Genomic DNA, 62,752 nt, shown 5'->3' with positions numbered 1-62,752 from the left:
ACCCGTCTGGGTTCTATTCCCCAGGGGGCACTTTAGATCCGGGGGTTCTGATATAATCGCCAGCGAATGGATCTCACCCCAACCCAAAGGGCACCGGTTCCCCAGGGACCCTGTAATCCAAGGATTGTCATTTGGTGCCAAGGGGTCTGTGCCAACCAGTAACCCCATCCCCTGGCATTGTGCTCGGCCCGGGCAGAGGCTTTCCCTAATGGCTCCATTCTGCCCCCACTGGGGAACTTACTCAGCACATAGGCTGGCACTGCCCCTCCTCTCCTACCCATTGGCACCGACACGCTACCGCTGGCACTACAGGAACAGTGCCCCATAACTAGCACCTTCCCACTGGCACTGCCCCTCCTCTCCTACCCATTGGCACCGACACCTAGCCCTGGCACTACAGGAACAGTGCCCCATAACTAGCACCTTCCCACTGGCACTGCCCTCCTCTCCTACCCCATTGCGCAGCCGACACCTACTGGCACTACAGGAACAGTGCCCCATAACTAGCACCTTCCCACTGGCACTGCCCCCTCCTCTCCTACCCATTGGCACCGACACCCTACCCTGGCACTACAGGAAAGTGCCCATAATAGCCACCTTCCCAGCTGGCACACTACTTGGTAGGAGTTGTCAGGGGACGTCAAGTGATTAACTGGGAGACAAAGTGTGGGGGCTATGAGAGAAGGTAGGGTGGCCGACCTGCTTCTCTCCTACCCATTGGGCACAGACACCAGTACTACCCTGGCACTACAAGGGAACAGTGCGCCAGTACACTAGCACCTTCCCTGGGTCACTGCCCCTCCTCTCCTAACCCATATGGACCCGCAGACGCCTTATCCCTGGCAGTCTACAGGAAGAAGTGCCACCATTAACTTAGAGCTTCCAGCTGGACACACTGCCCCTCGCCTCTGGCGACGGGTGAGCATCTGGCACCAAGACACCTAATCCCTGGCACTACAGGAACAGTGCCCCATAACTAGCACCTTCCCACTGGCACTGCCCCTCTCTCCTACCCATTGGCACCGACACCCTACCCTGGCACTACAGGAACAGTGCCCCATAACTAGCACCTTCCCACTGGCACTGCCCCTCCTCTCCTACCCATTGGCACCGACACCCTACCCTGGCACTACAGGAACAGTGCCCCATAACTAGCACCTTCCCACTGGCACGCCGCCTGAGCTCTTCTAAGACCATTGGCACCAGGACACCCTACGGACCGCTGGCACTAACAGGAACAGAGCCCCAATGAATAAATAGCACCTTCCCACTGCACTGCGCCTCTCTCCTTCTACCATTGAGCAACCAAGTACGAGACACGAGCTACGCTGGAAGGTCACGAACAGTGCCCATATAAAGACTACCGTTCCCACTTGGCGATGCCGCCCTCCTCTCACTACCCATTGGCACCGGAGAACCAAGGGTTGAGAAGTGCTAAGGCCCGATGCGACGAGCCTGGCACTAAGGAACAGTGCCAGCCGCATACCTAGCCCTTCCACTGGCACTTAGCCCCCATGGCGCTCTTCCTACGCTGGCACTTGGGGACACCGCTACCTGGCACTACAGGAACAGTGCCCCATGAGACTAGCACCTTCACTGGCACTGGCCCCTCCTCTCCTAAAGCCCATTGCACGGACCCTACCCTTGGCATACAGGAACAGTGCCATAACTGCACCTTCCCACTGGCACTGCACCTGCCCTCTCCTTCTACCTCATGGCAACCGACACCCTACCTGGCATCAGCGAACAGAGCCCATAAACTAGCACCTTCCCACTGGCACTGCCCTGCCTCTCGCTACCACATGGCACGACACCGGCTACCTGGCACTACAGAACAGTGCCCATACTAGCTACTTCCCACTGGGCGACTGCCTCCTTCTTCCTACCCATCTGCCGGACACCCTACCCTGGCACTACAGGAACAGTGCCCCATAACTAGCGAGCCTTCCAGCTGGCACTGCCCCTCCTCTTCTATAACCATCTGGCACCGACCACCTACCCTGGCACTACAGGAGACAGTGCCCCATAACTAAGCACCTTCACTGGCACTGCCCTCCTCCTCCTTTAAACCCATATGCACCGACACCTACCTCTGGCATACAGGAACAAGAGCCCATGAACTACACCTCCATGGCATGCCCCTTCCTCTCCTTCTACTCATTGGCACCGACACCCACCCTGGCACTAAGGAACAGTGCCGCCGATAACTTAGCACCTTCCCACTGAGCACTGCCCCTGTCCTCTCCTTCTACCCATTGGCACGACACCTAAACCTGGCAAAGGAAACAGTGCCCATATACGACCTTCCACTGGCACTGCCCGTCCTTGACCATCGGCACAGACACGCTACCCTGGCACTACAGGAACAGGTGCCCATAACTAGGCACCTTCCCACTGCTTGTCCGCTGGCACTGCCGCCTCCTTCTTAGCCGTCCTTCTACCCATCTGGCAACGCTCCCCTACCCTGGCACTACAGGACAGTTGCCCCATAATAGCACCTTCCCACTGGCACTGCCCCTGGCTCTCCTACCCATTGGCACTCCTGGCGGACACCCACCTGGCATACAGAAGCAGTGCGCGCTAATAGCACCTTCCCACTGCACTGCCGTTACCATCTTCTCTTGCTACCGCCATAGTGGCACGAGACACCAGCTAAGGGAAGCGGGCTGTGCAGCTCACATAGGAACAGTGAGCCGAAGCCATAATAGCACTTCCCACTGCACACTAGCCCGCTGCCTCTCCTAGCCATTGGCCGCAGAGATCACCTACGGCGTACCCTGGCCGCTTACGACAGGAACAGTGCCCCATATACTAGGCATGACCTTCCGACTGGCACTGCCCCTGCTCTCCTATCCCAGTATGGCACATGTGACACCCTAGCTCGACTGGACTACAACAGGAACACGTGCCTCATAACAAGCACCTTCCCCATGGAGCTGGCCCTTCCTCTCCTACTAACCATGGGCTACCGGAAGCACCGAGGGGCCTAACCGCTGGACTACAGGTAGACAGTGCCGCCATTAACAGCACCTTCACCACTGGCATGAGCCCCTCCTCTCCACCAGGATTGGCAAAGACACGATGACACCGTCCATGCCCTGGCAACTACAGGATACAGTGCGCATAACTACACCTCCCACTAGCACTGCCCTCCTCTCTCTATCTACCCATTGCACCGGTACACCGGCAGCTAGCCTGTCTAGATGCATGACTCAAGGGAAACAGTGGCCAGCGCGATAACTAGCACTTCCCACTGTGCATGCCGCTCCATCGCTAATCTTCTAACCAGCTCATTGGCACCGCGACCAGCACGGACTAGTCCGACGCTAGGTGAACAGGAAACAAGAGCCCATAACATTTGAAGCGACCTTCCAACTGGGAGCACTAGCGCCTCCTCTCCTTCTACCCATTGGCACCACGCACCGAGCAGGACTGACTCTTATGAACCTGGCGACTAAGGGACAATAGTGCCCAAATTATAGCACCTTCCAACTGGGCACTGGCCCTCCTCTCCGTTGCTAAAGCCCCATTGGTACGCCAGTAGAGACCCCCAGCTGCACTACAGGAACAGGTGCCATGCACTACACTTCCACTATGCACTGGCCCTCCTCCCTGACACATTGGCGACCTGACGCGACAACGTAGCCTACCCTGGCAAACTAAGCTAAGAACCTGTGCCCATAACTGAGCAGGCCTTTCCACACTTGGCACTAGCCTCCTCTACACTACAACATCTTGGCCACCAAGACATCGTGTCTCTGATCCGCTGGACACTAACAGGAACAGTGCTCCATAAATAGCAGCCTTCCCATGGCAGACTAGCTCCATCTCTCCTACCCATTGGCACCGACAGACCTGCTACCCTGGCCACTAAGGAACAGTGCCCCATAACTAGCCACTTCTACTAAGGCAACTGCCCTCTCTCTACATTGGCAAAGCCGACGTGGTATATCGAGGACACCCTCCTGAGTGAGCTGAGCTAGGCACTACATGGGAGACAGTGCCGCCATAAATATAGCACTTGCCAAACATGGCGCAACTGGGCCATCACCTCTCTACCGGGCACACACGATTCTGCGCTACGTAGCAGGCTTGGACAGCCCACGTCGTACTTAACCTGGCACTAACAGAGAACAGTGCTTCGAGCCGTAACCTAGCGATTCGGCAAATGGCACTGTCCCCTTCTCCGTTCTTTCTTATAGTCGCACTGGTGGCAGTAATCAGACCGTTAGACACCAACTATCGACTGGCATCTACAGAACATGCTGCCCCATAACTGAGGCACGCTTACCATCTGGCACTGCCCCATCGATCTCCTACCACATTTGGCAGCAGAAGAGACAGCAGTACTAACATTCGACTATGTATGTGATGAGTAGATGCAGTTGTCCATGAGCACGGTAGCTAGGAACAGAGTGCCACATAACTAGCACCTTCCCACTGGCAACTGCCGCTCGTCCTCTCCTTTATAGACTCCCATGCATGAGCACGCCGAGAGCACCGCGGGTTGGGTGACAGCTAGATAGAAATGCACGTGAGTGCTACTGGCACTTACAGTGGACAGTGCTCACATAGAACTAGGCACCTTCCGTGGCCTGGTCCATCTCTCCTGTACTACGGCACGCCAACCATTGGGCTCGCCGGACACGGGTCAAGATACCGGACTAGGCATCTACAGGAACACGATGCCCCTGCACATAAAGACTAGAGCACTTCACCACTCGGCTACGTGTAGCCACTGATAGTGAGTTGCACACGCATAACAACTGGCAACAATTCCTCTCCATTTGCCAGCTGTTACCGCCCTATGGCCGAAATGTTCGGTTGGCATGTGTTTGCCCTCAGCAGAGGGCAAGCTATATCTGTACATACCGGGGCTGCCGGCAAGTGGCCGCGTTCAACTCCGACCTGCCCCCTGTTAGCTCAGCGTGTACCCGCTGCGGGTTCACGGTTAGGGTGGCAAGTGCAAATGTCCTCATCAGTTGGCGTGTACCTGGCGGCTGAACAGCAAATTAAACATTGATAGATAACGGGGCTGGGAAGATATGAACAATGGCGGGAGTTGGGCACCAGGGGGGCACGAGAGCATGGCTCTTGATTCACGACAATAAGATAAAAAATTCAGGCGCCCATTGTTCCCCCCCGCCACCACTCTTCCTGTCACTGAGAGGTTATGAAAGGTATTCTGCCAGCCTTATGTGTGGGTGGGATCGATAAATCTGCTAATCGGTCCCTGATCTGTCACAGTCCGATGAATGCCTTCCACCATGTACTGGTTTAATATCTCTGGATGGATATGTAGAGATATTATTTAGCATCGGACAGAGAACCATCCCACAAGGCGTCCCAATGGGTGGATATCCGATAATGGCCTTCCATGTGCTGTGTGTAGATGAACGACCGCCCATACCCAACGCCACGTCCCACTGTGCAAGCGATTGATACCTATCCCCATGTTACTTTGAGTGTAGATAACCCCCCATCCACCCGTGAAACACGAAATCCTCTCCCCATGTACTGTGTGTAGACATAACCGGCCCGCATTCCGCCACACGGCAGACGGATGAATCTCTCCCCATTGGTACTGGTGTGTATAGATACCCGGCCCCATCCCCCAACGTCCATGTGACAACGGGTGTAATTCTCCGCATGTAGTCTGTGGTGTTAGATAACTCTACACTCCTCCATACACATCCAATCGTCCATGTGCAAAAATAGAAGCCCATGATAATGCCTTCCAGCATGTACATGTGGTGTAGAGTACCCCCGGGCCGATATGCCCAGGTTCCCGAACGCCGATGGTGGCAGACTGGATAATTTCGCCGCCGTATGTACTCGTGTGTAGATCCGCTCTTGCCACCGTGCAAACCGATAATTATCTCTTCCCACCATGTACTGTGTGTAAGCGATAAGACCAGACCATTAAATCCCATACCACAACGTCCCATGTGCAACGGGTATCCCCTCCATGTACTGGTGTGTACGATGTAACCGTTTCCCCCCAGTAGCCACCAACAGTCCATGTCAACGGTATATGCCTTACCCAGCCATGTACTGTGTGTAGAATTAACATGAATTGCTGTATTGGCCCCGGCCATCCCACCAACCGTGCAGCCATTGCGAAACGGATAGATCTTCCCCGATGTACTTGTGTGCAGATACCCGCCATCCCCACCCTCGAACGTCCATGTGCAACGGATAATCGCTTACGCCCGCCCTAGTACTGTGTGTGGAGATATCTCGGCGCCGATGGGTGCCGCAACGAACGTCACATGATGGGCAATTCCGAGGATAATCCATGTCCCTCAATGTACTGTGAGTAGGATACATGACCCCCATCCCACCAACGTCCCATGTGCAACCGATAATCCTTCCCCATGTACTGTGTGTAGATACCCCCCATCCCACCAACGTCCCATGTGCAACCGATAATCCTTCCCCATTGTACTGTGTGTAGATACCCCATCCCACCAACGTCCCATGTGCAACCGATAATCCTTCCCCCATGTACTGTGTGTAGATACCCCCCCATCCCACCAACGTCCCATGTGCAACCGATAATCCTTCCCCCATGTACTGTGTGTAGATACCCCCCCATCCAACCAACATCCCATGTGCAATAGGAGGGGGAGTAAAGGGGCCAATAGGAGGGGAATAGAGGGGCCAATAGGAGGGGGAGTAAAGGGGCCAATAAGAGGGGAAGTATAGGGGGCAATAGGAGGGGAGTACAGGGGTCAATAGGAAGGGGGAATGGAGGGGCCAATAGGAGGGGAGTACAGGGGTCAATAGGAGGGGGAATGGAGGGGCCAATAGGAGGGGGAGTAGATGGGCCAATAGGAGGGGAATAGAGGGGCCAATAGGAGGGGAAGCATAGGGGCCAATAGGAGGGGAAGTATAGGGGCCAATAGGAGGGGAGTAGAGGGGCCAATAGGAGGGGAATAGAGGGGCCAAATAGGAGGGGAAGCATAAGGGGCCAATAGGAGGGAAGTATAGGGGCCAATAGGAGGGGAGTAGAGGGGCTAATAGGAGGGAGTAGCAGGGCAAAAGGAGGGGAAGTATAGGGGCCAATAGGAGGGGGAGTAGAGGGGCAATAGGAGGGGGATAGAGGGGCCAATAGGAGGGGGAGTAGAGGGGCCAATAGGATAGGGGGGGATGAGGGGCCAATAGGAGGGGGAGTAGAGGGCCAATAGAGGGGAAGTAGAGGGGCCAATAGGAGGGGAGTAGAGGGCCCAATAGGAGGGGGAGTAGATGGGCCAATAGGAGGGGGAGTAGAGGGGCCAATAGGAGGGGAGTAGAGGGGCCAATAGGAGGGAGTAGAGGGGCCAATAGGAGGGGAGTAGAGGGGCCAATAGGAGGGAGTAAGGGGCCAATAGGAGGGGAGTAGAGGGGCCAATAGGAGGGGGAGTAGAGGGGCAATAGGAGGGGAGTAGAGGGGTCAATAGGTGGGGGAGTAGAGGGGCCAATAGGAGGGGAGTAGAGGGGCCAATAGGACGGGGAGTAGAGGGGACCAATAGGAGGGGAATAGAGGGGCCAATAGGAGGGGGAGTAGAGGGGCCAATAGGAGGGGAGTAGAGGGGCAATAGGAGGGGAGTAGAGGGGCCAATGAAGGGGAGTAGAGGGGCCAATAGGAGGGGGAGTAGAGGGGCCAATAGGAGGGGAGTAGAGGGGCCAATAGGAGGGGGAGTAGAGGGGCCAATAGGAGGGGAGTAGAGGGGCCAATAGGAGGGGGAGTAGAGGGGCCAATAGGAGGGGGAGTAGAGGGGCCGAATAGCGAGGAGGGAGAGGGGAGTAGAGGGGCCAGATAAGGAGAGGGGTAGGGACGGGGGGCACCCAATAGGGGCGCAGAGGGGAGAGTAGTCTAGAGGGCGGCCGAAACTAAGGCACAGCGAGATGAGAGGGAGCGTGAGCGGGGGCAGGCGGAGAAGCAAGTAGGGAGAGCGGCTGAGAGGGGGAGGGGAGGTAGAGGGGCCAAATACGAGGGGGAGGTAGAGGGGCCACTAGGAGGGGAGGTGAGAGGGTCCAAGTGAGGAGAAATGAAGCCATTGATGAGGAATCAGAGGGTCCTTCAGGACTATCGCATGGATCTCAATTAGAGATGAAGTGAGGCCCATGTCGCATGGTCGGGTCTGCCGGAATCGCGCCGCGGTTTATCCTCTGGTAAACGAATAAGGACTCGCGGCTACCGTGTCAGCTCCGGGGGCCGGGGGTACATGGTGGCAGGGAGCCCAATGGGGGGCACATGGGTATAAGGCCCCCCCCCGTGGGAAAGGTTCTATACAAGCAAGGAACGGGCGAGAAACGATAGTAAAATTCACCATAATTGGCTGGGTAGAGTATATAATCAGCGGTGTGGGACAATTGCAGATACAGGTGGGGCGAAGGAGTTAAGCTAGCTGTGATCATTCTCTGGCACTACTGCCTAGTTAGCCTGGGCATAGTACGGCGCGACATACTGACTGGGCACACTACTGCGGCACAGGTCTGATGCACACTACGTGGCACATACTGACTGGCACAAGATACTGAACATGGCACATACTGGCACAATTACTCGACTGGCAGCGAATACGCGGCAATAGACTGACTGGACACATGACTGGGCAGCATAACTGAAACTGGCACACTGCTGACTGGCACATAACTGTAGGGACTAGACACAGGATACTGACTGGCGCACATACGGGCAACATTACTGACTGACATATGGCCACTACTGACTGCAATACTGACTGGCACATACTGCACATACTGACTGGCAACGAATAACGGGCAGCATCACTGAACTGCGACAATATGGCACCATACTGACCTGGCAATCGTATAACTTGACATGCACATACTGCCATAACTGACCTGGCAACATTAGGTCGGGCACTAGCTGAGACATGGTACCTTTGACTAGGCCATACGTAGGCAATGTACTAGCAACGTGGCGATCAAATACCTGCGATCTTAATGCTGCCGACTGCGCAGAGGAACTACGTGACTGGCACTAACTGGCATCAGTAACTGACTGGCACATACTGGACGTGGCTGGTGAGCGGCGGAGCATTACTGGACATCCTACTGAAGCTGGCACACGTCACTGGCACTGGCACAAGTACTGAACTGGGCAACCTGTACGGGCACATACTGACTGGGCAAACAGAGCTGAACGGGCAACATACTGGCACATATTTACTGGCTAACATGACTCGGCACATACTGGTACAATCACCTGAACTGGCACATACTGGTACCTACTGAATGGCACATACTGACTGGCACACACTGGACTGGGCATCATACTGGTAATACTGGACTGGCACATACTGACTGACATACTTGACTGGCAAACACTGATGGCACACATACTAGACTGCAAACTACTGACTGGCACATTACTGGAACTGGCACATCGCTGACATGGTCAAAATGACACTGACTGCACTACTGACTGGCACAGCACTGACTGGCACATAAACATTGGCAACATACTGGCAATGACTGACTGGCACACAACTGAATTGCACCATACTGGACTTAGTTTGACGGGCGCCACAGCCTGACTGGCACATACTGCGTACATGAGTTACTCGACTGGGCAACCTGACTGGCACACACTGACTGCACCGTTCAGACTGGCACACAGCGGCTTGGCGACATATCTGACTGGGGCACAAGGACCACTGGACTGGCACATTCAGATCTGGCACACACCTGACGTAGGCACATTCGCGACGCGTAGGCTACAACACGACTGGCACAGTTCATGGCACTGGACACACGTGAATGGCACATTCAGACTGGCACACACTGACTGGCACATTCAGACTGGCACACACGGATTGGCACATACTGACTGGCACACACTGACTGGCACATTCAGACTGGCACACACGGATTGGCACATACTGACTGGCACATTCAGACTGGCACACACGGATTGGCACATACTGACTGGCACATTCAGACTGGCACACACGGATTGGCACATACTGACTGGCACATTCAGACTGGCACACACGGATTGGCACATACTGACTGGCACACACTGACTGGCACATTCAGACTGGCACACACTGACTGGCATATTCAGACTGGCACACACTGACTGGCACATTCAGACTAGCACACACTGACTGGCACATTCAGACTGGCACACACTGACTGGCACATTCAGACTGGCACACACTGACTGGCACACACCGACTGGCACATTCAGACTGGCACACACTGAATGGCACATTCAGACTGGCACACACTGACTGGCACATTCAGACTGGCACACACGGATTGGCACATACTGACTGGCACACACTGATGGTCACATTCAGACTGGCACACACGGATTGGCACATACTGACTGGCACATTCAGACTGGCACACACGGATTGGCACATACTGACTGGCACATTCAGACTGGCACACACGGATTGGCACATACTGACTGGCACATTCAGACTGGCACACACGGATTGGCACATACTGACTGGCACATTCAGACTGGCACACACGGATTGGCACATACTGACTGGCACACACTGACTGGCACATTCAGACTGGCACACACTGAATGGCACATTCAGACTGGCACACACTGAATGGCACATTCAGACTGGCACACACTGACTGGCATATTCAGACTGGCACACACTGACTGGCACATTCAGACTGGCACACACTGACTGGCACATTCAGACTGGCACACACTGACTGGCACATTCAGACTGGCACACACTGACTGGCAGAGTCAGTAGGGACTGGCAGAAAGGGGGCAGCAACGGTGGGGCAGGAGGAGAGGCTCACCACCATAATGGCACAATCCGACGGTATCAATACGCTGATAGTGTGGGAGGGGTAATGTATGTAGGGGGGAGCCAACCCCCCCCCATAATGGCACAATCCGACGGTATCAATACGCTGATAGTGTGGGAGGGGTAATGTATGTAGGGGGGAGCCAACCCCCCCCCATAATGGCACAATCCGACGGTATCAATACGCTGATAGTGTGGGAGGGGTAATGTATGTAGGGGGGAGCCAACCCCCCCCCATAATGGCACAATCCGACGGTATCAATACGCTGATAGTGTGGGAGGGGTAATGTATGTAGGGGGGTGTGAAAGTCTGAGGGAAAGAGGTTCTGAACTAATAGATGGGCAGAAAGAGAAAGGAGGGATAGAGGGAGGGTTTAAAGGGGAAGTAAAAAAAATGGATTTTGGGGTGCAATGCAGGTAAGTTACCAAAGGAAACTGGCACATTTAAGGGCCGCCCCCAAGTTAAATAGCTGCAATATAAAACAGTTGGGGTAGGTGGCAATGCCGGGCGCTGCGGGTGCTATGGGGCCACACAGGCAGAAACAGGAGGCTGTACAACACAATACGGGGGGGTCCCTGTGTACTCACTGTCAGTCCCACAAACACAGCAACAAAACTGCCGGAATAAAGGCTACAACTGCCCTACACTATGTGCTATATACAGTGCTATGTGGGTGCCCCATAACTACCCCAGGTTCATACTCATGTGATTGTCTCTACTTCCTTTGCACGGGGGAGTGTATTTCCTGGTACTCATGTGACTGTCTCTACTTCCTGTGCACGGGGGAGTGTATTTCCTAGTACCCATGTGACTGTCTCGACTTCCTGTGCACGGGGGAGTGTATTTCCTGGTACTCATGTGACTGTCTCTACTTCCTGTGCACGGGGGAGTGTATTTCCTGGTACCCATGTGACTGTCTCTACTTCCTGTGCACGGGGGAGTGTATTTCCTGGTACTCATGTGACTGTCTCTACTTCCTGTGCACGGGGGAGTGTATTTCCTGGTACCCATGTGACTGTCTCTACTTCCTGTGCATGGGGGAGTGTATTTCCTGATACTCATGTGACTGTCTCTACTTCCTGTGCACGGGGGAGTGTATTTCCTGGAACTCATGTGATTTTCTCTACTTCCTGTGCACGGGGGAGTGTATTTCCTGGTACTCATGTGATTGTCTCTACTTCCTGTGCACGGGGGAGTGTATTTCCTGGTACCCATGTGACTGTCTCTACTTCCTGAACATGGGGAGTGTATTTCCTGGTACTCATGTGACTGTCTCTGCTTCCTGTGCATGGGGGAGTGTATTTCCTGGTACTCATGTGACTGTCTCTACTTCCTGTGCATGGGGGAGTGTATTTCCTGGTACCCATGTGACTGTCTCTACTTCCTGTATACGGGGGAGTGTATTTCCTGGTACGCATGTGACTCTACTTCCTCAGCATGGAGGAGTGTTTTCCTGTTACTCAGGTGACTCTACTTCCTCTGCATGGGGGAGTTTTCTCCTGTTACTCATGTGACTGTCTCTACTTCCTTTGTACGGGGGAGTGTATTTCCTGGTACTCATGTGACTGTCTCTACTTCCTTTGTACGGGGGGGGGTGTATTTCCTGGTACCCATGTGACTGTCTCTACTTCCTGTATACGGGGGAGTGTATTTCCTGGTACGCATGTGACTCTACTTCCTCAGCATGGAGGAGTGTTTTCCTGTTACTCAGGTGACTCTACTTCCTCTGCATGGGGGAGTTTTTTCCTGTTACTCATGTGACTGTCTCTACTTCCCTTGTACGGGGGAGTGTATTTCCTGGTACCCATGTGACTGTCTCTGCTTCCTTTGCACGGGGGAGTGTATTTCCTGGTACTCATGTGACTGTCTCTACTTCCTTTGCACGGGGGAGTGTATTTCCTGGTACCCATGTGACTGTCTCTACTTCCTTTGCACGGGGGAGTGTATTTCCTGGTACCCATGTGACTGTCTCTGCTTCCTTTGCATGGGGGAGTGTATATCCTGGTACCCATGTGACTGTCTCTACTTCTTGTGTACGGGGGAGTGTATTTCCTGGTACCCATGTGACTGTCTCTACTTCCTGTGCATGGGGGAGTGTTTTCCTGTTACTCATGTGACTGTCTCTGCTTCCTTTGTACGGGGGGGTGTATTTTCTGGTACTCATCTGCCTCTACGTCCACTGCATGGGGGAGTGTTTTCCTGTTACTCATGTTACTGTCTCTGCTTCCTTTGTACGGGGGAGTGTATTTCCTGGTACTCATGTGACTGTTTCTGCTTCCTTTGCACGGGGGAGTGTATTTCCTGGTACTCATGTGACTGTTTCTGCTTCCTTTGCACGGGGGAGTGTATTTCCTGGTACTCATGTGACTCTACTTCCTCTGCATGGGGGAGTTTTTTCCTGTTACTCATGTGACTGTCTCTACTTCCTTTGCATGGGGGAATGTATTTCCTGGTACTCATGTGACTGTCTCTGCTTCCTGTATATGGCGGGGTGTATTTCCTTGTACTCATGTGCCTCTACGTCCTCTGCATGGGGGAGTGTCTTCCTTTTACTCATGTGACTGTCTCTACTTCCTTTGTACGGGGGAGTGTATTTCCTGGTACTAATCTGACTGTTTCTGCTTCCTTTGCACGGGGGAGTGTATTTCCTGGTACTCATGTGACTCTACTTCCTCTGCATGGGGGAGTTTTTTCCTGTTACTCATGTGACTGTCTCTACTTCCTTTGTACGGGGGAGTGTATTTCCTGGTACTAATCTGACTGTTTCTGCTTCCTTTCCACGGGGGAGTGTATTTCCTGGTACCCATGTGACTGTCTCTACTTCCTGTGCACGGGGGAGTGAATTTCCTGGTACTCATGTGACTGTCTCTACATCCTGTGCACGGGGGAGTGTATTTCCTGGTACCCATGTGACTGTCTCTACTTCCTGTGCATGGGGGAGTGTATTTCCTGGTTTGCATGTGACTGTCTCTACTTCCTTTGCACGGTGGAGTGTATTTCCTGGTACTCATGTGACTGTCTCTACTTCCTGTGCACGGGGGAGTGTATTTTCTGGTACCCATGTGACTGTCTCCGCTTCCTGTACGTGGGAGAGTGTATTTCCTGGTACCCATGTGACTGTCTCTACATCCTGTGCACGGGGGAGTGTATTTCCTGGTACCCATGTGACTGTCTCTACTTCCTGTACACGGGGGAGTGTATTTCCTGGTTCGCATGTGACTGTCTCTACTTCCTGTGCATGGGGGTGTGTATTTCCTGGTACCCATGTGACTGTCTCTACTTCCTGTATACGGGGGAGTGTATTTCCTTGTATTCATGTGACTCTACTTCCTCTGCATGGGGAAGTCTTTTCCTTGTACTCATGTGACTGTCTCTACTTCCTTTGTACGGGGGAGTGTATTTCCTGGTACTCATGTGACTGTCTCTACTTGCTTTGCACGGGGGAGTGTATTTCCTGGTACCCATGTGACTGTCTCTACTTCCTGTACGCGGGGGAGTGTATTTCCTGGTACCCATGTTACTGTCTCTACATCCTGTGAACGGGGGAGTGTATTTCCTGGCACCCATGTGACTGTCTCTACTTCCTGTGCACGCGGGAGTGTATTTCCTGGTACCCATGTGACTGTCTCTACTTCCTGTACGCGGGGGAATGTATTTCTTGGTACCCATGTTACTGTCTCTACATCCTGTGAACGGGGGAGTGTATTTCCTGGTACCCATGTGACTGTCTCTACATCCTGTGCACGGAGGAGTGTATTTCCTTGTACCCATGTGACTGCCTCTACTTCCTGTATACGGGGGAGTGTATTTCCTTGTATTCATGTGACTCTTCTTCCTCCGCATGGGGAAGTCTTTTCCTTTTACTCATGTGACTGTCTCTACTTCCTTTTTACGGGGGAGTGTATTTCCTGGTACTCATGTGACTGTCTCTGCTTCCTTTGCACGGGGGAGTGTATTTCCCCGTACCCATGTGACTGTCTCTAGTTCCTGTACGCAGGGGAGTGTATTTCCTGGTACCCATGTTACTGTCCCTACATCCTGTGAATGGGGGAGTGTATTTCCTGGTACCCATGTGACTGTCTCTACATCCTGTGCATGGAGGAGTGTATTTCCTGGTACCCATGTGACTGTCTCTACTTCCTGTGCACGCGGGAGTGTATTTCCTGGTACCCATGTGACTGTCTCTACTTCCTGTGCATGGGGGAGTGTTTTCCTGTTACTCATGTGACTGTCTCTACTTCCTGTATACGGGGGGGTGTATTTCCTGGTACTCATGTGACTCTACTTCCTCTGCATGGGGTAGTGTTTTCCTGTTACTCAGGTGACTCTACTTCCTCTTCATGGGGGAGTGTGTTCCTGTTACTCATGTGACTGTCTCTTCTTCCTTTGCACGGGGGAGTGTATTTCCTGGTACCCATGTGACTGTCTCTACTTCCTTTGCACATGGGAGTGTATTTCCTGGTATCCGTGTGACTGTCTCTACTTCCTTTGCATGGGGGAGTGTATTTCCTGGTACCCATGTGACTGTCTCTGCTTCCTTTGCATGCGGGAGTGTATTTCCTGGTACCCATGTGACTGTCTCTACTTCCTGTGCACGGGGGAGTGTATTTCCTGGTACCCATTTGACTGTCTCTGCTTCCTGTGCACGGGGGAGTGTATTTCCTGGTACCCATGTGACTGTCTCTACTTCCTTTGCATGGGGGAGTGTATTTCCTGGTACCCATGTGACTGTCTCTACTTCCTTTGCATGGGGGTGAGTATTTCCTGGTACCCATGTGACTGTCTCTACTTCCTTTGCATGGGGGAGTGTATTTACTGGTACCCATGTGACTGTCTCTATATCCTTTGCATGGGGGAGTGTGTTTCCTGGTACTCATGTGACTGTCTCTACTTCCTGTGCATGGGGGAGTGTATTTCCTGGTACCCATGTGACTGTCTCTACTTCCTTTGCATGGGGGAGTGTATTTCCTGGTACCCATGTGATTGTCTCCACTTCCTGTATACAGGGGAGTGTATTTCCTGGTATTCATGTGACTCTACTTCCTCTGCATGGGGTAGTGTTTTCCTGTTACTCAGGTGACTGTCTCTGCTTCCTCTATGGGGGGAGTGTATTTCCTGGTACTCATGTGACTGTCTCTACTTCCTTTGCATGGGGGAGTGTATTTCCTGGTACCCATGTGACTGTCTCTACTTCCTGTGCACGCGGGAGTGTATTTCCTGGTACCCATGTGACTGTCTCTACTTCCTGTGCATGGGGGAGTGTTTTCCTGTTACTCATGTGACTGTCTCTACTTCGTGTATATGGGGGAGTGTATTTCCTGGTACTCATGTGACTCTACTTCCTCTGCATGGGGTAGTGTTTTCCTGTTACTCAGTTGACTCTACTTCCTCTTCATGGGGGAGTGTGTTCCTGTTACCCATGTGACTGTCTCTGCTTCCTTTGCATGGGGGAGTGTATTTCCTGGTACCCATGTGACTGTCTCTGCTTCCTGTGCACGGGGGAGTGTATTTCCTGGTACCCATGTGACTGTCTCTACTTCCTTTGCATGGGGGAGTGTATTTCCTGGTACCCATGTGATTGTCTCTACTTCCTGTATACGGGGAGTGTATTTCCTGGTATTCATGTGACTCTACTTCCTCTGCATGGGGTAGTGTTTTCCTGTTACTCAGGTGACTGTCTCTGCTTCCTCTATGGGGGGAGTGTATTTCCTGGTACTCATGTGACTGTCTCTACTTCCTTTGCATGGGGGAGTGTATTTCCTGGTACCCATGTGACTGTCTCTACTTATTGTGCACGCGGGAGTGTATTTCCTGGTATCCATGTGACTGTCTCTACTTCCTGTGCATGGGGGAGTGTTTTCCTGTTACTCATGTGATTGTCTCTACTTCCTGTATATGGGGGAGTGTATTTCCTGGTACTCATGTGACTCTACTTCCTCTGCATGGGGTAGTGTTTTCCTGTTACTCAGGTGACTCTACTTCCTCTTCATGGGGGAGTGTGTTCCTGTTACTCATGTGACTGTCTCTGCTTCCTTTGCATGGGGGAGTGTATTTCCTTGTACCCGTGTGACTGTCTCTGCTTCCTTTGCATGGGGGAGTGTATTTCCTTGTACCCATGTGACTGTCTCTGCTTCCTTTGCACGGGGGAGTGTATTTCCTGGTACCCATGTGACTGTCTCTGCTTCCTTTGCACGGGGGAGTGTATTTCCTGGTACCCGTGTGACTGTCTCTGCTTCCTGTACACGGGGGGAGTGTATTTCCTTGTACCCATGTGACTGTCTCTGCTTCCTTTGCACGGGGGAATGTATTTCCTGGTACCCATGTGACTGTCTCTGCTTCCTGTGCACGGGGGAGTGTATTTCCTGGTACCCATGTGACTGTCTCTACTTCCTGTGCACGGGGGAGTGTATTTCCTGGTACCCATGTGACTGTCTCTACTTCCTCTGCATGGGGTAGTGTTTTCCTGTTACTCAGGTGACTCTACTTCCTCTTCATGGGGGAGTGTGTTCCTGTTACTCATGTGACTGTCTCTGCTTCCTTTGCATGGGGGAGTGTATTTCCTGGTACCCATGTGACTGTCTCTGCTTCCTGTGCACGGGGGAGTGTATTTCCTGGTAAGTAAAACAATAGAATATAGCAGTTCCTCACTCTGCACGGCAGCTCTGATTGGCTGGATCGGTCGGACACCCTGGATATAATGGCTACTAATAAACCGAAGGAGGAGGAAGCTGTAGCCATTGACAGAGCCAGGGAAGCCGTGCTTTGGCCACACAGGTGCAATGAGCTGTGCCAGGGAGCTTACAATCCATATACAATCCATGTGCATTTAACCCTTATATTACCACAGGTGCCAGAGTGCGGGGGATGGGGGGGCAGCGGGAGAGGAGAGCTCACCTGTCACTCATACCCTCCCCCCAATCTCCTTCCCAGTGACAGTGGCAGTTTGTGCTCAGATCCAGCCCTGATTGTGCTCTCGCAGCTCCGTCTCTGCCCCCTCCATCCGCAGCCGAGCTCCACTCTCCTTCCTCCCTCTCTATTTATAGGCACCATGGATGGAGCTGGGGATGGAGGCAGGTAGCAGCTCGTGCTCTGCAGGTAGGAACCTTCTTTCTGTGCCCAATGCCCCCCATCCTGCCCCTTCTGCCTTCTCCCTATCCCCCCTGCCCTCTTCTGCCTTCTCCCTATCCCCCCCTGCCCTCTTCTGCCTTCTCCCTATCCCCCCTGCCCTCTTCTGCCTTCTCCCTATCCCCCCTGCCCTCTTCTGCCTTCTTCCTACCCCCCCTGCCCTCTTCTGCCTTCTCCCTATCCCCCTGCCCTCTTCTGCCTTCTCCCTATCCCCCTGCCCTCTTCTGCCTTCTCCCTACCCCCCCTGCCCTCTTCTGCCTTCTCCTATCCCCCCTGCCCTCTTCTGCCTTCTTCCCTACCCCCCCCCTGCCCACTTCTGCCTTCTCCCTACCCCCCCTGCCCTCTTCTGCCTTCTCCCTACCCCCCCCTGCCCTCTTCTGCCTTCTCCCCTATCTCCCCCTGCCCTCGTTCTGCCTTCTCCCTATCCCCCCTGCCCCTCTTCTGCCTTCTCCCTATCCCCCCTGCCCTCTTCTGCCTTCTCCCTATCCCCCCTGCCCACTTCTGCCTTCTTCCTACCCCCCCTGCCCTCTTCTGCCTTCTCCCTATCCCCCCTGCCCTCTTCTGCCCTTCTCCCTATCCCCCCTGCCCTCTTCTGCCTTCTCCCTATCCCCCCTGCCCTCTTCTGCCTTCTCCCTATCGCCCCTGCCCACTTCTGCCTTCTCCCTATCGCCCTTGCCCTCTTCTGCCTTCTCCCTATTGCCCCTGCCCTCTTCTGCCTTCTCCCTATCGCCCCTGCCCTCTTCTGCCTTCTCCCTATCCCCCCTGCCCTCTTCTGCCTTCTCCCTATTGCCCCTGCCCTCTTCTGCCTTCTCCCTATCCCCCCTGCCCACTTCTGCCTTCTCCCTACCCCCCCTGCCCTCTTCTGCCTTCTCCCTATTGCCCCTGCCCTCTTCTGCCTTCTCCCTATTGCCCCTGCCCTCTTCTGCCTTCTCCCTATCCCCCCTGCCCTCTTCTACCTTCTCCCTACCCCCCCTGCCCTCTTCTGCCTTCTCCCTATTGCCCCTGCCCTCTTCTGCCTTCTCCCTACCCCCCGCCCTCTTCTGCCTTCTCCCTACCCCCCCGCCCTCTTCTGCCTTCTCCCTATGCCCCCTGCCCTCTTCTGCCTTCTCCCTATCCCCCTGCCCACTTCTGCCTTCTCCCTACCCCCCCGCCCTCTTCTGCCTTCTCCCTATCGCCCCTGCCCTCTTCTGCCTTCTCCCTATCCCCCCTGCCCTCTTCTGCCTTCTCCCTATCCCCCCTGCCCTCTTCTGCCTTCTCCCTATCGCCCCTGCCCTATTCTGCCTTCTCTCTATCCCCCCTGCCCTCTTCTGCCTTCTCCCTATCGCCCCTGCCCTCTTCTGCCTTCTCCCTATCCCCCTGCCCTCTTCTGCCTTCTCCCTATCCCCCTGCCCTCTTCTGCCTTCTCCCTATCACCCCTGCCCTCTTATAACTTCTCCCTATCACCCCTGCCCTCTTCTAACTTCTCTCTATCCCCCCTGCGCTCTTCTAACTTCTCCCTATCCCCCCTGCCCTCTTCTAACTTCTCCCTATCCCCCCTGCCCTCTTCTAACTTCTCCCTATCACCCCTGCCCTCTTCTAACTTCTCCCTATCACCCCTGCCCTCTTATAACTTCTCTCTATCCCCCCTGCCCTCTTCTAACTTCTCTCTATCCCCTCTGCCCTCTTCTAACTTCCCCCTATCGCCCTAGTCCTTTTCTAACTTCTCCCTATCGCCCCTGCCCTCTTCTCACTTCTCCCTATAGCCCCTGCCCTCTTATAACTTCTCCCTATCCCCCCTGCCCTCTTATAACTTCTCCCTATAGCCCCTGCCCTCTTATAACTTCTCCCTATAGCCCCTGCCCTCTTATAACTTCTCCCTATCCCCCTGCCCTCTTCTAACTTCTCCCTATGCCCCCTGCCCTCTTCTAACTTCTCCCTATAGCCCCTGCCCTCTTCTGACTTCTCCATATCTCCCCTACCCTCTTCTAACTTCTCCCTATCGCCCCTGCCCTCTTCTAACTTCTCCCTATCGTCCCTGCCCTCTTATAACTTCTCCCTATAGCCCCTGCCCTCTTTAACTTCTCCCTATCCCCCCTGCCCTCTTCTAACTTCTCCCTATCCCCCCCTGCCCTCTTCTACCTTCTCCTAATCCCCCCTGTCCTTTTCTAACTTCTCCCTATCCCCCCTGCCCTCTTCTAACTTCTCTCTATCGCCCCTGCCCTCTTCTAACTTCTCCCTATCCCCCTGCCCTCTTCTAACTTCTCTCTATCACCCCTGCCCTCTTCTAACTTCTCCCTATGCCCCCCTGCCCTCTTCTAACTTCTCCCTATCCCCCTGCCCTCTTCTGACTTCTCTCTATCGCCCCTGCCCTCTTCTAACTTCTCCCTATCATCCCTGCCCTCTTCTAACTTCTCCCTATAGCCCCTGCCCTCTTCTGCCTTCTCCCTATCGCCCCCCTGCCCTCTTATAACTTCTCTCTATAGCCCGTGCCCTCTTATAACTTCTCCCTATAGCCCCTGCCTTCTTCCAACTTCTCCTTATCCCCCCTGCCCTCTTCTAACTTCTCCTTATCCCCCCTGCCCTCTTCTAACCTCTCCCTATAGCCCCTGCCCTCTTCTAACTTCTCCCTATAGCCCCTGCCCTCTTCTAACTTCTCCCTATAGCCCCTGCCCTCTTCTAACTTCTCCCTATAGCCCCTGCCTTCTTCCAACTTCTCCTTATCCCCCCTGCCCTCTTCTAACTTCTCCTTATCCCCCCTGCCCTCTTCTAACCTCTCCCTATAGCCCCTGCCCTCTTCTAACTTCTCCCTATAGCCCTGCCCTCTTCTAACTTCTCCCTATAGCCCCTGCCCTCTTCTAACTTCTCCCTATAGCCCCTGCCCTCTTATAACTTCTCCCTATCCCCCCTGCCCTCTTATAACTTCTCCCTATCCCCCTGCCCTCTTCTAACTTCTCCCTATCCCCCTGCCCTCTTCTAACTTCTCCCTATCCCCCCTCCCCTCTTCTAACTTCTCCCTATGCCCCCTGCCCTCTTCTAACTTCTCCCTGTGCCCCCTGCCCTCTTCTAACTTCTCCCTATGCCCCCTGCCCTCTTCTAACTTCTCCCTATGCCCCCTGCCCTCTTCTAACTTCTCCCTATCCCCCCTGCCCTCTTCTAACTTCTCCCTATACCCCCTGCCCTCTTCTAACTTCTCCCTATGCCCCCTGCCCTCTTCTAACTTCTCCCTATCCCCCCTGCCCTCTTCTAACTTCTCCCTATCCCCCCTGCCCTCTTATAACTTCTCCCTATTTCCCCTGCCCTCTTCTAACTTCTCCCTATGCCCCCTGCCCTCTTCTAACTTCTCCCTATGCCCCCTGCCCTCTTCTAACTTCTCCCTATCCTCCCTGCCCTCTTCTTACTTCTCCCTATGCCCCCTGCCCTCTTCTAACTTCTCCCTATCCTGCCTGCCCTCTTCTGCCTTCTCCCTATCCCCCCTGCCCTCTTCTAACTTCTCCCTATCCCCCCTGCCCTCTTCTAACTTCTCCCTATCCCCCCTGCCCTCTTATAACTTCTCCCTATTTCCCCTGCCCTCTTCTAACTTCTCCCTATGCCCCCTGCCCTCTTCTAACTTCTCCCTATGCCCCCTGCCCTCTTCTAACTTCTCCCTATCCTCTCTGCCCTCTTCTTACTTCTCCCTATGCCCCCTGCCCTCTTCTAACTTCTCCCTATCCTGCCTGCCCTCTTCTGCCTTCTCCCTATCCCCCCTGCCCTCTTCTAACTTCTCCCTATGCCCCCTGCCCTCTTCTAACTTCTCCCTATCTCCCCTGCCCTCTTCTAACTTCTCCCTATCCTCCCTGCCCTCTTCTGCCTTCTCCCTATGCCCCCCTGCCCTCTTCTAACTTCTCCCTATCTCCCCTGCCCTATTCTAACTTCTTCCTATAGCCCCTGCCCTCTTCTAACTTCTCCCTATTGCCCCTGCCCTCTCCTAACTTCTCCCTATGCCCCTGCCCTCTTCTAACTTCTCCCTATGCCCCCTGCCCTCTTCTAACTTCTCCCTATCCCCCCCTGCCCTCTTCTAACTTCTCCCTATCCCCCCTGCCCACTTCTATCTTCTTCCTATAGCCCCTGCCCTCTTCTAACTTCTCCCTATTGCCCCCTGCCCTCTTCTAACTTCTTCCTATAGCCCCTGCACTCTTCTAACTTCTCCCTATCCCCCCTGCCCTCTTCTAACTTCTTCCTATAGCCCCTGCCCTCTTCTAACTTCTCCCTATGCCCCCTGCCCTCTTCTAACTTCTCCCTATGCCCCTTGCCCTCTTCTAACTTCTCCCTATGCCCCCCTGCCCTCTTCTAACTTCTCCCTATGCCCCCTGCCCTCTTCTAACTTCTTCCTATAGCCCCCTGCCCTCTTCTAACTTCTCCCTATAGCCCCTGCCCTCTTCTAACTTCTTCCTATAGCCCCCTGCCCTCTTCTAACTTCTCCCTATAGCCCCTGCCCTCTTCTACTTTCTCCCTATTCTACCCCCTTCCTGCCCCCCTGCCCCTTCTCCTGTTGCCTCCTTGCCCCGCCCCCGGGGTTGTGCCCTTATTTGAGGGAGGGGTGGGAGGGATATTAGGGAGGAGTTAAGAGATTTATTATCTTTATAATATCTTTATCCTGGTTGGCTGGTTGCTGTACCCTCTGTGTTTAACCCCTTGTGCCCTCAGACTGGCACTGGAACCCGCAGGTCACATTGGCAGAGAGGAACCTTCCGGCTCAGTATGGGGCTCCCCTTTATTTTGTGCCCCCCCCCATTCCCTTGAGTTCAGTTGTATTTATTGTGCGTCAGAGCCGCCTTAGTGATGTGGGGAGTGGGGTATATATACGGGGGGTTATATATATATATGGGGGGGGTTATATTCCGGGTAGAGGGATCTGGTGTAACTACCCCCGGGGCAGGTTCATACAGACACACAGATGTGGCCCCGCGGGAGCTGGTACATAGGAAACAGGCGAATGGCAGCTCAGCCAATGAGAACAGAGGGAAAGGAGCGAATAAAATAATAAATATATCGACTCCCCTAAGTACATGCAGAGTGGTTTCCATGGAAACAGGAGCAGCAGGGATTGTGGGGAAGGGAATTGGCCCACATTTATATATAGATTTGGGGCTGTCGGCTAAATATAGCGGAACTGACCCCGTGCCGGAGATTTAACCCCCTCTGTGCTGCACTCACTTAGTGCCCCCCCCAGCACAGAAGGGTTTCAGTGTTTCCTTAACATCATTAACGTACACCAATCAACCCCTAATGGTAATGCCCTCATCAGGCACAAGGGGGCAATAAAGCAGCTAAAATAGAGGTGGAAAGGGGCATTGCAGTGAGGGGTAAAGGGACCCCAACATTATATTTATATATGTTAATAGTAGGAAATAAAGCAGGAAGGGGCGGGGCCCTTAGTATCAGAGGGGGGCAGTCGCCCAGTCTCTCGGGGAGCCCCTACAGATTCCCGGGGTCAGTCTCCCAGTCTCTCGGGGAGCCCCTACAGATTCCCGGGGTCAGTCGCCCAGTCTCTCGGGGAGCCCCTACAGGTTCCCGGGGTCAGTCGCCCAGTCTCTCGGGGAGCTCTTACAGGTTCCCGGGTTAATCTCCCAGTCTCTCGGGGAGCTCCTACAGGTTCCCGGGGTTAGTCGCCCAGTCTCTCGGGGAGCTCCTACAGGTTCCCGGGGTCAGTCGCCCAGTCTCTCGGGGTGCTCCTACAGGTTCCCGGGGTCAGTCGCCCAGTCTCTCGGGGAGCCCCTACAGGTTCCCGGGGGCAGTCGCCCAGTCTCTCGGGGAGCTCTTACAGGTTCCCGGGGTCAGTCGCCCATTCTCTCGGGGAGCTCTTACAGGTTCCCAGGGTCAGTCGCCCATTCTCTCGGGGAGCTCTTACAGGTTCCCAGGGTCAGTCGCCCATTCTCTCGGGGAGCTCTTACAGGTTCCCGGGTTAATCTCCCAGTCTCTCGGGGAGCTCCTACAGGTTCCCGGGGTCAGTCGCCCAGTCTCTCGGGGAGCCCCTACAGATTCCCGGGGTCAGTCTCCCAGTCTCTCGGGGAGCCCCTACAGATTCCCGGGGTCAGTCGCCCAGTCTCTCGGGGAGCCCCTACAGGTTCCCGGGGTCAGTCGCCCATTCTCTCGGGGAGCTCTTACAGGTTCCCAGGGTCAGTCGCCCAGTCTCTCGGGGAGCTCTTACAGGTTCCCGGGTTAATCTCCCAGTCTCTCGGGGAGCTCCTACAGGTTCCCGGGGTCAGTCGCCCAGTCTCTCGGGGAGCTCCTACAGGTTCCCGGGGTCAGTCGCCCAGTCTCTCGGGGAGCCCCTACAGGTTCCCGGGGTCAGTCGCCCAGTCTCTCGGGGAGCCCCTACAGATTCCCGGGGTCAGTCTCCCAGTCTCTCGGGGAGCCCCTACAGGTTCCCGGGGTCAGTCGCCCAGTCTCTCGGGGAGCCCCTACAGGTTCCCGGGGTCAGTCGCCCAGTCTCTCGGGGAGCTCCTACAGGTTCCCGGGGTCAGTCGCCCAGTCTCTCGGGGAGCTCCTACAGGTTCCCGGGGTCAGTCGCCCAGTCTCTCGGGGAGCCCCTACAGGTTCCCGGGGTCAGTCGCCCAGTCTCTCGGGGAGCCCCTACAGGTTCCCGGGGTCAGTCGCCCAGTCTCTCGGGGAGCCCCTACAGGTTCCCGGGGTCAGTCGCCCAGTCTCTCGGGGAGTTCCTACAGATTCCCGGGGTCAGTCTCCCAGTCTCTCGGGGAGCCCCTACAGATTCCCGGGGTCAGTCGCCCAGTCTCTCGGGGAGCCCCTACAGGTTCCCGGGGTCAGTCGCCCATTCTCTCGGGGAGCTCTTACAGGTTCCCAGGGTCAGTCGCCCATTCTCTCGGGGAGCTCTTACAGGTTCCCAGGGTCAGTCGCCCATTCTCTCGGGGAGCTCTTACAGGTTCCCGGGTTAATCTCCCAGTCTCTCGGGGAGCTCCTACAGGTTCCCGGGGTCAGTCGCCCAGTCTCTCGGGGAGCTCCTACAGGTTCCCGGGTTAATCTCCCAGTCTCTCGGGGAGCTCCTACAGGTTCCCGGGGTCAGTCGCCCAGTCTCTCGGGGAGCTCTTACAGGTTCCCGGGTTAATCTCCCAGTCTCTCGGGGAGCCCCTACAGGTTCCCGGGGTCAGTCGCCCAGTCTCTCGGGGAGCTCTTACAGGTTCCCGGGTTAATCTCCCAGTCTCTCGGGGAGCTCCTACAGGTTCCCGGGGTCAGTCGCCCAGTCTCTCGGGGAGCCCCTACAGATTCCCGGGGTCAGTCTCCCAGTCTCTCGGGGAGCCCCTACAGATTCCCGGGGTCAGTCGCCCAGTCTCTCGGGGAGCCCCTACAGGTTCCCGGGGTCAGTCGCCCATTCTCTCGGGGAGCTCTTACAGGTTCCCAGGGTCAGTCGCCCAGTCTCTCGGGGAGCTCTTACAGGTTCCCGGGTTAATCTCCCAGTCTCTCGGGGAGCTCCTACAGGTTCCCGGGGTCAGTCGCCCAGTCTCTCGGGGAGCTCCTACAGGTTCCCGGGGTCAGTCGCCCAGTCTCTCGGGGAGCCCCTACAGATTCCCGGGGTCAGTCTCCCAGTCTCTCGGGGAGCCCCTACAGGTTCCCGGGGTCAGTCGCCCAGTCTCTCGGGGAGCCCCTACAGGTTCCCGGGGTCAGTCGCCCAGTCTCTCGGGGAGCTCCTACAGGTTCCCGGGGTCAGTCGCCCAGTCTCTCGGGGAGCTCCTACAGGTTCCCGGGGTCAGTCGCCCAGTCTCTCGGGGAGCCCCTACAGGTTCCCGGGGTCAGTCGCCCAGTCTCTCGGGGAGCCCCTACAGGTTCCCGGGGTCAGTCGCCCAGTCTCTCGGGGAGCTCCTACAGGTTCCCGGGGTCAGTCGCCCAGTCTCTCGGGGAGCCCCTACAGGTTCCCGGGGTCAGTCGCCCAGTCTCTCGGGGTGCTCCTACAGGTTCCCGGGGTCAGTCGCCCAGTCTCTCGGGGAGCCCCTACAGGTTCCCGGGGTCAGTCGCCCAGTCTCTCGGGGAGCCCCTACAGGTTCCCGGGGGCAGTCGCCCAGTCTCTCGGGGAGCTCTTACAGGTTCCCGGGGTCAGTCGCCCAGTCTCTCGGGGAGCTCCTACAGGTTCCCGGGGTCAGTCGCCCAGTCTCTCGGGGAGCTCCTACAGGTTCCCGGGGTCAGTTGCCCAGTCTCTCGGGGAGCTCCTACAGGTTCCCGGGGTCAGTCGCCCAGTCTCTCGGGGAGCTCCTACAGGTTCCCGGGGTCAGTCGCCCAGTCTCTCGGGGAGCCCCTACAGGTTCCCGGGGTCAGTCGCCCAGTCTCTCGGGGAGCTCCTACAGGTTCCCGGGGTCAGTCGCCCAGTCTCTCGGGGAGCCCCTACAGGTTCCCGGGGTCAGTCGCCCAGTCTCTCGGGGTGCTCCTACAGGTTCCCGGGGTCAGTCCTACATAGATCGTAAGCTTCTCTCTCTTCCTACTGACAGATGTTAAAGCCCCCCGTGCATCATGGCTAAAGACAGAGCCTTCACGACGGTCCCTGGGGCCACTTTCACTAATGCCAAATCTTCGTCGTTCCAACATAAATCCAAGTTGGCGGAGAAGGCAGAAAAGGCCGACAGGAAGCTGAGGCGCCGACAGAGATACGTGGAGAAGGACGGTCGTTGTAATGTCCAACATGGCAACGTGCGAGAAACCTATCGCTACCTGACGGACATCTTCACCACCCTGGTGGACCTGAAGTGGAGAGTCAGCCTCTTGGTGTTCATCCTGGCCTACGCCATTACCTGGCTGTTCTTTGGAGTCATCTGGTGGTTCATCGCCTACTGCCGAGGGGACCTTGACCACCTAGAGGACAGAACATGGACTCCTTGTGTCAACAACCTCAATGGCTTTGTCTCTGCCTTTCTCTTCTCTATCGAGACCGAGACAACCATTGGCTATGGGCACAGGGTCATCACAGACAAGTGCCCGGAAGGCATCGTTCTTTTGCTCCTCCAGGCCATCCTGGGCTCCATGGTCAATGCCTTCATGGTGGGTTGTATGTTTGTAAAGATCTCCCAGCCCAACAAAAGGGCAGAGACACTGGTCTTCTCCTCTCACGCCGTCATCTCTCTGAGGGACGACAAGCTCTGCCTCATGTTCCGGGTTGGAGACCTGCGCAATTCCCACATCGTGGAGGCTTCCATCAGAGCCAAGCTCATCAAATCCAAACAGACACAGGAGGGGGAGTTCATCCCTCTCAATCAGACAGACATCAATGTGGGATTTGAGACCGGAGATGACCGTCTCTTCTTGGTCTCGCCCCTCATCATCAGCCATGAAATCAACGAGCACAGTCCCTTCTGGGAGGTGTCCAAACGGCAACTGGAGAAGGACGAGTTTGAGATTGTGGTCATACTGGAAGGCATGGTGGAGGCTACAGGTAAATCCATATGGTCTCAGTAACAGTTCTAATGGGTGGGATTTAGTGCTCCCTCTGATTCAGAGAACCTTCCCCAAGTCCTCACACCAGAGTTCAACCCCTGAGAAGCCATGACCAAAGGGAAAGGCATGACTACTCCATGGAATATGGAGGGGATCTCACCATCAGCATAGGAAGGGGTTCCTTACTGTAAGGGCAGTCAGGTTATGGGATTCCCGACCCAGAGAGGGGAAATGAGTGATTCATGGGGGGTGGGGAGGAAAGGGGATCTCACCATCAGCATAGGAAGGGGTTCCTTACTGTAAGGGCAGTCAGGTTATGGGATTCCCTACCAAGAGAGGGGGAATGAGTGATTCATTGGGGGGTGGGGAGGAAATAGGATCTCACCATCAGCATAGGAAGGGGTTCCTTACTGTAAGGGCAGTCAGGTTATGGGATTCCCTACCCAGAGAGGGGGAATGAGTGATACATTGGGGGTGGGGAGGAAAGGAGATCTCACTATCAGCATAGGAAGGGGTTCCTTACTGTAAGGGCAGTCAGGTTATGGGATTCCCTACCCAGAGAGGGGGAATGAGTGATACATTGGGGGTGGGGAGGAAAGGGGATCTCACCATCAGCATAGGAAGGGGTTCCTTACTGTAAGGGCAGTCAGGTTATGGGGATTCCCTACCCAGAGAGGGGGAATGAGTGATACATTGGGGGGAGGAAAGGGGATCTCACCATCAGCATAGGAAGGGGCTCCTTACTGTAAGGGCAGTCAGGTTATGGGGTTCCCTACCAAGAGAGGGGGAATGAGGGATTCAATGGGGGTGGGGAGGAAAGGGGATCTCACCATCAGCATAGGAAGGGGTTCCTTACTGTAAGGGCAGTCAGGTTATGGGGTTCCCTACCAAGAGAGGGGGAATGAGTGATACATTGGGGGGGGGGAGGAAAGGGGAATCTCACCATCAGCATAGGAAGGGGTTCCTTACTGTAAGGGCAGTCAGGTTATGGGGTTCCCTACCAAGAGAGGGGGAATGAGGGATTCAATGGGGGTGGGGAGGAAAGGGGATCTCACCATCAGCATAGGAAGGGTTCCTTACTGTAAGGGCAGTCAGGTTATGGGGTTCCCTACCAAGAGAGGGGGAATGAGTGATACATTGGGGGTGGGGAGGAAAGGGGATCTCACCATCAGCATAGGAAGGGGTTCCTTACTGTAAGGGCAGTCAGGTTATGGGGTTCCCTACCAAGAGAGGGGGAATGAGTGATACATTGGGGGGGGGGGGAAAGGGGATCTCACCATCAGCATAGGAAGGGGCTCCTTACTGTAAGGGCAGTCAGGTTATGGGGTTCCCTACCAAGAGAGGGGGAATGAGGGATTCAATGGGGGTGGGGAGGAAAGGGGATCTCACCATCAGCATAGGAAGGGGTTCCTTACTGTAAGGGCAGTCAGGTTATGGGGTTCCCTACCAAGAGAGGGGGAATGAGTGATACATTGGGGGGGGGGGAGGAAAGGGGAATCTCACCATCAGCATAGGAAGGGGTTCCTTACTGTAAGGGCAGTCAGGTTATGGGGTTCCCTACCAAGAGAGGGGGAATGAGGGATTCAATGGGGGTGGGGAGGAAAGGGGAATCTCACCATCAGCATAGGAAGGGGTTCCTTACTGTAAGGGCAGTCAGGTTATGGGGTTCCCTACCAAGAGAGGGGGAATGAGTGATACATTGGGGGTGGGGGGGAAAGGGGATCTCACCATCAGCATAGGAAGGGGTTCCTTACTGTAAGGGCAGTCAGGTTATGGGGTTCCCTACCAAGAGAGGGGGAATGAGTGATACATTGGGGGTGGGGGGGAAAGGGGATCTCACTATCAGCATAGGAAGGGGTTCCTTACTGTAAGGGCAGTCAGGTTATGGGGTTCCCTACCCAGAGAGGGAGAATGAGTGATTCACACGATTGAAACAGGTTGTTTATCCGTGTGCAGAGACCACTGGTGGGGAAAGAGGGGCATGCTGGGAGCTGTCTGTCAGATGAGACAGACTGAGAGGGGAGGTGGAATTAAAGAGACAGCTGTCAGTACTGAGACAGAGGGAAAGATTCGAAATATCTGCCTTCCTTTCCCAGAAATCCCTGTGTTGCCGACAACCCCGCTATAGAATCATTATAAAAACCCAGCAGGGGTTATTGTGGCCTTTTGTTCCCGCTGTATAAAAAGGCACTTTGATGTGATTCTGTATCTGCGGCCCCAGCAAGAAGGACAAACAGACCCGCAGTCTGAGGTTCTGGGGTATTATACATGGAATTGGCACTGTATTTATCCCGCTGTGGGTTCTGGGGTATTATACATGGAATTGGCACTGTATTTATCTGCTGTGGGTTCTGGGGTATTATACATGGAATTGGCACTGTATTTATCTGCTGTGGGTTCTGGGGTATTATACATGGAATTGGCACTGTATTTATCCTGCTGTGGGTTCTGGGGTATTATACATGGAATTGGCACTGTATTTATCCTGCTGTGGGTTCTGGGGTATTATACATGGAATTGGCACTGTATTTATCCTGCTGTGGGTTCTGGGGTATTATACATGGAATTGGCACTGTATTTATCCTGCTGTGGGTTCTGGGGTATTATACATGGAATTGGCACTGTATTTATCCTGCTGTGGGTTCTGGGGTATTATACAATGGCACTTATCCTTGGGTTCGGGTTACATGGATTGGCCTGTATTTATCTGCTGTGGGTTCTGGGGTATTATACATGGAATTGGCACTGTATTTATCTGCTGTGGGTTCTGGGGTATTATACATGGAATTGGCACTGTATTTATCCTGCTGTGGGTTCTGGGGTATTATACATGGAATTGGCACTGTATTTATCCTGCTGTGGGTTCTGGGGTATTATACATGGAATTGGCACTGTATTTATCTGCTGTGGGTTCTGGGGTATTATACATGGAATTGGCACTGTATTTATCTGCTGTGGGTTCTGGGGTATTATACATGGAATTGGCACTGTATTTATCCTGCTGTGGGTTCTGGGTATTATACATGGAATTGGCACTGTATTTATCTGCTGTGGGTTCTGGGGTATTATACATGGAATTGGCACTGTATTTATCCTGCTGTGGGTTCTGGGGTATTATACATGGAATTGGCACTGTATTTATCCTGCTGTGGGTTCTGGGGTATTATACATGGAATTGGCACTGTATTTATCCCGCTGTGGGTTCTGGGGTATTATACATGGAATTGGCACTGTATTTATCCTGCTGTGGGTTCTGGGGTATTATACATGGAATTGGCACTGTATTTATCCTGCTGTGGGTTCTGGGGTATTATACATGGAATTGGCACTGTATTTATCTGCTGTGGGTTCTGGGGTGTTATACATGGAATTGGCGCTGTATTTATCCTGCTGTGGGTTCTGGGGTGTTATACATGGAATTGGCACTGTATTTATCCTGCTGTGGGTTCTGGGGTATTATACATGGAATTGGCACTGTATTTATCTGCTGTGGGTTCTGGGGTGTTATACATGGAATTGGCACTGTATTTATCCCGCTGTGGGTTCTGGGGTATTATACATGGAATTGGCACTGTATTTATCCTGCTGTGGGTTCTGGGGTGTTATACATGGAATTGGCACTGTATTTATCCTGCTGTGGGTTCTGGGGTATTATACATGGAATTGGCACTGTATTTATCTGCTGTGGGTTCTGGGGTATTATACATGGAATTGGCACTGTATTTATCCCGCTGTGGGTTCTGGGGTATTATACATGGAATTGGCACTGTATTTATCCTGCTGTGGGTTCTGGGGTATTATGCATGGAATTGGCACTGTATTTATCCTGCTGTGGGTTCTGGGGTATTATACATGGAATTGGCACTGTATTTATCTGCTGTGTGTTCTGGGGTATTATACATGGAATTGGCACTGTATTTATCCTGCTGTGGGTTCTGGGGTATTATACATGGAATTGGCACTGTATTTATCTGCTGTGTGTTCTGGGGTATTATACATGGAATTGGCACTGTATTTATCCTGCTGTGTGTTCTGGGGTATTATACATGGAATTGGCACTGTATTTATCCTGCTGTGGGTTCTGGGGTATTATACATGGAATTGGCACTGTATTTATCCCGCTGTGGGTTCTGGGGTATTATACATGGAATTGGCACTGTATTTATCCCGCTGTGGGTTCTGGGGTATTATACATGGAATTGGCACTGTATTTATCCTGCTGTGGGTTCTGGGGTATTATACATGGAATTGGCACTGTATTTATCCCGCTGTGGGTTCTGGGGTATTATACATGGAATTGGCACTGTATTTATCCCGCTGTGGGTTCTGGGGTATTATACATGGAATTGGCACTGTATTTATCCCGCTGTGGGTTCTGGGGTATTATACATGGAATTGGGCACTGTATTTATCTGCTGTGTGTTCTGGGGTATTATACATGGAATTGGCACTGTATTTATCCTGCTGTGGGTTCTGGGGTATTATACATGGAATTGGCACTGTATTTATCCTGCTGTGGGTTCTGGGGTATTATACATGGAATTGGCACTGTATTTATCTGCTGTGTGTTCTGGGGTATTATACGTGGAATTGGCACTGTATTTATCTGCTGTGGGTTCTGGGGTATTATACATGGAATTGGCACTGTATTTATCCTGCTGTGGGTTCTGGGGTATTATACATGGAATTGGCACTGTATTTATCCTGCTGTGGGTTCTGGGGTATTATACATGGAATTGGCACTGTATTTATCCTGCTGTGGGTTCTGGGGTATTATACATGGAATTGGCGCTGTATTTATCCCGCTGTGGGTTCTGGGGTATTATACATGGAATTGGCACTGTATTTATCCCGCTGTGGGTTCTGGGGTATTATACAAGGAATTGGCGCTGTATTTATCCCGCTGTGGGTTCTGGGGTATTATACATGGAATTGGCGCTGTATTTATCCTGCTGTGGGTTCTGGGGTATTATACATGGAATTGGCACTATATTTATCCTGCTGTGGGTTCTGGGGTATTATACATGGAATTGGCACTGTATTTATCCTGCTGTGGGTTCTGGGGTATTATACATGGAATTGGCACTGTATTTATCCTGCTGTGGGTTCTGGGGTATTATACATTGAATTGGCACTGTATTTATCCTGCTGTGGGTTCTGGGGTATTATACATGGAATTGGCACTGTATTTATCCTGCTGTGCGTTCTGGGGTATTATACATGGAATTGGCACTGTATTTATCTGCTGTGGGTTCTGGGGTATTATACATGGAATTGGCACTGTATTTATCCTGCTGTGCGTTCTGGGGTATTATACATGGAATTGGCACTGTATTTATCTGCTGTGGGTTCTGGGGTATTATACATGGAATTGGCACTGTATTTATCCTGCTGTGGGTTCTGGGGTATTATACATGGAATTGGCACTGTATTTATCTGCTGTGGGTTCTGGGGTATTATACATGGAATTGGCACTGTATTTATCTGCTGTGGGTTCTGGGGTATTATACATGGAATTGGCACTGTATTTATCCTGCTGTGGGTTCTGGGGTATTATACATGGAATTGGCACTGTATTTATCCTGCTGTGGGTTCTGGGGTATTATACATTGAATTGGCACTGTATTTATCCTGCTGTGCGTTCTGGGGTATTATACATTGAATTGGCACTGTATTTATCCTGCTGTGCGTTCTGGGGTATTATACATGGAATTGGCACTGTATTTATCTGCTGTGGGTTCTGGGGTATTATACATAGAATTGGCACTGTATTTATCCTGCTGTGGGTTCTGGGGTATTATACATGGAATTGGCGCTGTATTTATCTGCTTTGGGTTCTGGGGTATTATACATGGAATTGGCACTGTATTTATCCTGCTGTGGGTTCTGGGGTATTATACATGGAATTGGCACTGTATTTATCCTGCTGTGGGTTCTGGGGTATTATACATGGAATTGGCACTGTATTTATCCCGCTGTGGGTTCTGGGTATTATACATGGAATTGGCACTGTATTTATCTGCTGTGGGTTCTGGGGTATTATACATGGAATTGGCACTGTATTTATCCCGCTGTGGGTTCTGGGGTATTATACATGGAATTGGCACTGTATTTATCTGCTGTGGGTTCTGGGGTATTATACATGGAATTGGCGCTGTATTTATCCCGCTGTGGGTTCTGGGGATATTATACATGGAATTGGCACTGTATTTATCTGCTGTGGGTTCTGGGGTATTATACATGGAATTGGCACTGTATTTATCCTGCTGTGGGTTCTGGGGTATTATACATGGAATTGGCACTGTATTTATCCCGCTGTGGGTTCTGGGGTATTATACATGGAATTGGCACTGTATTTATCCCGCTGTGGGTTCTGGGGTATTATACATGGAATTGGCACTGTATTTATCCCGCTGTGGGTTCTGGGGTATTATACAGGGAATTGGCACTGTATTTATCCCGCTGTGGGTTCTTGGGTATTATACATGGAATTGGCACTGTATTTATCCTGCTGTGGGTTCTGGGGTATTATACATGGAATTGGCACTGTATTTATCCTGCTGTGGGTTCTGGGGTATTATACATGGAATTGGCACTGTATTTATCTGCTGTGGGTTCTGGGGTATTATACATGGAATTGGCACTGTATTTATCCTGCTGTGGGTTCTGGGGTATTATTACATGGAATTGGCACTGTATTTATCTGCTGTGGGTTCTGGGGTATTATACAGGGAATTGGCGTTGTATTTATCCCGCTGTGGGTTCTGGGGTATTATACAGGGAATTGGCACTGTATTTATCCTGCTGTGGGTTCTGGGGTATTATACAGGGAATTGGCACTGTATTTATCCTGCTGTGGGTTCTGGGGTATTATACATGGAATTGGCACTGTATTTATCCTGCTGTGGGTTCTGGGGTATTATACATGGAATTGGCACTGTATTTATCTGCTGTGGGTTCTGGGGTATTATACATGGAATTGGCAGTGTATTTATCTGCTGTAGGTTCTGGGGTATTATACAGGGAATTGGCGCTGTATTTATCCCGCTGTGGGTTCTGGGGTATTATACATGGAATTGGCACTGTATTTATCTGCTGTAGGTTCTGGGGTATTATACAGGGAATTGGCGCTGTATTTATCCCGCTGTGGGTTCTGGGGTATTATACATGGAATTGGCACTGTATTTATCCTGCTGTGGGTTCTGGGGTATTATACATGGAATTGGCACTGTATTTATCCTGCTGTGGGTTCTGGGGTATTATACATGGAATTGGCACTGTATTTATCCTGCTGTGGGTTCTGGGGTATTATACATGGAATTGGCACTGTATTTATCCTGCTGTGGGTTCTGGGGTATTATACATGGAATTGGCACTGTATTTATCCTGCTGTGGGTTCTGGGGTATTATACATGGAATTGGCACTGTATTTATCTGCTGTGGGTTCTGGGGTATGATACATGGAATCAGTACATGTGGGTATGCTGGGGCCGGTTACATGGAAGCGGCTCTATGATACCATGAAGCAGGGATCCCCAACCAGTGGATCAGGGGGAACATGTTGCTCCTCAACCCCTTGGATGTTGCTCTCAGTGGCCCCAGAGCAGGCCCCATGTCCCAGCATACCCAGCAGGTAGCCAAGTGCTAATCTTCTCTCCTTTCTCTCCCAGGGATGACGTGCCAGGCGCGTAGTTCCTACCTGGTAGACGAGGTGCTGTGGGGGCATCGCTTCATGTCGGTGCTGACCTTGGAAGACGGATTCTATGAGGTGGATTATAATACTTTCCATCAGACATTTGAGGTGCCCACCCCTTCCTGTAGCGCCAGAGAACTGGCAGAGGCCGCCGCCAGAATGGATGCCCATTTGTACTGGTCCATTCCCAGCCAGCTGGACGAGAAAGTGGAGGAAGGAACAGAGAAGGAGAACTTCATCAATGAGATTAATGGGACTCTGAGCAGCGCGGAGAGTGAGCAAGTCCTCCTGGAGTGAGTGTCTCCCATTAGTGAGTCCTGCTGGACTAAGTGCACTCCCATTAGTGAGTCCTGCTGGAGTGAGTGTCTCCCATTAGTGAGCAAGTCCTGCTGGACTGAGTGCACTCCCATTAGTGAGTCTTGCTGGAGTGAGTGTCTCCCATTAGTGAGTCCTGCTGGACTAAGTGCACTCCCATTAGTGAGTCCTGCTGGAGTGAGTGTCTCCCATTAGTGAGCAAGTCCTGCTGGACTGAGTGCACTCCCATTAGTGAGTCCTGCTGAAGTGAGTGTCTCCCATTAGTGAGCAAGTCCTGCTGGAGTGAGCGTCTCCCATTAGTGAGCAAGTCCTGCTGGAGTGAGTGCACTTTATAGTGAGTCCTGCTGGAGTGAGTGCACTCCCATTAGTGAGTCCTGCTGGAGTGAGTGCACTTTACAGTGAGTCCTGCTCGAGTGAGTGTCTCCCATTAGTGAGCAGGTACTGCTGGAGTGCCCTCCTCTAGATAATGGAGGGAGCTCCCCCCTGTGGATAATGGAGGGAGTGCCCCACCGTGGATACTGGAGGGAGCACCCCCTGTGGAAAATGGAGAGAGCGCCCACCCATGAATAATACAGGGAGCACCCCCCCATGGATAATGGAGAGAGTGCCCCCCTGTGGGTAATGGAGAGAGCACCCACCCATGGATAATACAGGGAGCACCCCCCCCCGTGGATAATGGAGGGAGTGTCCCCCCTGTGGATAATGGAGGGAGCGTCCCCCCTGTGGATAATGGAGAGAGCACCCCCCCGTGGATAATGGAGAAAGCGCCCCCTTTGGATACTGGAGGGAGTGCCCCAGGAGACACCCTCAGAGAAAGACCAATAAAGACTTATTTTGAAGCTCAATGGCTCTGGCTGAGTGCAGGGGAAATGGGGTAACAAGTCTAATAACCCCTCGACTGGAATCCCAGTTAAGCCTGGTCTTGGGCTAAAAAGCAGAACTTGGGTAGGTTGCTGGGGAAAGTTAGTGCCTTCTAAGGGGGTGGCCCAAGCTCACCTATAATGTAGAGGTCTCCAGAGACCCCACTTGGTTGAGACAAGACCATTTGTTATACCCAATAATCCGACCTGCAGAGAAACATGGCTTTATGTTGGATAAATTCCGTGCCCAGCTATTTACAGATACCCTGGGTCATGTGGGGCAGTAGGTCCTGTTTGCAGAACCCATTTGGCTAGAGGTAAAGTTCTGACCCAGTGACAATAAAGCATCTTTCATTGAATGAATCTGTTCTGGGTCAAAGTTAGATACTCTCGGCTTATAGCGGTCACCCCAGTCTTCTGTGGAAAGCCCTGGTAGCCATGATCCCACCGCCCTCCATCCCTGGTAGCCGTGATCCCACCGCCCCCATCCCTGGTAGCCGTGATCCCACCGCCCTCCATCTCTGGTAGCCGTGATCTCACCGCCCTCCATCCCTGGTAGCCATGATCCCTCCGCCCTCCATCCCTGGTAGCCGTGATCCCACCGCACTCCATCCCTGGTAGACGTGATCCCACCGCCCTCCATCCCTGGTAGCCGTGATCCCACCGCCCTCCATCCCTGGTAGCCGTCATCCCACCACCCTTCATCCCTGGTAGCCGTCATCCCACCACCCTTCTCCCAGAGGGTTGCCAGAGCAGATATGCCTGGGAGAAGGGTGGTGGGATCAAGGCTACTTGGGTCACAATTAGATAGTAAGGTTGTAGCACATACTCATCCCAGTCTTCTGTAGTATGACTTTGTAGATCTCATTGCCAGAGGAGATTTGCCTGGGAGAAGGGTGGTGGGATCGTAGTAGGCTTGTAGCACATACTCATCCCAGTCTCCTGTAGTATGACTTGGTAGATCTCATTGCCAGAGGAGATATGCCTGGGAGAAGGGTGGTGGGATCGTAGTAGGCTTGTAGCACATACTCATCCCAGTCTCCTGTAGTATGACTTTGTAGATCTCATTGCCAGAGGAGATTTGCCTGGGAGAAGGGTGGTGGGATCGTAGTAGGCTTGTAGCACATACTCATCCCAGTCTCCTGTAGTATGACTTGGTAGATCTCATTGCCAGAGGAGATATGCCTGGGAGAAGGGTGGTGGGATCGAGGCTACTTGGGTCACAATTAGATAGTAGGCTTGTAGCACATAGTCATCCCAGGCTTCTGTAGTATGACTTGGTAGGTCTCATTGCCGGAGCAGATATGCCTGGGAGAAGGGTAGTGGGATCGAGGCTACTTGGGTCACAATTAGATAGTAGGCTTGTAGCACATACTCATCCCAGGCTTCTGTAGTATGACTTGGTAGGTCTCATTGCCAGAGGAGGTATGCCTGGGAGAAGGGTGGTGGGATCGAGGCTACTTGGGCCACAATTAGATAGTAGGCTTGTAGCACATACTCATCCCAGTCTTCTGTAGTATGACTTGGTAGGTCTCATTGCCAGAGCAGATATGCCTGGGAGAAGGGTGGTGGGATCGAGGCTACTTGGGCCACAATTAGATAGTAGGCTTGTAGCACATACTCATCCCAGTCTTCTGTAGTATGACTTGGTAGGTCTCATTGCCAGAGGAGATATGCCTGGGAGAAGGGTGGTGGGATCGAGGTTACTTGGGCCACAATTAGATAGTAGGCTTGTAGCACATACTCATCCCAGTCTTCTGTAGTATGACTTGGTAGGTCTCATTGCCAGAGCAGATATGCCTGGGAGAAGGGTGGTGGGATCAAGGCTACTTGGGTCACAATTAGATAGTAAGCTTGTAGCACATACTCATCCCAGTCTTCTGTAGTATGACTTGGTAGGTCTCATTGCCGGAGCAGATATGCCTGGGAGAAGGGTGGTGGGATCGAGGCTACTTGGGTCACAATTAGATAGTAAGCTTGTAGCACATACTCATCCCAGTCTTCTGTAGTATGACTTGGTAGGTCTCATTGCCGGAGCAGATATGCCTGGGAGAAGGGTGGTGGGATCGAGGCTACTTGGGTCACAATTAGATAGTAAGCTTGTAGCACATACTCATCCCAGTCTTCTGTAGTATGACTTGGTAGGTCTCATTGCCAAAGTTGGTCTACTGAGTGGCCAGTGAGGATCTGTGGCTGCAGGTCATGGGAATATACATGTTCCAGGGCGCTTGGAGATTGGCTCTCAGGAGTGAGAGGTCCCTTTAGCCCCCTGGATGTCAGTAGAAGGGCAGCCATCTGTAGCCCCCAGGGGTGCAGCTACGAGGAGCCTGCGGGGAAAGTGCCGCCATCTTGTGAGCGCTGACAAGCCAATTGCTGTAGTTTCGTTTCTTCGCTGCCTGTGCCTTGTTACCTCTCATTGCTCCTGGGGGCATTAGGGTGGGATATAGATCCAAGCACTGTAGCATTTACCCACCCCCAGGGCAAATGGGTTCATATAACCTTCCCATAGTTCCTCCTACTGCTCCATTTAACCCTTCCTCCAATTCCTCCCCTCTTTCCATTTCACCCTCCTTCTAAATCATCCTATCCCTACAAATAACCCCGCCCATCTCTCCATATAACCCTTTCTTTAACCCCGCCCATACCTCCATGTAACCCTTTCTTTAACCCCGCCCATCCCTCCACATAAACCTTCCTTTATCCCTGCCCATCCCTCCATATAACCCTTTCTTTAACTCTGCCCATCCCTCCATATAACCCTTTCTTTAACTCCGCCCATCCCTCCATATAACCCTTTCTTTAACTCCACCCATCCCTCCACATAAACCTTCCTTTATCCCCGCCCATCCCTCCACATAACCCTTTCTTTAACTCCGCCCATCCCTCCACATAACCCTTTCTTTAACTCCGCCCATCCCTCCATATAACCCTTTCTTTAACTCTGCCCATCCCTCCATATAACCCTTTCTTTAACTCCACCCATCCCTCCACATAAACCTTCCTTTATCCCCGCCCATCCCTCCACATAACCCTTTCTTTAACTCCGCCCATCCCTCCACATAACCCTTTCTTTAACTCCGCCCATCCCTCCATATAACCCTTTCTTTAACTCCGCCTATCCCTCCACATAACCCTTTCTTTAACTCCGCCCATCCCTCCACATAACCCTTTCTTTAACTCCGCCCATCCCTCCACATAACCCTTTCTTTAACTCCGCCTATCCCTCCACATAACCCTTTCTTTAACTCCGCATACCTCCATATAACCCTTTCTTTAACCCCGCCCATCCCTCCATATAACCCTTTCTTTAACCCCGCCCATCCCTCCATATAACCCTTTCTTTAACCCCGCCCATCCCTCCATATAACCCTTTCTTTAACCCCGCCCATCCCTCCATATATCGGGGGGCAGAGATACGAGACATTAGACAGACATTAGAGATTTATTCCATGGCACAGAGATCAGCAGTCACATTTACAGAGGGGGGGCACATAGTCTCTGTACCCCCAGCAATATGGAATGTACACGAGCCCGGTGCTTTAGTCCATAACATATAAAGATTCCACAGCATCTCGGGGCCACACACAATTGCCCCACATCCCTGGTGGGGGCGCTGTAAGGGTGATGGTTCTAAGTGCTCTGGTTCCACAGCCCCTGCTTGGTTCCTCAGGGGCGGGGCAACACCAGTGTGACCCAGAATATAGTGAGTCCATTATAAAAGGATCAGCACTGGGGCAGTTGGGGCAGAACAGGGAGAAATCAGACAAAACATAACCCACACCAGCATTTCTACATTAGAAGGAAAACCAATAAAATTACAATTAACCTAACAAATCTCAATAAATAAACATGTGGTTTCCAGTAACCAAACCGACCCCATAGCAACTGTATGTGCCCTGTCCCCCTCGGCTGAGGTTCCAGTCCTTATCTCCACTACCCTGTAACCCAACCGACCCCATAGCAACTGTATGTGTCCTGTCCCCCTCTGCTGAGGTTCCAGTCCTTATCTCCACTACCCAGTAACCCAACCGACCCCATAGCAACTGTATGTGTCCTGTCCCCCTCTGCTGAGGTTCCAGTCCTTATCTCCACTACCCAGTAACCCAACCGACCCCATAGCAACTGTATGTACCCTGTCCCCCTCGGCTGAGGTTCCAGTCCATATCTCCACTACTCGCACCCAGATCTCCCCCTACATGTAATGAGGAACCATGGAAATAATATGGAGGGGCTCAGCAGGTTGGGGAACCGGAGGGAGATGGACACACCCAGTACCGAGAGAGGGCGGGAAGAACCCTGGGGGGGCGGGGATACAGCAAGTACCATGAAAGGGTTGGGGAACCCCAACACCCCCAGGGGCCCATACAGGTTACAATCTGGGGCGCCTCAGGCTTAGCCAACTATATGAGAGATACAAGTACCATGAAAGGGTGGGGGAACCCCAACACCCCCAGGGGCCCATACAGGTTACAATCTGGGGCGCCTCAGGCTTAGCCAACTATATGAGAGATACAAGTACCATTAAAGGGTTGGGGCAGGGGCCCATACAGGTTACAATCTGGGGCGCCTCAGGCTTAGCCAACTATATGAGAGATACAAGTACCATTAAAGGGTTGGGGCAGGGGCCCATACAGGTTACAATCTGGGGCGCCTCAGGCTTAGCCAACTATATGAGAGATACAAGTACCATTAAAGGGTTGGGGCAGGGGCCCATACAGGTTACAATCTGGGGCGCCTCAGGCACAGCCAACTATATGAGAGATACAAGTACCATTAAAGGGTTGGGGCAGGGGCCCATACAGGTTACAATCTGGGGCGCCTCAGGCTTAGCCAACTATATGAGAGATACAAGTACCATGAAAGGGTGGGGGAACCCCAACACCCCCAGGGGCCCATACAGGTTACAATCTGGGGCGCCTCAGGCTTAGCCAACTATATGAGAGATACAAGTACCATTAAAGGGTTGGGGCAGGGGCCCATACAGGTTACAATCTGGGGCGCCTCAGGCTTAGCCAACTATATGAGAGATACAAGTACCATTAAAGGGTTGGGGCAGGGGCCCATACAGGTTACAATCTGGGGCGCCTCAGGCTTAGCCAACTATATGAGAGATACAAGTACCATGAAAGGGTGGGGGAACCCCAACACCCCCAGGGGCCCATACAGGTTACAATCTGGGGCGCCTCAGGCTCAGCCAACTATATGAGAGATACAAGTACCATTAAAGGGTTGGGGCAGGGGCCCACACAGGTTACAATCTGGGGCGCCTCAGGCTCAGCCAACTATATGAGAGATACAAGTACCATTAAAGGGTTGGGGCAGGGGCCCACACAGGTTACAATCTGGGGCACCTCAGGCTCAGCCAACTATATGAGAGATACAAGTACCATGAAAGGGTTGGGGAACCCCAACACCAGGCAAAATAGGGCCCTTAGGGAGAACAAAAGTGCAAAACTGGTGCCACTGTAGGAAGGTTGGCAGAGGGCCCACTGGCACAGACGGTGCCACACATATACCCATTGTGCTTCAAGTAAAGCCCCAACCAGACGTACAAGCCGCTATGTGCAGAACCGCAGCCTGGACCTTACCCTTCCACGGGTCTTAAGGTTCTTCCAGAGCCCACGGACTTTCCTTCATTTAAAAATTCACATTTATTATCAGAGTCCACAAAATCCCTTGTGAAACGTACAAAAATAGTGGCATGGAGGCCCCCACGGACTTGGGTCACGTGCCAAGGGCTATCATACAGGGGAGTGGAGGCCGCGCCTAGACTTGCTCTGAGCAGGGGAGTGGAGGCCGCGCCTAGACTTGCTCTGAGCAGGGGAGTGGAGGCCGCGCCTAGACTTGCTCTGAGCAGGGGAGTGGAGGCCGCGCCTAGACTTGCTCTGAGCAGGGGAGTGGAGGCCGCGCCTAGACTTGCTCTGAGCAGGGGAGTGGAGGCCGCGCCTAGACTTGCTTTGAGCAGGGGAGTGGAGGCCGCGCCTAGACTTTCTCTGTACAGGGGAGTGGAGGCCGCGCCTAGACTTTCTCTGTACAGGGGAGTGGAGGCCGCGCCTAGACTTTCTCTGTACAGGGGAGTGGAGGCCGCTTCTAGAGTGTCCTAGGAATGGCCCAGGTTGGGCAGTGGGGGGGGTATATGGCAGGGTGCCCTAGGAATGGCCCAGGTTGGGCAGTCGGGGGGGGGGGGGTATATGGCAGGGTGCCCTAGGAATGGCACGGGTTGGGCAGTGGGGAGGGGGTATATGGCAGGGTGCCCTACGAATGGCACGGGTTGGGCAGTGGGAGGGGGTATGATGGCAGGGTTGGGCAGTATGGCAGGGTGCCCTAGGAATGGCCTGGTTGGGCAGTCGGGGGGTATATGGCAAGTGTGCCCTAGGAATGGCCCAGGTTGGGCAGTCAGGGGGTATATGGCAGGTGCCCTAGGAATGGCCCAGGTTGGGCAGTCGGGGGGTATATGGCAGGGTGCGCCCTAGGAATGGCCCAGGTTGGGCAGTCGGGGGGGTATATGGCAGGGTGCCCTAGGAATGGCCCAGGTTGGGCAGTCGGGGGGGTATATGGCAGGGTGCCCTAGGAATGGCCCAGTTGGGCAGTCGGGGGGGTATATGGCAGGGTGCCCTAGGAATGGCCAGTTGGGCAGTCGGGGGGGGGGTATATGGCAGGGTGCCCTAGGAATGGCCCAGGTTGGCAGTCGGGGGGGTATATGGCAGGGTGCCCTAGGAATGGCCCAGGTTGGGCAGTCGGGGGGGGTATTATGGCAGGGGCCCTAGGAATGGCCCAGGTTGGGCAGTCGGGGGGGTATATGGCAGGGTGCCCTAGGAAATGCCCAGGTGGGCAGTCGGGGGGGTAATGGGCAGGGTGCCCTAGAAATGGCCCAGGTTGGGCAGTCGGGGGGATATGGCAGGGTGCCCTAGGAATGGCCAGGTTGGGCAGTCGGGGGGTATGGCAGGGTGCCCTAGGAATGGCCCAGGTCGGGCAGTCGGGGGGGTATTGGCAGGGTGCCCTAGGAATGGCCCAGGTTCGGGCAGATCGGGGGGGTATGGCAGGGTGCCCTAGGAATGGCCCAGGTTGGGCAGTCGGGGGGGTATGGCAGGGTGCCCTAGGAATTGGGCCCAAGGTTGGGCAGTCGGGGGGGCTATGGCAGGGTGCCCTAGGAATGGCCCAGGTTTGGGCAGTCGGGGGGGGTATGGCAGGGTGCCCTAGGAATGGCCCAGGTTGGGCAGTCGGGGGGGGTATATGGGCAGGGGTGCCCTAGGAATGGCCCAGGTCGGGCAGTCGGGGGGGGGTATATGGCAGGGTGCCCTAGGAATGGCCCAGGGGGGGGCACATTACAAGTTCTGCCAGTCAGTGGCTTCTCATTGGTGGGAATGGGGGGTTCTGCCACTCGGCCCAGTTCACCTCTTGCGGATCCGGAGGTGCTTCATGTAGCAGCAGGTCACGGTGGCGAGGATGAAGATGCCCACAAACAGGGCACTAGCCACTCCGGCTACCATTGGGATGAGCAGCAAGTCCTTGGCTGCAAGAGAGAGAGATAAACATGAGGAGGGGCAGAATAACGGGGCACCCCCTGGTGGGGCACAAGCGGTACTTACCCCGCGCGTAGGGATAGAGCGTGACGGAGTTGGACCGCGCCGTGGCCGCATTGTACCAGCTCAGGTCGGGGTACTGGACCCAGGCGGTGGCGGCGCAGTAATATTTCCCTTCATCCTCCGGCTGGATATTATACATGCGCAGCCTGTAGCACTGAGGCCCCGCCTTGTCTGTAACTAGCTCCTCCCCAAACAGCCGAAAGCCCGTCTCCGACACGCCTTCCCGGCTCAGCGAGGCCACTAACCGCCCCGCCGTCTCTTCTGGATCCTCCCCGGGAAGCTCCGCCCACCAGCTAATCGCAATACGAACTGGCTGCGGCGTCTCCACGGTAACATTGCAGAGCAAGATGGCCGTGTCCCCGCGGTGCAGCGTCGAAGACTGCAGTAGTGTGTGGGCATCCAGGGCAACATCTGCAGGGTATAGGGGATTTGTATGAGACACACTGCCCCCTAGTGGCCACAAATATACAGCCATAGCCTGCTAAAGGCAAAGTATTACTCACATTACTAAATATATATCAGTTTATTCAACCAATAGCTGTAGGCGCCCAGTTAGCTCTTAGTATCATGTAGAGCGATAGTCCGAGACAATTTGCAATTGGTCTTCATTTTTTATTATTTGTAGTTTTTTAGTTTAGCAGCTCTGCAGTTTGGAGTTTCAGCAGCTATTTGGTTGCTAGGGTCCAAGTTACCTTAGCAACCAGGGAGTGGTTTTGCCAATTCTTTTCACAGTAACTCTGAAACTATTAGGGGCCACTTACCTTGTGTCCTCATAGCCACACCCACACTGGGGGCAACTCTCTGCGCCACCTCTTCCACTCTGGCCCCCGGGTAGGTCACCAAGGCGTTGGCACGGCAACTGTACAAGCCCACATCCCCAGGCTGGGCCGAATGGATACGGAGCCGGTAAGTACCGGGTAAGGGGGGCATCTTCTCTAGGGAGATATGGCGGGCACCCCCCTCGCCCCCACTGTAGCGCCCCCCCATAGTCACAAAGCCATCCTGGCTCAGCCGGGCTACCAGCTGCTCGGGGGCATCCTCCGTGGCTTTCCTGTACCACTCTGCTGCAAAGCCCACGTCCGGGGGCGGCACCACCGCCAGGGACACGTTGCACCACATCTCCAGCACCTCCCCAGAATTGATTGTCAGCTCTCGGGGTCCCGACGACACTTTCAGCTGAGACTCTAAAGGGAACGAGAGGCCGGGATTGGATAATACTCAGTTACTGTCCCCCCCATGGGGCATAAAGGGGCCTGTATTGGGCAGTAAGGGGGTACAGGAACCAAAGGGGCCCGGGGGTAGCGGGTAGCACAGCAGTGGGGTTAAAGGGTAAGTTCTGGAGCTGTGGGACTGGGCCACTAACATATCCCCCCCCGAGCCCACAATGGGGGAATAGGGGCAGGTACCACTCAGCTGCAGCACTTGGGGGAAAACCTACCCACCAATGGGCTTTCATCTACAGCCACCAATCAGTAAGCACCGAGCACCACTACCTGCCTACCTACCTACCCGACCTATTACCCATATCCGCCCACTACCCACCAGCACCTCCCAAACCTGTCCATTACCCACCTACCCCTGTGCCCACTAACCCCCCCCATCCCCAACACCTACCCCTAGGGTCCATTACCCACCTACCCCTGTTGCCCACTAACCCCCCCATCCCCAACACCTACCCCTTAGGGTCCATTACCCACCTACCCCTGTGCCCACTAACCCCCCATCCCCAACACCTACCCCTAGGGTCCATTACCACCTACCCCTGTGCCCACTAACCCCCATCCCCAACACCTACCCCTAGGGTCCATTACCCACCTACCCCTGTGCCCACTAACCCCCCATCCCCATCACCTACCCCTAGGGTCCATTACCCACCTACCCCTGTGCCCACTAACCCCCCCCCATCCCCAACACCTACCCCTAGGGTCCATTACCCACCTACCCCTGTGCCCACTAACCCCCCATCCCCAACACCTACCCCTAGGGGTCCATTACCCACCTACCCCTGTGCCCTCACTAACCCCACCATCCCCAACACCTACCCCTAGGGTCCATTACCCACCTACCCTTGTGCCCACTAACCCCCCATCCCCAACACCTACCCCTAGGGTCCATTACCCACCTACCCCTGTGCCCACTAACCCCCCCATCCCCAACACCTACCCCTAGGGTCCATTACCCACCTACCCCTGTGCCCACTAACCCCCCATCCCCAACACCTACCCCTAGGGTCCATTACCCACCTACCCCTGTGCCCACTAACCCCCCATCCCCAACACCTACCCCTAGGGTCCATTACCCAGCTACCCCTGTGCCCACTAACCCCCCATCCCCAACACCTACCCTAGGGTCCATTACCCACCTACCCCTGTGCCCACTAACCCCCCATCCCAACACCTACCCCTAGGGTCCATTACCCACCTACCCCTGTGCCCACTAACCCCCCATCCCCAACACCTACCCCGCTAGGGTCCATTACCCACCTACCCTGTGCCCACTAACCCCCCCATCCCCAACACCTACCCCTGAGGGTCCATTATCCACCTACCCCTGTGCCCACTAACCCCCCATCCCAACACCTACCCCTAGGGTCCATTACCCACCTACCCCTGTGCCCACATACCCCCCATCCCAAACACCTACCCCTAGGGTCCATTATCCACCTACCCCTGTGCCCACTAACCCCCCCATCCCCAACACCTACCCCTAGGGTTCATTACCTACCCGCCCCCACTACCCACCTGCCCCGCCCCCATACCCACCAATAGTCTGGATGGTGACTTCGGCCAAGATGGATCGTTTCTCTGCGACCCTCTGCCACGTCCCGTCGGGGTCCTGGAGCCACTGGGCCGCCGTACAATGGTAGGTACCGGAGTCCTGGGGTTGGGCCCGAGACAGCACCAGTTTGAAGGTTCCGCTGTCGGATTTCTCTACTCGCAGCTCCCCCATCTGGTGGCGCCGGGAGTAAGGATCCGATTGGGCCGGTTCTACACTGAAATCCCTCTGTACGGAGACAATGTCCTGCAAGGTGTGGCGTCCCACGGGGGCCCCCGGCCGCGTCAGCCCGAAAGAGACAGACAGGTGAGAGTGCTGCGGGGAGTCACTGAGCGCTGTGCAGTCTACGTGCAAATCACTTCCCTCGCTCAGCGTCAACTGCAACGGGGGGGCAGGTACCAAGCGCCCCCGGGGGGCAGATCTGCCTGAAACCTGCAGCGAGTCTGGGAGCACTGGGACAGAGAGAGGGACAGACAGAGAGAGAGAGACAGACAGAGAGAGACAGCAGTTAGAGCCAAATTCACTTTCCCCAAGGATCATGGTGAGTGGGAGTGTATCTGTGAGTGTATCTGTGAGCACAGGGGCCCCAAGTATGAGGTGAGTGTGAGTGACAGTGTGAGTGGGGGCAGTACCTCGGAGCAGTACTTTGGCGCTGTAGGAGCCCAGGTACTGGGCGTCGGTGGTGGGCGTGTAGCACTCAGTGTGAGTGACAGTGCGAGTGAGTGACAGTGTGAGTGAGTGACAGTGTGAGTGTGAGTGACAGTGTGAGTGAGTGTGAGTGACAGTGTGAGTGGGGGCGGTACCTCGGAGCAGTACTTTGGTGCTGTAGGAGCCCAGGTACTGGGCGTCGGTGGTGGGCGTGTAGCACTCAGTGTGAGTGACAGTGCGAGTGAGTGACAGTGTGAGTGTGAGTGACAGTGTGAGTGGGGGCGGTACCTCGGAGCAGTACTTTGGCGCTGTAGGAGCCCAGGTACTGGGCGTCGGTGGTGGGCGTGTAGCACTCAGTGTGAGTGACAGTGCGAGTGAGTGACAGTGTGAGTGGCAGTGTGAGTGGGGGCGGTACCTCGGAGCAGTACTTTGGCGCTGTAGGAGCCCAGGTACTGGGCGTCGGTGGTGGGCGTGTAGCACTCATACACCCCGGCATCCTCCTCCCGCAGGCGCTTGATACGAAGCTCCGCCCTGTCCCCGCCCACTCGGTGGATGTAGATGTCGCCGCTCTGCACCCGCGCCGCATACACCGCATACGCAAACTTGCTCTCCTTGGTGCTGGCGATGGCGATGGAATGGTCGGGGGCCGCCGGCCGGTACATGAACCACTCGAAGTTCTGCAGGGAGGGGCCCTCGTACCCACTCACGTTACACGGGATGGACACGGCCGTCCCCTCCACTCTGTATAGCGGGCCCCCGGGGACCTGCACCTCCCGAGCCCCTCCTGTGGGGCAGAGAGAGAGATATAATTCAGCATCACTAGCCCCGCCCCCAAGTGCTGGCCACTCCCCCATGTACGGAACAAGGGCCCCAGGACCCCCATCTATAAAAGTGGGGGGTCTGTGTGGGCACCACCCTGCGCAAACTGCCCAATAGGAACAAGCCAATCCTCACCCAAAGAAAAGGGTTCATGCCAAATCTCCGCCCCACAGATCAACATCTGGCACCGCCCCCCAAGAGCCACATCCATTACAGAGACTACTGGGCTGTCAGTGTGGCCCCCAGGCCTGTTCCTGAGTGGGGCAGGAGGGCAGACAGACCCTACACTTCCCAATGGGAGCGGGAAGGGAAGCGAGTGGTTCTGGTTCCAGCAGGTCCAACGGGTCAGACACTCTCTATAACATCAATGAACAGAACCAACACTACATGGCACCGAGGGGAGGTCCCTGCACAACAGCACCCCCATTACCCATAATGCCTAGCTGGGCAAACAACTCACCAGCACCCCCCCACTGACTAAAGGGCAAGTAATACAGACAATAAACCAATCTAAAGAGCAACCGGTCTGTGATTGGAGAGATGAGATAGCCCACGCCCAGAAGCTTACTATCTACCAATCACTGGGGAGGGAATACAGACTGGCCCCATACCTGCACAGGCTACAGAACCCCAAATACTCAGCACTGAGGGGCCCCCACTCCCACACACCCAAATACTCAGCACTGAGGGGCCCCCACTCCCACACACCCAAATACTCAGCACTGAGGGGCCCCCCACTCCCACACACTCCCAAATACTCAGCACTGAGGGGCGCCCCCCTCCCACACACCCAAATACTCAGCACTGAGGGAGCCCCCACTCCCACACACCCAAATACTCAGCACTGAGGGGCCCCCACTCCCACACACCCAAATACTCAGCACTGAGGGGCCCCACTCCCAACACCCAAATACTCAGCACTGAGGGGCCCCCACTCCCACACACCCAAATACTCAGCACTGAGGGGCCCCCACTCCCACACACCCAAATACTCAGCACTGAGGGGCCCCCCACTGCCTGCACCACACCCAAATACTTCAGCACTGAGGGCCCCCCACTCCCACACACCCAAATTACTCAGCACTGAGGGGCCCCCACTCCCCACACACCCAAATACTCAGCACTGAGGGGCCCCCCACTCCCACACACCCAAATACTCAGCACTGAGGGCCCCCACTCCCACACACCCAAATACTCAAGGGGCCCCCACTCCCACAGACCCAAATACTCAGCACTGAGGGCCCACTCCCACACACCCAAATACTCAGCACTGAGGGCCGCCCGCCTCCCACACACCCAAATACTCAGCACTGAGGGGCCCCCACTCCCGCACACACCAAGAGTACTCAGCACTGAGGGCCCCCACTCCACACACCCAAATACTCAGCACTGAGGGGCCGCCCACTCCCACACACCCAAATACTCAGCACTGAGGGGGTCCCCCACTCCCACACACCCAAATACTCAGCACTGAGGGGCCCCCCACTCCCAGACACCCAAATACTCAGCACTGAGGGGCACCCACTCCCACACACCCAAATACTCAGCACTGAGGGGGTCCCCACTCCCACACACCCAAATACTCAGCACTGAGGGGCCCCACTCCACACATTTTCCCAAATACTCAGCACTGAGGGCCCCCACTCCCACACACCCAAATACTCAGCACTGAGGGCCCACTCCCACACCACCAAATACTCAGCACTGAGGGGCCCCCACTCCGCACACACCCAAATACTCAGCACTGAGGCGGCCCCACTCCCACAGACCCAAATACTCAGCACTGAGGCCCCACTCCCAGACTTCACTCAGACATTAGTACTGCCAGGGAGGTAGGGGGTGGGGTTAGGGGGTCAGTATATGGGGATATGGACTGGGGGGTTAAGGGGTGGGGTTAGGGAGTATGAGGATAGGGGTATAATGGGTGGGGTTAGCGGGATATAATGGGTGGGGTTCAGGGGGGTCAGTAATATGGGGATAGGGGGTTAAGGGCAGGGTTAGGAGGGGGTCAGTATATGGAGATAGGGGTAAAATGGGTGGGTTAGGGAGGTCAGTATGGGGATAGGGAGGGGGGTTAAGGGGCGGGTTAGGGAATCAGTATATGGGGATAGGGGTATAAGGGGCGGGGTTAGGGGGTCAGTAAATAATGGGGATAGAGGGGTATAAGGCGGGGTTAGGGGTCAGTATATGGGGATAGGGGTAATAAGGGGCGGGGGTTAGGGGTCAGTATATGGGGATAGGGGTATAAGGGGCGGGGTTAGGGGGTCAGTATATGCGGATAGGGTATAAGGGGCGGGATAGGGGGTCAGTAAGGGGATAGGGGTATAAGGGGCGGGGTTTAGGGGGTCAGTATATGGGGATAGGGGTATAAGGGGGGTTAGGGGTCAGTAGGGGATAGGGGTTAAGGGGGGGGTTAGGGGTCAGTATAGGGGATAGGGGTATAAGGGGCGGGGTTAGGGGGTCAGTATATGGGGATAGGGTATAAGGGGCGGGGTTAGGGGGTCAGTAAGGGATAGGGGTATAAGGGGCGGGGTTTAGGGGGTCAGTAAGGGATAGGGGTATAAGGGGCGGGGTTAGGGGGTCAGTAAGGGGATAGGGGTTATAAGGGGTGGGGTTAGGGGGTCAGTAAGGGGATAGGGGTATAAGGGGCGGGTTAGGGGTCAGTAATGGGGATAGGGGTATAAGGGGCGGGGGTTAGGGGGTCAGTAGGGATTGGGGGTATAAGGGCGGGGGTAGGGGTCAGTAAGGGATAGGGGTATAAGGGCGGGGTTGGGTCAGTATATGGGGATAGGGGGTATAAGGGGCGTGGTTAGGGGTCAGTATATGGGGGTAGGGGTATAAGGGGGCGGGTTTAGGGGGTCAGTAAGGGGATAGGGGGTATAAGGGGCGGGGGTTAGGGGGTCAGTAAGGGGATAGGGGTTATAAGGGGCGGGGTTAGGGGGGTCAGTAAGGGATAGGGGTATAAGGGGCGGGGTTAGGGGGTCAGTAAGGGGATAGGGGTATAAGGGCGGGGTTAGGGGGTCAGTAAGGGATAGGGGTATAAGGGGCGGGGTTAGGGGGTCAGTAAGGGGATAGGGGTATAAGGGGCGGGGTTAGGGGGTCAGTAAGGGATAGGGGTATAAGGGGCGGGGTTAGGGGGTCAGTAAGGGGATAGGGGTATAAGGGGCGGGGTTAGGGGGTCAGTAAGGGGATAGTAGGAAAGTCCAGGCTCTGCCTGTTACTAAGCCCTGCCGATAAGCTCATTTGGTTTAATGTGAAGAGACGGAGAGAGAGAGACAGACGGAGAGAGAGACAGACGGAGAGAGAGACAGACGGAGAGAGAGACAGACGGAGAGAGAGGAGACTGACCGAAAGCCAAGCAGAAGAGCAGGACAGGGGCCCCGGGCCACACTGAGGGCCTCATTCTCATCACGTCGCTCCCTCACGGCAGAAATTCCCTCCAGGAAAATATAACAGTCCCTCGGCTCCTCCCACAGTCCGTGCCTGGGTGTGTAAGGGGGCGTGCCCAGAGGCTTCTCCCTGTCTTGTCTGTTCTGCCCGGTCCCCTCCTCTCACAGGCCGCGCCTATAAGCTCCTCCTCCTCCTCAGCGCCCCGCCCCTCACGTTCAACCAGAGAGAGCGCCCTTATTCCCAGCATTCCCTGAGATAGACAACTTGCTTTATGGGAAATTACGTAGTGCTTTCATTACCCGCTAGAGGGCAGCGTGTCCGCGCATGCGCTTCGGCTGATCCTAGCGCTACCTACTGGGATAGTTCAGTCTGAAGTTCGGCGGGGGGGGGGGTCACATCGTCATACAAGTCCACCCCCCCCCGCTCCCATGAGCTGAGAAGCCACACTGGCCTCGGCTTCTGACTGACTTCCGTATGGGAAGGGCTCTCCGCATGGAGACACTCACTGTTCTGCCTCTATAGGTGATTACGGCTTTCTGGTCACATGACCAAACAACCCTTCATGATGTACTGCTCTACGGGTTGCCTTGGTTTCCGCTGTCCCTGATTGGTCATGTGGTCTAGCTGGCCTTCTTAGTGCCTGTTATTTGTCTCCCTCAGGCCCCCGTAGTACATTGTTCCTGCTGTGTAGTACAGGGGAATCCCTATGTGCCATAGTTTTATGGTATCTCTCTGTACAGGCTATGGGCAAACTTAGGGGGCTGTTCCTGCTGAATTGTGCTTAGTACAGGGGAATCCCTATGTGCCATAGTTTTATGGTATCTCTCTGTACAGGCTATGGGCAAACTTAGGGGGTCTGTTCTGCTGAATTGTGCTTAGTACAGGGGAATCCCTATGTGCCATAGTTTTATGGTAAATCTCTCTGTACAGGCTATGTGGACAAACTTAGGGGGCTGTTCCTGCTGAATTGTGCCTAGTACAGGGGAATCCTCTTTGCGCATAGTTTTATGTATCTCTCTGTAGCAGCTATGGGCAAACTTAGGGGGCTGTTCCTGCTGAATTGTGCTTAGTACAGGGGAATCCCTATGTGCCATAGTTTTATGGTATTCTTCTGTACAGGCTATGGGCAAACTTAGGGGGCTGTTCCTGCTGAATTGTGCTTAGTACAGGGGAATCCCTATGTGCCATAGTTTATGATCTCTCTGTACAGGCTATGACAAAGCTTAGGGGCTGTTCCTGCTGAATTGTGCTTAGTACAGGGGAATCCCTATGTGCCATAGTTTTATGGGATCTCTCTGTACAGGCTATGGGCAAACTTAGGGGGCTGTTCCTGCTGAATTGTGCTTAGTACAGGGGAATCCCTATGTGCCATAGTTTTATGGGATCTCTCTGTACAGGCTATGGGCAAACTTAGGGGGCTGTTCCTGCTGAATTGTGCTTGTTAAGGGGGAATCCCTATGTGCCATAGTTTATTTGGATCTCTCTGTACGCTATGGGCAAACTTAGGGGCTGTTCCTGCTGAATTGTGCTTAGTACAGGGGAATCCCTATGTGCCATAGTTTTATGGTATCTCTGTACAGGCTATGGGCAAACTTAGGGGGCTGTTCCTGCTGAATTGTGCTTAGTACAGGGAATCCCTATGTGCCATAGTTTTATGGGATCTCTCTGTACAGGCTATGGGCAAACTAGGGGGGCTTGGTTCCTGCTGAATTGTGCTTAGTACGGGGAATCCCTATGTGCCATAGTTTTATGTATCTCTGTACAGGCTATGGGCAAACTTAGGGGGCTGTTCCTGCTGAATTGTGCTTAGTACAGGGGTATTCCTATTGTGCCATAAGTTTATGGGATCTCTCTGTACAGGCTATGGGCAAACTTAGGGGGCTGTTCCTGCTGAATTGTGCTTAGTACAGGGGAATCCCTATGTGCCATAGTTTGATTGGGATCTCTCTGTACAGGCTATGGGCAAACTTAGGGGGCTGTTCCTGCTGAATTGTGCTTAGTACAGGGGAATCCCTATGTGCCATAGTTTTATGGTATCTCTCTGTACAGGCTATGGGCAAACTTAGGGGGCTGTTCCTGCTGAATTGTGCTTGGTACAGGGGAATCCCTATGTGCCATAGTTTTATGGTATCTCTCTGTACAGGCTATGGGCAAACTTAGGGGGCTGTTCCTGCTGAATTGTGCTTAGTACAGGGGAATCCCTATGTGCCATAGTTTTATGGTATCTCTCTGTACAGGCTATGGGCAAACTTAGGGGGCTGTTCCTGCTGAATTGTGCTTATTACAGGGGAATCCCTGTGTGCCATATTTTTTTATGGTATCTCTCTGTACAGGCTATGAGCAAACTTAGGGGGCTGTTCCTGCTGAATTGTGCTTAGTACAGGGGAATCCCTGTGTGCCATATTTTTTTATGGTATCTCTCTGTACAGGCTATGGGCAAACTTAGGTGGGAGCACTGCCTCAGCTCCATACCTACTACTTGTGTCTCAGTAAGGGCCTGGCTGTCACTCACATTAACCCCTCCCCAGAGGAGCGCTGCCTCAGCCCTATACCTACTACTTGTGTCTCAGTAAGGGCCTGGCTGTCACTCACATTAACCCCTCCCCAGAGGAGCACTGCCTCAGCCCCATACCTACTACTTGTGTCTCAGTAAGGGCCTGGCTGTCACTCACATTAACCCCTCCCCAGAGGAGCGCTGCCTCAGCCCTATACCTACTACTTGTGTCTCAGTAAGGGCCTGGCTGTCACTCACATTAACCCCTCCCCAGAGGAGCGCTGCCTCAGCTCCATACCTACTACTTGTGTCTCAGTAAGGGCCTGGCTGTCACTCACATTAACCCCTCCCCAGAGGAGCGCTGCCTCAGCTCCATACCTACTACTTGTGTCTCAGTAAGGGCCTGGCCGTCACTCACATTAACCCCTCCCCAGAGGAGCACTGCCTCAGCTCCATACCTATTACTTGTGTCTCAGTAAGGGCCTGGCTGTCACTCACATTAACCCCTCCCCAGAGTAGCGCTGCCTCAGCTCCATACCTACTACTTGTGTCTCAGTAAGGGCCTGCCTGTCACTCACATTAACCCCTCCCCAGAGGAGCGCTGCCTCAGCCCTATACCTACTACTTGTGTCTCAGTAAGGGCCTGGCTGTCACTCACATTAACCCCTCCCCAGAGGAGCGCTGCCTCAGCTCCATACCTACTACTTGTGTCTCAGTAAGGGCCTGGCTGTCACTCACATTAACCCCTCCCCAGAGGAGTGCTGCCTCAGCTCCATACCTACAAAGCAGCATGTGAGGGGGCAGACTGGGCAACAACCGCTCTGCTGAAGTCACAACACGCAGAGGAGCCAAGTTTGTTTGTTAATGGTACAGTGTATTCAGCAGTCCCATACAAAATATCATTTTCTGTGCAAATTCATTGGTGAAAAATACTGTGTATAAAGAGAAATGATACTGAATCTCAAATGGTCAGACATGTTTATCTCCCAGCATGCAGTGCGGTAGCAGGAAACCTGTATCATGTGTTACACACCGTTATATGGGCCTTTCCAATTGCCCCACAAAGGTACGGTCCATGCCTAGAACATGCCCCTCGGGGCAACACTGACACATTCTGAATCCCTGACTTGCAGGCTGCACAGGCCACACTAATCCAGCCAACCGGGGGGGGGGGGGGGGGGGGGGGGAAAGGAGATCTCACCATCAGCATAGGAAGGGGTTCCTTACTGTAAGCGCAGTCAAGTTATGGGATTCCCTACCAAGAGAGGGGGAATGAGTGATACATTGGGGGGGGGGGAGGAAAGGAGATCTCACCATCAGCATAGGAAGGGGTTCCTTACTGTAAGGGCAGTCAGGTTATGGGATTCCCTACCCAGAGAGGGGGAATGAGTGATACATTGGGGGTGGGGAGGAAAGGGGATCTCACCATCAGCATAGGAAGGGGTTCCTTACTGTAAGGGCAGTCAGGTTATGGGGTTCCCTACCCAGAGAGGGGGAATGAGTGATACATTGGGGGTGGGGAGGAAAGGGGATCTCACCATCAGCATAGGAAGGGGTTCCTTACTGTAAGGGCAGTCAGGTTATGGGGTTCCCTACCAAGAGAGGGGGAGTGAGGGATGACAATCATGTCCCTATATAAGAATATATATATATACATATAAGAATAAGCAGTAGTTGATGCAGGGAACTATACATTTGCCCCAGGGAACGGAGGGGTTTATTACCCCGGTGAGGCTGCACTGCAGTTGCCCTGTGGGGGGGTTTCTCTGACTCCCCCTGGATTCATATATCAGACTTCTGCGTTTCAGCCCTACTATGACACTGGGAAGGGTGTGGCCTACTTACATTAAGGCCGGCCCACTACTTTGGGGGGCGGTGCCTATGAAGCATGGCTTCCTCCTGCACAAACACCACTGGCGACACAGGATGGAGAAGGCACTGTGGGAAGGTTGGCGCGGCCCTGAGACACTGGGGCTATTGTGCTGCCCCACGGGGGGGCACTTCCCTACACTGTTAGTGGCACGGTTAGTATCAGGCAGAGTGTGATGGGGGAGGGGGTTCCAGTGCACTCACACTCACACTCACATATATACATTCAGCTGGAGCATTGGGGCTCAGACGGGGGCACCGAGAGGCACTCAGGGTGGGGGGCAGACACGGGGCATCGGGAACATTCACGTCACCGAATCCTTTTTCCTTCTAAACGGGGACTTCAGCCTCTTCCAGAGTGTGGCCCTCGGCTTCAGCTTGCGCTCATTGGCCAGGGCCGCCTCCCTCTCCTTCCTGCGGATCTCTCGCACTAGCGCGTGAAACACGTCGTCAATGTAGTAACGGAAAGCGGCCGAGGTCTCGAAGAACGGGCAGTTAAATTCCCGCGCCAGAGAACTGCCCTCCTCCTTGGAGACCTGCGGGGCAAAAGCACAGAGACCCAGGGGCCACTTACACACGTACCGCTCACCAACACGCCACTGCCCGGCTAAGGCACTTACACACGTACCGCTCACCCACGCGCCACTGCCCGGCTAAGGCACAAACACACTTACACACGTACCGCTCACCGACACGCCACTGCCCGGCTAAGGCACAAACACACTTACACACGTACCGCTCACCGACACGCCACTGCCCGGCTAAGGCACAAACACACTTACACACGTACCGCTCACCCACGCGCCACTGCCCGGCTAAGGCACAAACGCACTTACACACGTACCGCTCACCGACACGCCACTGCCCGGCTAAGGCACAAACACACTTACACACGTACCGCTCACCGACACGCCACTGCCCGGCTAAGGCACAAACACACTTACACACGTACCGCTCACCGACACGCCACTGTCCGGCTAAGGCACAAACACACTTACACACGTACCGCTCACCGACGCGCCAACTGCCCGGCTAAGGCACAAACACACTTACACACGTACCGCTCACGACGACACGCCACTGCCCGGCTAAGGCACTTACACACGTACCGCTCACCCGACGCGCCACTGCCCGGCTAAGGCACAAAACACTTACACACGTACCGCTCACCGACACGCACTGCCCGGCTAAGGCACAAACACACTTACACACGTACCGCTCACCGACGCGCCACTGCCCGGCTAAGGCACAAACACACTTACACACGTACCGCTCACCGACACGCCACTGGCCGCTAAGGCACTTACACACGTACCGCTCACCGACGCGCCACTGCCCGGCTAAGGCACAAACACACTTACACACGTACCGCTCACCGACGCGCCACTGCCCGGCTAAGGCACAAACACACTTACACACGTACCGCTCACCGACAGCCACTGCCCCACGCTAAGGCACTTACACACTTACACACGTACCGCTCACCGACACGCCACTGCCCGGCTAAGGCACAAACACACTTACACACGTACCGCTCACCGACACGCCACTGCCCGGCTAAGGCACTTACACACGTACCGCTCACCGACGCGCCACTGCCCGGCTAAGGCACAAACACACTTACACACGTACCGCTCACCGACACGCCACTGCCCGGCTAAGGCACTTACACACTTACACACGTACCGCTCACCGACGCGCCACTTGCCGGCTAAGGCACAAACACACTTACACACGCGCTCACCGACACGCCACTGCCCGGCTAAGGCACTACACACGTACCGCTCACCGACGCGCCACTGCCCGGCTAAGGCACAAACACACTTACACACGTACCGCTCACCGACACGCCACTGCCCGGCTAAGGCACTTACACACTTACACACGTACCGCTCACCGACACGCCACTGCCCGGCTAAGGCACTTACACACGTACCGCTCACCGACACGCCACTGCCCGGCTAAGGCACAACACACTTACACACGTACCGCTCACCAACACGCCACTGCCCGGCTAAGGCACAAACACACTTACACACGTACCGCTCACTGACGCGCCACTGCCCGGCTAAGGCACAAACGCACTTACACACGTACCGCTCACCGACACGCCACTGCCCGGCTAAGGCACAAACGCACTTACACACGTACCGCTCACCGACACGCCACTGCCCGGCTAAGGCACAAACGCACTTACACACGTACCGCTCACCAACACGCCACTGCCCGGCTAAGGCATATAGATGCCCTGGGCGAGACGTACCTGGCGCAGACGAGACAGGTCAGACTTATTTCCCACCAGCACCACGGGGGTGTCATCAGTTCGCCGAACGCGGTAGATGAGCTGTTTGAAGTCTCGCGCTTCGTGGAAGCTGCGCCGGTCAGTGATGGAGTAACAGATGATGAAGCCCTCGCCGGCACGCATGTACTGGTCCCGCATAGCTGTGAACTCGGCCTGGGGGGGGGAGGGGGGAGTGCAACGTGATGCAGGGAATAGTGTGACACAATTGTTACCCCCCCGTAGCAAATTACAACAATGGTTTTTCTGACAGGGGCTCCTTAAGTTCAGACTATTGCCTGAATCTTATTGGCCCATTCTCATACCTGTTTCCCAACCCTATTTGTATCCCTTTGCCCCGCCCCCTCGGGTTCCCACCCAACACTGTGCTACCCCAGTCCCTTCTCCTATTGGCCCATTCTCATACCTGTTTGCCAACCCTATTTGTATCCCTTTGCCCCGCCCCCTCGGGTTCCCACCCAACACTGTGCTACCCCAGTCCCTCCTCCTCCTCCTCCTATTGGCCCATTCTCATACCTGTTTCCCAAACCTATTTGTATCCCTTTGCCCGCCCGCCTGGGTTCCCACCCAACACTGTCTACCCCAGTCCCTCCTCTCCTCCTCCTATGGCCATTCTCATACCTGTTTCCCAAACCTATTTTATCCCTTTGCCGGCCCCCTCGGTTCCACCCAACACTGCTACCCCAGTCCTCCTCCTCCTCTCCTATTGGCCCATTCTCATACCTGTTTCCCAAACCTATTTGTATCCCTTTGCCCCGCCCCCTCGGGTTCCCACCCAACACTGTGCTACCCCAGTCCCTCCTCCTCCTCCTCCTATTGGCCCATTCTCATACCTGTTTCCCAAACCTATTTGTATCCCTTTGCCCCGCCCCCTCGGGTTCCCACCCAACACTGTGCTACCCCAGTCCCTCCTCCTCCTCCTCCTATTGGCCCATTCTCATACCTGTTTCCCCAACCTATTTGTACCTTTGCCCCGCCCCTCGGGTTCCCACCGCAACACTGTGCTACCCCAGTCCCCTCCTCCTCCTCCTCCTATTGGCCCAGTTCTCATACCTGTTTCCCAAAACCTATTTGTATCCCTTTGCCCCGCCCCCTCGGGTTCCCACCCAACACTGTGCTACCCCAGTCCTCCTCCTCCTCCTCCTATTGGCCCATTCTCATACCTGTTCTCCAAACCTATTTGTATCCCTTTGCCCCGCCCCTCGGTTCCCACCCAACACTGTGCTACCCCAGTCCCTCCTCCTCCTCCTATTGGCCCATTCTCATACCTGTTTCCCAAACCTATTTGTATCCCTTTGCCCCGCCCCCTCGGGTTCCCACCCAACACTGTGCTACCCCAGTCCCTCCTCTCCCTCCTCCTATTGGCCCATTCTCATACCTGTTTCCCAAACCTATTTGTATCCCTTTGCCCCGCCCCCTCGGGTTCCCACCCAACACTGTGCAGGGGCAGAACAAGAGGCACAGACCAGCGAGGGCACTTTGGGGAAGAGCGGGGCAGGAGATACCGGAAAGGCAGCAGAAAATAAAAGTCCCCTAACGTTACCTGCCCCGCAGTGTCCAGAATGTCCAGATTGGCCGGCTCATCATCAATCCGAATGCGCATTTTGTAGGCGTCCTCTGTAAGGAACCCAAACACAGGCAGAACCATCACTCACTGGCACCGGGGATCCACTCTCTGCCCCTCCCCCCAGGTAAATCCACTCTCTGCCCCTCCCCCCCAGGTAAATCCACTCTCTGCCCTCCCCCCAGGTAAATCCACTCTCTGCCCCTCCCCCCCAGGTAAATCCACTCTCTGCCCCTCTCCCCAGGTAAATCCACTCTCTGCCCTCCCCCAGGTAAATCCACTCTCTGCCCCTCCCCCCCAGGTATCCACTCTCTGCCCCTCCCCCCCTAAATCCACTCTCTGCCCTGCCCCCCAGGTAAATCCACTCTCTGCCCCTCCCCCCCAGGTAAATCCACTCTCTGCCCCTCCCCCCCAGGTAAATCCACTCTCTGCCCCCCTCTGTTGGGCTGAGCCTGGTACTGTCCAGAATTACTCACCGATAGTCGGGTCGTGATCTTCTGGGAAGCGGTGACTTATAAACTGCATGGTCATAGCTGCAACACACAAGCGACTGCCAGTTACTGACCCACAGAACCTACCCAGTACAGAACTAGCCGGTACCGACACAGTGACAGGGCCCAGTTCCCTCTCTCCCCAAATACAGAACTCCGCCGTACCGACACACAGTGACAGGGCCCATTCCCTCTCTCCCCGAGTAAGAACTAGCCGGTACCGACACAGTGACAGCCAGTCCTCTCTCCACTGAGTACAGAACTAGCCGGTACCGACACACAGTGACAGGGCCCAGTTCCGCTCTCTCCCCAAGTACAGAACTAGCCGGTACCGACACAGTGACAGGGCCCAGTTCCCTCTCTCCCAAATACAGAACTAGCCGGTACCGACACACAGTGACAGGGGCCAGTTCCCTCTCTCCCAATGTACAGAACTAGCCGGTACCGACACAGTGACAGGGCCCAGTTCCCTCTCTCCCCAAGTACAGAACTAGCCGGTACCGACACAGTGACAGGGCCCAGTTCCCTCTCTCCCCAAGTACAGAACTAGCCGGTACCGACACAGTGACAGGGCCCAGTTCCCTCTCTCCCCGAGTACAGAACTAGCCGGTACCGACACAGTGACAGGGCCCAGTTCCCTCTCTCACCGAGTACAGAACTAGCCGGTACCGACACAGTGACAGGGCCCAGTTCCCTCTCTCCCCGAGTACAGAACTAGCCGGTACCGACACAGTGACAGGGCCCAGTTCCCTCTCTCCCCGAGTACAGAACTAGCCGGTACCGACACAGTGACAGGGCCCAGTTCCCTCTCTCCCTGAGTACAGAACTAGCCGGTACCGACACAGTGACAGGGCCCAGTTCCCTCTCTCCCCAAGTACAGAACTAGCCGGTACCGACACAGTGACAGGGCCCAGTTCCCTCTCTCCCCGAGTACAGAACTAGCCGGTACCGACACACAGTGACAGGGCCCAGTTCCCTCTCTCCCCAAGTACAGAACTAGCCGGTACCGACACAGCGACAGGGCCCAGTTCCCTCTCTCCCTGAGTACAGAACTAGCCGGTACTCGACACAGTGACAGGGCCCAGTTCCCTCTCTCCCTGAGTACAGAACTAGCCGGTACCGACACAGTGACAGGGCCCAGTTCCCTCTCTCCCCAAGTACGAACTAGCCGGTACCGACACAGTGACAGGGCCCAGTTCCTCTCTCCCCGAGTACAGAACTAGCCGGTACCGCGACACAGTGACAGGGCCCAGTTCCCTCTCTCCCCAAGTACAGAACTAGCCGGTACCGACACAGTGACAGGGCCCAGTTCCCTCTCTCCCCAAGTACAGAACTAGCCGGTACCGACACAGTGACAGGGCCCAGTTCCCTCTCTCCCTGAGTACAGAACTAGCCGGTACCGGACACAGTGACAGGGCCCTAGGTTCCCTCTCTCCCTGAGTACAGAACTAGCCGGTACGGACACAGTGACAGGGCCCAGTTCCCTCTCTCCCCAAGTACAGAACTAGCCGGTACCGACACAGTGACAGGGCCAGTTCCCTCTCTCCCTGAGTACAGAACTAGCCGGTACCGACACAGTGACAGGGCCCAGTTCCCTCTCTCCCTGAGTACAGAACTAGCCGGTACCGACACAGTGACAGGGCCCACTTCCCTCTCTCCCTGAGTACAGAACTAGCCGGTACCGACACAGTGACAGGGCCCAGTTCCCTCTCTCCCCAAGTACAGAACTAGCCGGTACCGACACAGTGACAGGGCCCAGTTCCCGTTCTCCCCGAGTACAGAACTAGCCGGTACCCGACACAGTGACAGGGCCCAGTTCCTCTCTCCCCAAGTACAGAACTAGCCGGTACCGACACAGTGACAGGGCCCAGTTCCCTCTCTCCCCAAGTACAGAACTAGCCGGTACCCCCGTCGACACAGTGACAGGGCCCAGTTCCCTCTCTCCCCGAGTACAGAACTAGCCGGTACGAGACACACAGTGACAGGGCCCAGTTCCCTCTCTCCCCAAGTACAGAACTAGCCGGTACCCAGGACACAGCGACAGGGCCCAGTTCCCTCTCTCCCTGAGTACAGAACTACACCGTACACAGTGACAGGGCCCAGTTCCCTCTTCTCCTGAGTACAGAACTAGCCGGTACCGACACAGTGACAGGGCCCAGTTCCCTCTCTCCCCAAGTACAGAACTAGCCGGTACCGACACAGTGACAGGGCCCAGTTCCCTCTCTCCCCGAGTACAGAACTAGCCGGTACGACACAGTGACAGGGCCCAGTTCCCTCTCTCCCCAAGTACAGAACTAGCCGGTACCGACACAGTGACAGGGCCCAGTTCCCTCTCTCCCCAAGTACAGAACTAGCCGGTACCGACACAGTGACAGGCCCAGTTCCCTCTCTCCCTGAGTACAGAACTAGCCGGTACCGACACAGTGACAGGGCCCAGTTCCCTCTCTCCCTGAGTACAGAACTAGCCGGTACCGACACAGTGACAGGGCCCAGTTCCCTCTCTCCCCAAGTACAGAACTAGCCGGTACCGACACAGTGACAGGGCCCAGTTCCCTCTCTCCTGGATACAGAACTAGCCGTAACCTTGACACAGTGACAGGGCCCAAGTTCCTCTCTCAGGCCTGATACAAACTA

At 54.5% G+C, this 62,752-nt stretch overlaps 3 protein-coding genes across 3 annotated transcripts; 1 reads left to right on the top strand and 2 right to left on the bottom strand.

The window, feature by feature from the left end:
- Positions 1–17,474: 17,474 nt before the first annotated feature.
- On the top strand, positions 17,475–36,168 carry LOC100489771 (potassium inwardly rectifying channel subfamily J member 9). The gene is made up of 3 exons (XM_031892041.1): positions 17,475–17,892; positions 26,376–27,313; positions 34,986–36,168. The coding sequence occupies exons 2-3, from the start codon at positions 26,398–26,400 to the stop codon at positions 35,303–35,305; spliced, it is 1,236 nt and encodes a 411-aa protein (XP_031747901.1). The 5' UTR covers positions 17,475–17,892; positions 26,376–26,397; the 3' UTR covers positions 35,306–36,168.
- Positions 36,169–39,606: 3,438 nt separating this feature from the next.
- Positions 39,607–51,489, bottom strand: LOC100145751 (hypothetical protein; the record flags this gene model as incomplete). The annotated part of the gene is given in 10 exon segments (NM_001127122.1): positions 39,607–40,666; positions 41,003–41,450; positions 41,535–42,073; positions 42,074–42,466; positions 43,212–43,696; positions 43,773–44,180; positions 44,531–44,953; positions 46,532–46,996; positions 47,608–47,976; positions 51,360–51,489. Coding segments are annotated over 6 exon segments (1,848 nt in total).
- A 4,105-nt stretch (positions 51,490–55,594) lies between these two features.
- Positions 55,595–60,253, bottom strand: rit1 (Ras-like without CAAX 1). The gene is made up of 4 exons (XM_031891490.1): positions 60,104–60,253; positions 59,607–59,680; positions 58,028–58,219; positions 55,595–56,300 (listed from the first exon to the last, which is right to left on the bottom strand). The coding sequence occupies exons 1-4, from the start codon at positions 60,156–60,158 to the stop codon at positions 56,070–56,072; spliced, it is 552 nt and encodes a 183-aa protein (XP_031747350.1). The 5' UTR covers positions 60,159–60,253; the 3' UTR covers positions 55,595–56,069.
- Positions 60,254–62,752: the final 2,499 nt, after the last annotated feature.

This window comes from Xenopus tropicalis, chromosome 8, assembly GCF_000004195.4.
Source record: "Xenopus tropicalis strain Nigerian chromosome 8, UCB_Xtro_10.0, whole genome shotgun sequence".
In the NCBI taxonomy this organism is placed as follows: Eukaryota; Metazoa; Chordata; class Amphibia; order Anura; family Pipidae; genus Xenopus; species Xenopus tropicalis.
This window is presented reverse-complemented; position numbering and strand designations above follow the sequence as displayed.

What these genes read in the sequence shown, in the direction of transcription:
- LOC100489771 (XM_031892041.1), top strand. Translation starts at nt 26,398, where the DNA reads ATGGCTAAAGACAGAGCCTTCACGACGGTCCCTGGGGCCACTTTCACT. An exon ending in AGGCATGGTGGAGGCTACAG is followed by an intron (nt 27,314 to 34,985) that starts GTAAATCCATAT and finishes TTTCTCTCCCAG; the next exon opens with GGATGACGTGCCAGGCGCGT.
- rit1 (XM_031891490.1), bottom strand. Translation starts at nt 60,158, where the DNA reads ATGACCATGCAGTTTATAAGTCACCGCTTCCCAGAAGATCACGACCCG. An exon ending in TTCTGGACACTGCGGGGCAG is followed by an intron (nt 58,220 to 59,606) that starts GTAACGTTAGGG and finishes TCCCCCCCCCAG; the next exon opens with GCCGAGTTCACAGCTATGCG. An exon ending in ACCTGTCTCGTCTGCGCCAG is followed by an intron (nt 56,301 to 58,027) that starts GTACGTCTCGCC and finishes TTTGCCCCGCAG; the next exon opens with GTCTCCAAGGAGGAGGGCAG.